Source organism: Sceloporus occidentalis, unplaced genomic scaffold (assembly GCF_023333645.1).
Source record: "Sceloporus occidentalis isolate IW3139 unplaced genomic scaffold, rSceOcc1.0.p SCAF_131, whole genome shotgun sequence".
Lineage (NCBI taxonomy): Eukaryota > Metazoa > Chordata > Lepidosauria > Squamata > Phrynosomatidae > Sceloporus > Sceloporus occidentalis.
This window is the reverse complement of record NW_028317111.1, coordinates 1,977,650-2,049,738: the sequence shown is the minus strand read 5'-3', so window position 1 is coordinate 2,049,738 and position 72,089 is coordinate 1,977,650. Positions and strand designations below refer to the sequence as shown.

At 35.8% G+C, this 72,089-nt stretch overlaps 2 protein-coding genes across 2 annotated transcripts in view; both read left to right on the top strand.

Annotated features, from left to right (window-relative positions):
* The first annotated feature begins 28,691 nt into the window (after positions 1–28,691).
* Positions 28,692–48,881, top strand: LOC149281503 (transcription factor AP-2-delta-like). Its single transcript, XM_089499254.1, has 8 exons — positions 28,692–28,730; positions 29,325–29,822; positions 32,033–32,093; positions 43,521–43,686; positions 43,970–44,088; positions 45,144–45,285; positions 45,452–45,565; positions 48,668–48,881. Exons 1-8 carry the CDS (start codon positions 28,692–28,694, stop codon positions 48,879–48,881), a joined length of 1,353 nt encoding a protein of 450 aa, XP_089355380.1.
* A 12,975-nt stretch (positions 48,882–61,856) lies between these two features.
* Positions 61,857–72,089, top strand: part of TFAP2B (transcription factor AP-2 beta) — a 20,441-nt gene continuing 10,208 nt past the window's right edge. The window contains 7 exon segments of the mRNA XM_089499189.1: positions 61,857–61,904; positions 64,811–64,837; positions 65,664–65,774; positions 65,776–65,889; positions 65,891–66,007; positions 66,010–66,123; positions 68,849–68,906. Of these exon segments, the coding sequence (XP_089355315.1) occupies positions 61,857–61,904; positions 64,811–64,837; positions 65,664–65,774; positions 65,776–65,889; positions 65,891–66,007; positions 66,010–66,123; positions 68,849–68,906 (589 nt within the window).

Sequence of the window (72,089 nt, the reverse complement as noted above, 5' to 3'; positions counted from 1 at the left end):
ATTTTCCACATCCATGGCTTGACACAGACCCAAATACCAGAATATGGTTGGCTGCTATAAACACTTTGGTATTTCTTTGATTGCTTTACAATTTAGTCTGTAGACTTCATTCCATTAACTCTTTCAATTGACAACAGCAGAGCCTTAGAACGGAACAGCGGAAAAGTTTCAGAGAATGTTTGTATTTTTTTTTTCAAATAGGTTTTGAGAAGATATGAAATTCTGATTTTTCTAGAAATAAAAAAACGTAGTATTTCATTTAAAAGGGACCCCCCACCAACCTGAATTTTTTTTTTTAAACAAAGCATTTAGTATGTAAGTAATAAATACATAATGTTTTATTCTAAATCCCTTAAAATCTTTTATTTCACATCTGCACGCTGTAGAGATTTTTTCTCGCTACATTCCTTTACTACTTATAGTGTCCTTCTGTGTCTTAGGAAAAAAGACTCCTCTGTCTATCAGATAAAACCAGCAGAATAATTCAAATTATTATCCTTTGTAATATAAAGGTTTGCACTTGAAGTTTTCTCTCTTCTCCTCGCCCATAGTTGCAAAACCTTGCAATCACCAACAATCAGCAACATATCTATAGGGGAAAGCAATAGCTTGATGTGGAAGAAATAACCATGCAGATCCTGAGAAGAGGATGTTAAGATGACTGCTCCCATGGTATACACATAATGTGGGTCTTCTCTTGTTTGCAATTGTGGGGTTTATTCACAATACAGCGTTTCATCTCTAAACGCCTTTGCTGTTGCGTATTTGTATATCAGTACACCAAATAAGGTTGTTATAGACAGTAAAGTCTTACAGCCTCTATAGAGACCCTGAGACCGCGCTTGGGTACACCCCCGGGACAGTTTGGTCAACCACTTTCCGTGTCCACTTTCCTTCCTACTTCACACCCACTGCACATCTATCGCCACCTCTATGCACAGTTAGCCTCGCTCTCCCAGAAGAGGGAGAGGTAGCCTCCAAGTAGCCTACCATGGGAAGTCCAAAACTTCTGGAGCTACCACAGTTCACTTGGATGTATACCCAACCCTTATCATGAACATCCACACATTGCTTTTAAGCTTGGACATTGGTGCCGGGGTCGAACTCGTACTTCTTTAACATGGGGAACTGGTAAAAAAGGGCACGTTGAAGGATTAAGATGATTAAGATGACCGTAAAGGGAGGTCCTGGATTTAGGTGGTCCTGGATTTAGGAAACATGACAGATCTTTTTTAAGGTCCAACGGGGAAGCTCAGAGAAATTGCCCAGCATTAATACATATTTGGCAAATTACATGCTTGGGGTGCTTTCACAAACATAGATTTCCCAAAAACAACTTGCCTTTAATAGGTGACCTATTATAAGCGTGCTTAGGTGCGGAATACACATAATATCCTTCATTGACTTGAATTCCCCCATGACTTCAATGGGGCCCATTCAGGTCAATAGAGGATGCAACACAGCTTCTAAACACTAGGGGCCGCTGGTGCACAGGATGATATATAGATGTTTTGCAATTTGCTTCCATTGGATGAAGATAGATTACTGCGCCGAGATCTTTGGTCTGTAGGATAGTGTCCAATTTCCACTCCTCCCCTATTTAAACATTTGAAACTTTACAAAATCTATTTGTGTTAATGTTTTTTTAAAGGAGCTGCTGTTATAAATGTTGCTGTGGGGATCCCTTAAAAGAAATAAAGGATTTGACAACAGATATATCAACCTTTAATTCAAATTAGTGTCTCTGTAACATAGTGTCCCTACTTGTGAAAATAATGCATGTCTCAATGGAGAAGTAAATTCTATATTCCATGTAAAGGATTTCCCTGATAACAAACGCGCCGTTTGTTGTTTATACTGTTTGGCCACATTTGTACTGGGGTTTTTTAAGCCAAGAAAGTGCCATATTTTTGGAGCCAAGAAAGTGCCATTCTCTTTCTAACTTTCTCCGCTTTGCCTGATCTTTAAGTAGAGGAGGGGACCTTTTTTCCCGTTTGCATAGTTGTCACATCCGATATCCAGTTCCTTGTGGCAGTGAAAGTGTATCTAGGAGGGTCAAAGGATCAGCCTATGCCTCGGGGCTCCTTGCCTGAAGTACAAAAGACTCATCTCAATTCACGTTAGTCGTGTAGGTGGCCTATTGGTGATGACGGACCGCCAGCTCAGTCTGTGAGCTAGCCAAGATAACTGCCTTGAAATGTTAAGTGCTTAATTAAAGACCTTTCATATCAGTTATTGAGGGTTCTATCCTTTCTAGCCCAAGGCACTGTACTTTACAGAGATCTCCCTGGAGCCACAACCAACGTTATTACAGTGACATGCGGAAAAAAATATATATAAATATAAATAATAATATGAAAAAGCAAGAGGAAACGTGTTTTTTTGTAATTTTTATTTTTTTTTTGCTTCTTAATTACTGTGGGAAAAACACAGTTTTTTTATAGAAACAGATTGAAGATAATAATTTTGCACCCAAAAAATGCACAAAAAAATTCACTAAAAAGAAAATTTTACTTTTTTGACTCTTTATTATATAGTTTAATGTCTATTTATTAATTTTACCCTCTCTGGGTCAGGGGGCAAGGTAACTTTTTTTTTTCTTCATTATAAATAAGTGTGGTTTTATTTTAACCCTTTTCTTGCCAGAGTATTCTGCTGCATTTTAAAAAATATTTTTTCTCATATCTTAAAATAAAATAGCAAATAAAAATAATGTTTTTGTATATAGTGCGAACATTAACGCCTGGGGGTTTCACCTGTTGGTCCAGCTCATTGTAACATGGGAGCAATGTACTTAAAGTAAGTAGAAGTAGTAAAATTTAATTATTTTGAGGTACCCACTAACATGTTTCCCAGTTCGCAACCTCTGATATCGTAAACATTTATTGAATTTTCCAAAACTTGCAAATCAATGTTCTGTGCTGACTCTGATAATTACAATGGTCTTTATAGAGTTAATTAAATTATACGCTAGACAAATACCTCTTGGTTGTACATATTAAACCTTCCAGTAATGGAAGGATTCTACCATTACTCATTTAAACCACATATCCCGTTGGATTATTTAGTCTTTGAATGTCCCATATCATTGTAGGGTTTCTGTAGGCACCTGTAGAATCCCAGCAACAATTTCTGTAAACTTGTCTGCGAAGAAGAAGAGACTTTAGGCCACATTCCCAACAGAGCCACTCCACTTAGTGTTCATATGGGTCAAGGATTGGGTTTGTGAATTACTTAGGGTTGGAAGTAAGGCGCAGTTTTAAACCGTATGGGCCCATGACAACTCACAAGGTCTTCTGAAGTCTAAGGTGTACGGTCTCAATTCAGTGACCCATCCCATCCATAGGACTGGTGGCGGTGGTGGCGGTGTGACTTGTCCAAAATTAATGATGCAACATTTTTTGCAACTGATTAGCTGCTTGAAAATGTCAATCAGAGGCAGGAAAGTACTGATATTGAAATCAATGGAAACACTTTCTTGCCACGATTGACAGCTTAAGCAACCAATCAGGGGCAAGAAAGTAATCTAATTGAAATTAATGTCAAGACTTCACAAACTAGGGCCACCAGAAACAGTGCTGGAGCTGACTGGTGAGTGTATCACGGGCAGGGCATTTAGCTGGGGGGTGGGAAAAGGGGCAAATTCATTGGAGCGATTCTGCAGAATTCCCCATACATTTGCAAAACCTACCGTATGGGACTTTAATTTTACCACGCGCCTATCATATGCATTAAGATGCCAATGATGGCTGGAGTGTCCATTTAAGCAGTTTAGTGGGGTCAATAGAAATAGTGGGGGTCCAATGGGGTCGATAGCAATGCATTTACAAATGTAGCTTTGCTCTAGAGAGAGAATAAAAAAGTCTACAGCTACTCTGTGGGACCAATTGCCTATTAAAGCTCCAGAGCTCAGGGCCCCTGGCATGTGCCTGGTGTACCTAATGTTTAATCACGGACAAATGGTAACTAGACAAAGTAGGTGCCACACTGGGGCCAGCAGTGTGGTGAATATTTAAGAACTAATAAGAGAACAACATTTAAAAACTGTAAAATGTTAAAGCAGAATAATGTAGTTTTTGATTCATTTCCTTAAAATATGACATTTTCAAAATTATCCTTTTTTCATCCTTAAAATGTTAAAATGAAGGGTTGGTAGGTTTATATAATGCAGTGTTGCAGATTCCTTTTTTCTAAAGGCAGTACAAAAAGTAAAAATGTAAAGTAAACCTAATGTGATAAGCCCCTGGGGTGAAATGAAACAATATAGTGTTTACTTGTGATTTTATATGCAATGAGAACATTATGTGATGTATTAAACGAAGTCAAAGAAGGTAACTGGTGGAAACAGCAGACTAACAAAAAAGGGGATACAGGAAAGATTTTAAATCATTAGATACCCGTTTCACAAAAATAATTAATACAAGTGAGTAGAAACATAATTCCATGGGCATGGAGGGGATTGATTTCTACAAATGTTGGCAAGAAAGTTTTGTAGCATGTCATTTCTATAAAAAATAGGGTAGTATATAAAGGGTTAACTGATGCGTTTCAGAATGATTTTCACAACTATTAGTGGTTTTACCCGTAGACTGGCAGCTGCTTAGGAGATAAAAAGTGTACTCAGAGGGCCAGCTACCTATTGCCTATGTAGCAGCACAGTAAGCTTGATCTTTAGCAATCAAAGTAAGTGATATCTAAAATAATTTTATGTAGTGTAGTGGGGCTGTTTTCCATTTCCTCACCTAGTGGAAATCGTACCTGTTTGAGAGTTTAAGAGTGTTTAAAAGTTTCTGATCAGCCTGTTCTCTAAGAATAAATAAAAGTGAAAAAGAAAATCTGATCCCTGTGTTTAGGCAGGGATTGGGTCCATGGAACAGGCAACCAAAATGGTTGCTTGCTTCCCTGGTAATCCACAACGCTTAGCAAAATTTAAAAGGGACAGCATGTTGCCAATCGATCTATTATGAGATCAGTTGGTTGGCATGCTGGAAAAAAACCCAGATCCCTATTACCACGCCTGAGCCTCTAGCGCTAGAAATTATTGTCATGACCATCCGACCATGGGGCAGCAATCTTAAGAAAAGCAGGATGATGTAACAATAAAAATGTGTAAGGATTAGGATTTAGAATAGTTGGTAATGTGGGCTTTCCCCATTCAATTTTTTTTTTAATGATTAATTTAATTATAAATTTGATTATTTTATATATATATATATATTTGTATATATATATATATATATATATATATATATTCTGCATCTTAAATCCCAAAATATTATAATATTACTAATAGCTGGACTTCATTTTATAAAAAAGTACAAGGCAGAGAGGGGGTCAATTGATTTGAGTAGATTTAAAAACTATTAAGGCTATATCTTGATATTTTGTTCGTGGGTTTTTCCAAATTCTAAGCAGATTTCATTTACTTGGCATAGAGTAACGGATATTTGAATTCCAAGGTGTCACAATTAAATTTTAATGATCCGATATTTTAATTGCAAAACGAGTCGAGTTACTAAATGAATTTTAATTGAAGTAGAATAATAGTTATTTTATTTCTTTGCGCGTGTGATAATGGGCAGACAATTAGCAGGAAATCTGAAAATTAAATATATTCCCATGAGCGTCTATGATAAGATTTTGAGCCGTATAATGTTTTCCAGTATTTGAGGTTTCTTAAAGTGGACATACCCCGCCTCCACTGAATGTATATAAATCTTTAATGATCTATTGACCATTTCAGTGCCAACGTACTGGTATCATCATTAATGTTGGGAAGTTAGGATTCATGCAGACTCACTCTTATGTCAAAAATGTAATGTAAAATAATTTATGATAAATTAGTATATTTATAATTTGTATTTAATCTATTTTAAAACCTAAAATAAAAAATAGAATTTAACTATTGGAATGATTTAATTATTATTAAGTATGTCTAACTGCATTATGTATCACTCGTCGTGATAGAAACAAAAAAAATAAAAATAATAATAATATTACTGATGTATTTCACATCCCTTTGGCACTAAATGGTTAAAAACAAAAAAAATGGTTACAACAAGAGTTAAACTCTGTATTTGGAGGGCAGGCGGCTACTTTCTTCTCCCTCTAAGATCTTTGCTTCCATTCTATAATTAAAATGTCAGCGCGAATATATTCTTATATAAATATATTCTAATACAAAAAAAAATAAAAAGCCGTATAATGTTTTTGAATTTCGCAGCTTCGGAAGAGCATAGGAAACAACGGTTTTTTATTTTTTTAAAGGCAGCAAATTTCCCCCCTTCTATAGATTTATTCTGACAGGCAGTAAAACTCTTATCCATAAAAATTAAGAATTGCTTCCGCTGCGCGTGGAACAGACGGCTTTTATTGAATTTAATATAATATTGTCAGAGTCCGAGAGTTTGGGCTATTAAACAGCACGTCTCCGACGTTGTTGTAGAAGTAAACGAATAAATAATCCGTAATTACAGAGATACATGCTTGCACAGTATTCCGCTGGAATGTATTTTAATGCGCCAACCTCCACCTGATGACAGCTACAATCAACAGTGGCTGGAGGCAGCTGCTTTGCTCCAGGCCATAATCCATTATGTCGCACTGCATTAGTCCCTGGTGAAGCTGTCACCTTCCTCCCTGTGAAATGATAGCAGGAAGAGCTTCCTAAAGTGTCTGCGCTTACAGTTAAGGGACCAGGGGGGGGGGGGGGAGAAAGTGGAAAAAAAAATACCATTACTACTATTACCAATATTCATTTTACTTAAAAAAAAAAAAAAAAAAAAATCGAAAAAAAAAATTTACAAATTCTGTAAATTAACAGTATTTCTTCAGGGCAAAGCCCGATCATGAAGGAACAATTTGCGAAAAGGTCAATTATTTGAATATTCATATCTTATAAATAATGCAGAGTAAAACAATTATGTAGAACTTTCCTATGTATTTAGACTTTTTCCTAGTTGATGGTATAGTTTTTTATAGTGTTTATGCAGCAATAAGTTTGTATGCATATGTTGTCATACTCAGTGAAGGAATATGTCAGATTTAATTAGGTTTTGGAGCATTTTGTCTGATAGGAGTTTACTTGGAGTATTTGGGTTTTGTTTTTAGATGACAATGGAGGACAATGCCAAGTCAACACAGCCTCTATAGCACTATGAAGTCATCCATCCTTTAGAGGTAGGTTCCTGGTATATGATGTCATTCCATCTAAGGCTCTGACCCTCTAGTTTTACATTATGGCCTCTTGTTCTAACATTTCTCCTCCTTTGAAATAAACGTCCCTCCTGTACTTTATTAAATGCCTTCATAGGATTGGTTTTTATGGCAAAGATATAATTGCTGCTGATCTTTCTTGTGTTTCTTAGATAATTTCGCACAAACTTGGACTTGTTAACTTGCCAAATGGAACATTCCGCTCCTACTTCCAGTCTAAAAAAGGACTTAGCATTATGTATAGCTTGGAGGAAAGAAGAGAGAGGGAAGATGTGATAGAAACATTTAAATACATAAAGGCATTTAATAAAGTACAGGAGGGACGTTTAATTTGGAGAAGGAGAAACGAGGAGACCAGGTGCCACAATGTAAAACAGGAGGGTCAGAGGTTTAGATGTAATGTAAAGAAGTTTGATACAAGTGGTAGATAAGTGGAACAGTCTCCCAACAGAAGTGGTAGAGTTTAATACAGTAAAAATGATTTATTTATATTTAAACACGCATGGGACAGGCATACGGCTCCTGAATCTAAGACGAGACCAACGACTGATTAAGGTTTCGGTCTTTACAGCAGGAAAAAAAGGGGAGACTAGATGGGCTGGATGGGGCTGATCTTCAGGAAAATTCTGCCTTTTCTACAAGGTTGTGCGCAATAACAAAAGGCTTTATCAAAAGTCTTGCTAAAGCCATGTCCCCGGACCACGCATCCAACTAGACCCCCTAAATAAAACATGTCTCTCGTTTGACCACTTTATTATGAATGCCTGCGCAGATTGAAGTGTGGCTTGTCTATGTTTAATTAGTAGATAATGTACTCTAGAAGACTGTTATATGATAAATATAACGACTGTCTTTATTTTTATAAGGTCAGTTTCAAGATACTCTACATGGATAAATTTGAATTTGTAGTATTTGCCTTTACATGGAACCCAACATTACATTAACAAAAAAAAAAAAGCTCAAACTTGCGTATTGTTTTACAGTTGCTCCCCCTTGTGGTAACTATTAAAATTACAGCAATTGATTTATTTACCTCTAAGGTTTTTTTATGATTATTTATTTCTTTTACTGACGGTAAACATGGTGTTTCTGTGAAACAGTTGGTGAAAACATTCATAAACTAAAAATTACATCTATTTCTGCTTAAACGCCACTTCTTGGCCATGACTTGCCAATAAAAAGTTGCTTGGACAAAATATATTATAATAAATAATATAACGATGAAAAAACCGAGAAAACTAGAATAACATAGATAGATAAGGAATTTCATTTAGGCTTTTAAGGGAATTTAATGCATGGGATAGACATACGGCTCCTGAATCTAAGACGAGACCAACGACTGATTAAGGTTTGAGTCTTTACAGCAGGAAAAACGGGCAACTAGACGGGGGCCGAATGGGGCCGACCTGCCGGCAAATACAATTTTTTCAATTAAAAAAAAACTTTCTTGCTACTTATTTTGTTGTCATATTTCTTTTTTGTCGTTGATACCTGTTCTCCTTCCTTCTCCGCCTGTTCTATAAAGGGCTTAGCCTTATCCTGCTTGCCTATGTTTTCTTTTTTCCGAGTAAACAGGCCAGAAATGACCGTTGTGAATGCTGACATGCAGGAGAATTTTTAAAGATGGTACAGGCTGCTTGTTCTACAGGGATCTCTGTCAACTTCTCTTTTTATGCATTAAATGTTCCTCCCCGGTGATAGCCTCCGGGTGCTTTCACTAAACAATTAATGGAAACCATCTCTTGGGATACTAATGGGTATTTAGCAATAAGTTCACTTCCACCGAGTTGTATAATGTGATATTTTGACAATTCTATATTTTGATGAGGGTTTTGAAAGGTGAAATGTTCTCTAAAGATGTGATAAAACTTCTCTCTAAATTGTTTATGTGTTATTTATTGCGTTTGTCTCCAATTTAGCATCTCAAACATTCATCTTTTTTGATAAAACAAAAACACACAAACATTTTTTATAAATACTTCAAATGTTATTGTAATTTAGTAATTGTATATTTGGTTTTCTATTTTATTTCATCTTTTATCTTTTTTATTACTATTTTTCTCCTGTAGGTATATTCTTCCTGATGCAAAACTTTAAGCATTATTTCGATTATTTTATAATTTTTATTATAATTTCATATTTAACAGTCTTGTACCTGTCGTCTATATTTTGTTTTAATGGTATGACGTTAGCCAAGTAATAAAAAGAGGAGTCTATTGTTTCGTAAATAGGCCTCAGTCCATAATTTTCAACTTTCCCTTTATGTTTACATCTTTATGCATGTATTTTTTTTATTTGTTGATGTCACACTATTCTTAAAGTTTTGAATCAAAAGTCTCTGATTCAGGAGATTTATTAATTTTTTTAATATATTTTAATAATAGAAATAAATGCTCTTTTAATTTCCATACATTTTATAAATATTCAAATAGGACCCTTTTTCTTGCTGTCGGTAAAATACATCTGGCTTAATATATTGGAACTCAGAAAAGTTACCATTTAATGTCTAATCACTAGAAATATATATATATATAAATATATATATATATATATTTATTTTTTATTTATTTATTTATATACGGGTATATAGATATGTATACTGGTATATATATATATATATATATATATATATATATATACATACACATATACTCTCTCTTTCTCTCTCGCTCTCTTTCTACATATATACTCTGCATATATTATAATATAAGAATTAAGATTATTAAGATTATTATTGTCTCTTTTCTGTACCAATTAACTCATTTTCTGTTATTTTGTAAAAAATAAAAACTTTCAGATTCAACAACCACTGTCAATGATTGTTAAATGATCCACTTCTTAAAAATGTATAATACATCACCATTCAAGGCAATGAGCTGAGAAACTAACATGTTGTGAATATTGAAATAAAGAATAACAAATAAATAAAATGTAAAAAAATATAATTTCTCCTGGTCATAGAAGATTAAATGTGTCAATAAGTAGCCCAAATCCAACAGAAGTAAATACAAATGTATTAGAAGCAAACTAACAGGCTAGTTAAACTAGTTAAAATAACATATTATTTTGGTGCTATTAACCGTTTGGAAGCTAGCAGAAACAGAAACTCTTTGCAAATCACCAACTGGACAGAAAGGGTTAAGCAAATGTTAGCTAGAACTTATTCCCAATTCCACCAAAATGGGCAGTATAAAGATTAATGGATTGTGATAAGGAAGTAATTTTTTTCTCTGTTATTGTAATATATTGTCTCTCGTAAAAGAGAGATAAATGGATTGATCCAGAAGCATCCGACACTTGGAAGAATAAAACGGGTAATGATGCTTCTATAGGTTAGATTTATTCATTTGAATCCGATACGACACATACAGCATTTCAGGTTTTATTGCTAATTGAGTTTTCTTCTGAGGTCTTCATATTGGACAGAGTTTTCCGTGATTTAAAAGGCTGCAATATTTTACATTTTAAACTGTAACCCTTTCAGCTCCTGAACATTCCAAACAGAAAATTCCATCTAGACCCAGTTGCTTGATATATTTCTTTTCTTCTTTTGCCCTAAACGTAAAGGAATTCAATTACATCACGCTATTAATAAATGGTTTTTTTACTTAAATTACAGACCAAAGACACGTTGGTTCTGAAATGTATAGACAATATATTTTAGGCTGTTGTGATATACTGTGTGGGCTATAGAAGACAAACATTATGTGAAAAATTTATTATAAAACAGCGCTTTGATCACTAATAAGAACCGAACAAATTAAGAAGATGTATTTTTTTAATTTTGGAGGTTTTGGTAAGAATATTACCCTCAGAGACAATACTGCCCTCACTCACTGAGTGTATTACCCTCATACGCTCACTTGGAGCTAGAAACACAGAAGAGGCAGCCCAAATTCATACATCCTATCACAGGAAACACTCTCTGCTCACACAGGAAGTGCACATGGAACAAACCATTTGAGGTGCGGGCAGGGGTGGAACCCATTCTCAGGGTCACGTGACTCTCCCTGTAGTTTTTCTGCCTCTAATCGCACCCTAACACACAGGGGTCAGCCAAGGTACTGAAGTGCAATAAGCGGGGACAAGGGGCAGATATGAATGGGACCCTGAAGTTGAGCTATTCATTGAAACCTAGTCTGAGGCCCATCACATGATATAATAGGAAAAATAAACCCTACAACTGCCAAAAATTAGTTTTCCATCCATTATTTTCCATGTAGGCTAAACGGGAAAAAAATAACAAAACTTAACAATTTCCTTAAACACCCCTACCCTCTTAGTAAATGTATTGAATAAATGTAGCTATAGGTCAGGGGTGTCCAACCTGCAGCCCTCCTGCAGGACTACATCTCCCATACTCCTCTGCTAGGTCCTTAGCTGAAAGAGCATTATGGGAGATGTAGTCCTGCAGCAGCTGGAGGGCCGCAGGTAGGACACCCCTGCTATAGGTGATAATATACAAAATATCACAAGGTAGACAAAGGTAGAAAATACGCTTGTTCACACTGGGGTCCAGTATGAAGAAGGCTATACAATAGTAGGCATCCAGTTTAATGGTATAGTTGCAGAGGCACATCCAGCTGGCATCTGGGAGGCATGGACCTCCAAACAAAATCAAGACAAGTTTGCTGGGCTTGACTCTTCAAAATTCACAAACCTGCTGAGTTAAAATTATAAAATATATTTTAGGTGGAAAGAAACAATCTAAATAATTCAATGGTTAATAACTTACACTTGGAATTTTAACCAATGATATAACAAAATAAAACTACAATATTTATGATCTTAATGTTGAAAAATACACCACCGATAATAAAAATACTGTGAGCCACTTCAACTTTTTAGATGATGTCCTTCCAGAAAATTTGAAATCAATAAAGCTGCATTTATTCATAAAACGTGTTCTGTCGCAACACAATTACCTCGGCAACAATGAAAAAAATATCAATGGGAGGCCATGGATTGTCGGGTTACAATGACCGTGTACACAACGGGCTATAAATATATTCCGCAACAAGTGAATTATGAGTCTGTCTATAGTTTTGGCAGCCAGCAGCCACTGAAATTTGAATTTCATAATTCGGAAATATCGGATATGAGTTTTAATTTTTTTTTTTTTTTTTAATCTTAAAATATTGCTGTGTTTTTTTAAAAAAAAAAACTTATTTAAAATGAGTTGCTTACTATGAAATGCACTTATTGTTAAGACTTTAAAAGGATTGCAGCTGTCTTAATAATGTGTTTATTTATTCTAGATAATAATTTTAAGAAGTTCCAGTACCTAAGACCCCGTATCTCTCAATATCTCTCAATAATTAGATTATATTATGGAATGTTATCAGATCTTATTTTGCAATGAGATAGACAACGTTTTGTCCACATCTTCTTCTAACCTTGGGTTTTTCATTAAGATGCTGGCATCCACAATCGTCGTCTTGCAGGACCTAGGAGAGAGAGGGGATATCATAAGAGACATTCAATTATTTTCAATTATAATTTAGTTCAAAGGGGGAGAAATGTCGGAACTAGAGGTCATAATCTAAGACTAGATGATAAGAGATTTAGACGTAACATAAGGAAGCTTTATTGAGATTGTGGTAGAGCACCCAAGCAAAAGTGATTGATTCTAATACGATGAAGGAATTTAAACATGGTTGGGATAGGCAAAATGCTTGTTGATCTAATACGAGACCGACGACTGATTAAGGTGTGAGTTTTTAAATCAGTTAATTAACTTGGCCCTGCTTGGGATACAGCATATGGACCCAAAAGCTTAAGACCATACTGTGTGGAGGTCCAGCATTCTGGGCTACACACAAAGTTCGGCCATGAAATATTAATGAAAATGCGGTGCTTCAAAAAGAAGTACAAGTGATATTAAATTAAAAAGTATAAAATGTGCGTGTCCAGTACTATGTTTTCCAGAAGACTTACAGTAAGATTAACAGTAAATACATTGGAATCTCAGCTGCAAAGCAAAAAACAAGATAAGAGCACTGAGATAATCCTCGAGAAGTAGAAGAGTGTTGAAGAGTCAAAATTATACAAAGCAAACCGTGAACGACATACAAATTAAATGAAGACAGCAAGATGACTGTTGAGCGGAGATCTGTCCAATTCAGAGCCTTACCATGCCTTTGTCAAGACCATAGCTTATGAGGAGCTATGTATAGAAATGCAATTATGATTCAAATTGCTAAAAGTGGTGACTATAGAGGCTAATATAGTAGAAAGAGCCGATGATGCCTTGAGACCCATGCATGGATTGGCCCGGGTTATCAAGACTGAAGAAATGAATGCATGAACCAATCCAGGACAGACTCCTCCATCCATTTAATGGTTTTCCTAATATTTCCTACAGTGGCAGGCAAGTGAAGTGATCAATATGTGCAACTCAACCATGTCTGTCTTCTCCAGTGATGAGGCCATCTTGTTTTATGATAATAACAAATAACCAAAGTTAGACTTTTTTTTTTTAATCTACTCTACGTAACGGTGTATTTTGGATAATTTCCCCAAAACTGTTCCTTAGCTAGAAGTCCCTCGATTGGTATACCCTGTTTGTTGTCCTGGCTTGGTTTCTTGAGATCTCCCTGAATGTGTGTATTTTGTCACCTGTTTTTTTTAGTTTACATGAACCTTTTGCTTCCTATTAAACCCTAATATCACCTGAACCCATCTGTCCAACACAGTATCTATCTACCATAACCAGCAGTTCCCCATTATATCTCCTTGTGTGTGTCAAAAGTAATAGCAGGGCCGGCCCTAGGGTTTCTAATGCCCTTGCTTGTTAACATATGAAAGCTTCATGCCAGCCCTGTGCCAAAGGCAGCTGCATAACTTACCTATTTAGTAAGGCTTCTCCCTAGTTATAAGAGAGAGTGAGAGTAAGTCTTCGGACGTCTTGAGGAGCTTGGTCACAGCTATCCAGACAGCTATCATAGAAGAAAGAAGTCTGGTGCATCGAAGACCGATACCTTCCTGTTCTGTCCTGCTGGCTCTCTATGAGAGGTAGGGCACAAGAGGCATGGCATGTGGATTCTGGTTGTACTCTATTACAATCCCTGGTAGACCAGAAGCATCCCTGGTGGACCAGCTCTACCAGATGGATGGAAGTTGGAGCACCTGCAGAGCCAAACTGGCGATGACAGGGTGACCCTGGCACTTTAAGGCCAGCAGACGCCTGACGACCTAAGTGTGGCCAATATTCGATATTGGATCTGCGCTACTTTTTTTTTTACTCACGTAGCATGCAGAGTCTTAAATAAAACTAAACCTAATTTTCCTACAAAGATAAAGAAAATTTCCTGTAGAGCTAAGAAAAAATTAAAAAAAATAAAATACAGTAACCTCAGCATGTGTCTTGTGAGATACGAGAGGGATTTTGCCATGACTACTGCCGAGAAATATTCATAGACTGTCACTATAAAGGTAAAAAGCTATATCCCTCTGAGGACCAATTAATGAAATGTAAGAATATCTTGCTAGATTGGCTGCCAATAGGGAGGAATGAATAGACGGCTGATGGAAATTAATAGATGTTTGGAATTTGTTTATCATTCCGCAACCTTTGTCAAGTTAATTAATTTTAGAAACATTGTAAATACCAGCTTAATTATTTAAACATATGAGTTCCTAAATCATTATTTTATGAAATGATCTGGCATTTTGCCCAAAAACAATTTTTTTTCCTAGGTATAGAAGTCTACATATTTTTTTAAAATATTTTAAATATTTTCATTGTCAGTAACACAAGTTGGCAGGCTTAAACCTGACAATTACTCCATATAGACCATTGAAAAATTGTGTGACAATTGAAGTCCTCAAAAAAAAAAAACATTTTGGGAAATATTTGCCAATAGATATCTTGGGTACCAATATTCTTTAATTTAGAATTATTTCTGCTATTGACATAATTATCATTTTTTTATTTATTCAGTGTATATTTACTCTATATTTGAGAGAAAGTTATGTATTTTAATTTGAGATCAAAATGATGTGGCCACCTGACCATCACACCATCAAACCATGGCATTAATATGGAGCCATCAAACCATGTCTTTATGGACCTTGGTTTGTGCACAGGGACACAGTCATGATGGAACAGGAAAGGTACTTCCCCAAATTGGGACCAAAAAGTTGGAAGCATACAATTACTAACATTACCCTTCACTAGAACTAAGGGGACCAAACACTGAAAAACAGCCCCAGACCACCATCCCTCCTCCACCAAACTTCACAGCCGGGACTGTGTGTTCAAGGAAGTCACGTTCTCCTGGCATCCTCCAAACCCAGATTCATCCATCAGACTTCCAAAGAACACATTTCCACTGCTCAGGAGTCCAGTGGTGGTGGCTTTACATCACTCCATCTACGCTTGGCATTGCGCATAGTGATCTTTGGCTTGTGTGCAGCTGCTCAGCCATGAAAACCCATTTCATGAAGCTACCGACACAATAGTTTGGATCTCTGTAGTGAGTAATGATACAAAGGAGAGTTTTATGTGCTAAACACTTCAGCACTCAGCGGCCTCACTTAGTAAATGAGCATGATCAAAGCTGTTTGTCCTAGACTCCTCCACTCCACAACAATAGTACTAACAAAGCACCGGAGGAGATCTAGCAGAGAATATATTTCATGAACTGACTTGTGGCAAAGGTGACATCTTATGACAGCGCCACATTTAAAGTCACTGAGCTCCTCAATACAACCCATTCTACCGCCAGTGTTTGTCTATGGAGATGGCTGCCTATGAGCTGGATTTTATACACTTGTTCACGATGAGTATTTTGTCATAAAATGTAATTTAAACATTGCATTGACATGATAATAATCTTACCCACAGGTCCGTCCCAACATATTGTGCTGCCTCCACTAATATCACGTCCACCAAAACTACACCCATTCTGTTCTATCATAATTAATAAAGTCTCATGCTCTCTCATGCGACTCACACTCTCATTCACGCTCTCTCACACTCTCTCTCGATGTCTTCCTACCTTTTCCGCCAACGGCTTCCGTGTCTCTGTCTTCTTTCCAGCAGCTTCCCTTAATCCCTTGCCTCTTGTTCGCATGCCTTCTTTCTTCTGTCTTTTTTTCTTCATCCGCTTCTCCTCATGTCTCCTTTCTTCTTTTTTCATCTGCTTCTCCCTGTGTCTTCTTTCTTTATCCGCAGACAAAAAGGGTGGAGCCTTTTTGTTGAAGTGCACCGAGAGGCCAGAATGATGCAGATAGATTAGTGGAGAAAGAACATGCCCTGTCATTGTAAGGGCCGACTCTGCTTACCCAGTAAGCTGATGTATAAGTTCTATAATATGGACTGAAAAAAGAAAAGAATAACTGCTCAAAAAAAACCCAGTGAACAATGTAGTTATGCCAATGCTGACTCTAGCAGTCCCTGGTAAGTGAAGAAAATGATTCCTCCACCACCAGCCATAGCCCAGGGCGATTTAAATGAGAATGGGAATATAGTAACAGTTAAGGTTCTAGAACACTATGATACATTCATGCTCAGTATGAGCTCTCAAGGGAGGAAAGAGGAACACGGCTTCGGCTCCTAATGGGCTACTGGCTCTCCTTAATACAAACACTTGGGACGTATGACTGGTGGTAGCTGATTTCAGCGGTGGGGTTTAGTATTCCGGTCAGATCCTCTATATAGAAACACTATACATGGAACATTTAGGGGACATCACATAAATTATTGAGAAATAACAAATGACGGGTTCTTTACAAATTTATTAACAATTTTATGTTTTATAATTTTTAATCCATATCTGAGATTATATCTGATTCTCATTGTTTTTTTGTTTTTTATAACACATATTGTTATTTCACAAATGCTGTGATATGGTTAAATTTAGGAACCCACCAAGCACAAAGCACCTTGAACAGAAGTAGGACAGGAGAACATGTAAATTAGACATCTTTTATTTTGGGACTTACTGAAAATGTATGGGTTTCATTTACCATTCTCTGTATTATAAAACCATGCAAGTTAATATTAACTCAATTAATAGACAAGGCCACATTACCATACAGTAATGTCTCAGTTTGCGAGGAGAGTCCTAGAAGAGTCCTAGAGTCTCATATTAGAGACAATGAAGAACCATAGCTAGCCTCTTCTCTATGGTTGCCGTATTGGCACTTTTATAGGCGGCATCTAATTTTTACATATTGCTGACCACCACCTATATAGTGCTTACCCCCATTGTAGGGGACATATAAACCTGATTAAGTAACTAATTTAACATCCCATATACCGCGCTATAGGTGTTGGTCAGCAAAATAAGACCATGATAAATTGTCTGTATGATATATCAGAGAGGGTGTTCATCACAACAGGGTTGGCTATCCACAGTTCTCCTTCTTCTTGGGGAAAGACATGAGGTTTTGGGACCATATGGTGGAGAACCTTATAAAATCCAGTATGCCGTAATTTTTGTGCTTTTTACCGTGCATTGAAATGGGAGAATTTTTCCACTCCCACTCGCTAATTGTAAGTTTGTTTAATTATAACGTATTCATACATATCAAAATGCTAGCCTTATTTTACTATCATTTTGACATATATCAATTACGTATTGTATCAATATTGTTAACATAATATTATAAAAGTAAAAACACCCATTTGTTGCAAGGTTAGGTGCCAATGCTTAAAATATATATTCAGCAATATCATAGAGTACAATAATAGCCCACATTGTATTGCACTTTATAAATAATAATAATAATAATAACAACAAATATATGTTATGTTTTTTTGGGAGAAAAACTATTTGCTTACATATTACACTGTTTGTATTTCTAGCGGTAGGAGTAGGCCACCTTTTTAAAAACTTTTTTTGCTTTTTTTTTTACTTTTGAGAACCCTTTAAGATCTTTATGGATCTTAGGGATCTATCTTGGTGCCAGACATCATGGTAGTATCATTAGCGATTTTTGTCATTATTTTTTTATTTCATTGTAATAATTTTAGTTTTTGTACGATTTACTATTCTTTAAATTCTATTTCTAATTTTATTTCTTTTTGTGTCTCTGCTTAAAATACTGGAGTGGTTGACCTATAATAGTTGTACTCTAGTCAGCGGTAGGGGCTAACTAAACCTAGGGTGGTTGATCCAGGGGGGCAGCAGCCCCTCCGACGCATAAGGGCATGCCTGATTGGACGATCACTAACCCTTGGGCTGCTTGGGAGGATCAGAAATCCCCCTTGTAAACACATAGTTAAATCAAGGAGATGCTTGGAAAGTTGGTCCTTCTTAATAAAATCCCACTCCTCTAATCCCCTCCTTGACCCTCTACAGTCTGGTTTCAAACCCCTTCACTCTACTGAAACAGCTCTAACAAAAGTCTCCAATGACTTGCTCTCTGCCAAAGCAAAAGGTCACTTCTCTATTCTAATTCTACTGGATCTCTCTGCTGCTTTCGATACTGTTGATCACCACCTTCTTCTACACTCACTTGCTTCTATAGGCATTCGAGATACAGCTCTCTCCTGGATCTCCTCATATCTGTCTAACCGTTCCTTCTCTGTCAACTTCTCTGGCAAGACATCATCACCCCTTCCACTTTCGGTTGGTGTCCCCCAAGGTTCAGTCCTTGGCCCTCTGCTGTTCTCTCTTTATACTTCCTCTCTTGGCACACTAATAAACTCATTTGGCCTCCAGTATCACCTATATGCAGATGATACCCAAATCTACCTGTCTTCTCCTGATCTCTCTCCATCTCTCCTGTCCCGTATTACCAATTGCTTGTCTGCTATTTCTTCATGGATGTCACAACACTACCTGAAACTTAATCTTTCTAAAACTGAACTCATTATCTTCCCTCCCTCCATCTCCACTCCACTACCTGAATTCTCTATCACCATTAACAACACGACTATCTCTCCTACTAACCAGGCCCAATGCCTTGGGGTCATCCTTGACTCAAACCTCTCCTTCATCCCTCACATTCAGTCCCTCGCCAAATCCTGCCGCTTGCACCTAAAAAACATCTCTCGTATCCGCCCGTTCCTCACCCAAGAATCCACAAAAACACTCGTTCATTCCCTTATCATTTCCCGTCTTGACTACTGCAACACTCTTCTGGTTGGCACTCCACTGTCTCGACTCTCTCCTTTACAGTCTATCCTAAATGCCGCTGCTAGGCTCATCTTCCTTGCACGTCGCTCCTCTTCTGCTTCCCCCCTCTGTGAAACCCTCCACTGGCTCCCAATTACCTTTAGAATTAAATTTAAGATCCTGGTACTGACATATAAGGCCATCCATAATACTGCTCCTCCGTACATTTCTGACCTCATTAGCAAATACTCTCCTACTCGATCCCTACGTTCCTCCCATGGACTAAGGCTCTCCTCCTCACTCATCACCTCTTCCTTTTCCCGTCTACAAGATTTCACTCGAGCTGCCCCATATCTCTGGAATCTACTCCCAAGGAACCTTCAGCATTCTCCTTCCCTCCCAACTTTCAAGAAACATCTAAAAACCCACTTCTTCAGAGAAGCCGCACCATCTTAGCTGCTAGAACTTCCTTGTCATCGATACAACCCCCACAATACCTCTCACCCTTTCTCTATGCCTTATGTTTGTCACCCCATTTCCCTCTAGATTGTAAGCTTGCGAGCAGGGCTCTCTCCACCAAATGTATCGGTTTGTCTTAGTCTGTCAATTCTTGTCTTGTCATATCCCTTTAATTTATGTATTGTATTAAGCGCTGCGTAAACTGTTGGCGCTATATAAATAAAGGATAATAATAATAATAATAATAAACCCTGGGTTTCAGTAAAATAACCCAAAATGATTCAATGACTCTACCAAATGGTTTATATATATATATATATATATATATATCCAGCGTGTACAACTTTACAAAGCAGGTTTGTATTTCATAATTAAATAAATATTTTTTTTCTTGGAAATAAATTTTATAGGTCCTGCATATTTCATAGCCCCGCGGTCTAAAATAATCCCATAAGGCTCACAGTAGCAAATTCTCAGTACAAGACAAAACAAATACTTTCGGTGGAAACTTCTCAGTTATTTTCTTTTTTTTTTTTTTTTGCTGATAATAAGCATTTTTTTTATATTTTATTTTATTTTTTATTTTATTTTTTGCGGGAGAGATGCAAATGTATAAGAATGTGAGTCTCTATAGCAATAAGATTGAAAAAAAGATGAACTGATTTGCTGACCCAGTAACGATGTTCCATATAGGCTTGTGGGAGATCGGAGTCTCAATCAGAGCATAGACTTTCTTTGCCCCAGGCTAAAGAAGGTTTGGAGGTGATGCCGGTAGCCCGGAGAGACTGGTATAAGGCAGGTGCTCGGGGAAAATGCTGTTGGTTGGTTTCGGAGCAGGTGATAATGTGTTTCATCAGTCAGGAGTCAAATCCTTAGGGATTTTCTTGGGAACATTAAGCTAAAAGATGAAGGAATAATCTTAAAACATGAGATTCCCAAACGCGCAGGTCACGCCGTGACATTTCGAGGCAAGAAGCACAGCTGAAAATCAACAACATCTGGAAAACATTGGATCATTGCGCGTCTAAACAAAATTATAGAAATGTCTTAGCAAGGCGTCCTTTAAAGGTCTGTCCGGTAATAAAAAAAATGTCATTTCATGGAGATTAGATTAAAAAAATATATATTTATTTATATATTTGATATCGAGGCAAGATACTTTTATGGATTGGGGGAAAATATTTAATTATTGAGAATAGGAATGATATATTTTTTAAAAAGTTACTATTTCTCGCTTGATGACTATATAAAAAAATATATAAAGGCAAAGTATTGTTGTATTATGGATTATGCGATAAATGCTATGGATATTAAAAATACGTATGAAATAAAGGTTAATGATATAATTGTAATATTGTGCTTTATGGTAAAACTATAGAAAATCAGTTTTATAATAAAAAAATATAAAGCGTATAAATCATGCGCATGAAAATATTATTCTTAGTTGTTTCCAGATCTAATGTTTAGAAATATGACCCTATGTAGGTCAAATAATAATAATAATAATAATAATAATAATAATAATATTTAAATAATCTACCCAGGCGGTAGTGGAACAGTCCGGGCCTGCCCAGAACCTACAACCTGTATTCTGAAAAACACTACCTACCCCCCCATTCGGGGTCTTCATGCCACTTACTTCTCAACATGACTCTAGTTACAATGAAATTATCCATGCCCAAGTAGCCTCTCAACTTCTTTCTCATTCCCCCTGCATCTTTTAATGGATTGTAAGCAAGCAAGAGGGGGACCCTCTACTTGTTCTTTGTTGGTATGTCTTAATGCAACAATAAATGTTAGTTTTCACATAGAGAATGATTAAGCAAACATTACTTATATGAAAAAGTGGGGTTTGCCCACTTATTATCTTAACCATTTACGTGAAAACCTTTTAACTTTGTGCCGTCAGTGTCTACCATGCTCTGTTGGGTCCTCGCTTCCAGCAGTGAGGTTCCAAAAAACACTTTATGGAATCTGCTGTCATTCCGTAAATCGAATGTAATATGTGTGAAATATTCCCAAGATGCCGACCGAGTCCAGAGTTTATCCAGCTAATGATAACTCTACCTGTTTTCCACAAAACAATAAAACGTCAGCAGTGACAAAGTTGGGTCTGGAGGATAAAGCTAGTGGATACTTAGGCTGGTCAGCCTGGGCCTGCCAAGTGTAGGCCATAGAGGCCTCCTGTTAGAAGTTAGGCTTTTATCTGCTATTTTGTTTTTGGGGTATATGTTTTGTTCACGATTTGTCAGAGATATTGCCGTTCCTGAGCCTTATTGCCCTAGAGGGCCATGCTTTAACACCCAAGAAAAGTGACTCATTGGCCCTCCGCTAAAAGGAGTTTTGTCTCGGTGGAAAAGACTGGTAACAGAGTTGTGGAACGACACAAACCCTAAAATTTGAGGGCATGGTCCATGACCTGTGGATACCCTGAGCTGAAAAATTAGTGAAGCTGTGATGGCGAGCAGCAAACGTACCGGAGGACGTCGTAGTTTTCACAAAGAGGGCTGAGTCAATGCTGTATGATTTGTGTCTACCATCTTTTGCTGGATGGACAATATGTGTTTCAAAACTCATCTTGATGAACTGTGAACAAAGCTTCTGTTTGCTGGATATCAAATGGCCACAGACTCAGGGATCTTCGATCGGATTCCTTCCTTACCCTGGGAGCACCATTGGGACCTCTTTGCCCCTCAGCAGTCTCCTGCTCTCTGAGGATTGAAGGAATTTAAACGTCCATCTTCTGCACCATCGACCGGACCTTCAAAATTCGGCACGGACTTCCACCCATTACATCCCAAAGACCCATATACATGACCTGTACAGAAAACATCTTTCTGTGTCACAATAGAGAAATACATTCTAGGGAAAACATTAATGATATTTTTTTTATTTATATGGCGCCATCATATTCTGTAGCGCTGCACAATGGTTAAACAGGAAATCACATCATATAAAACTGGACCTTAAGAAACAAAAGATTAGGAGTGCCCTGATTTAATGAACCAACAATCAAAATAATTAATCCGTAGCTATATAATGGAATGTTATGCTTCAAAAATTAACCCTTTATGTTCCAATTGTTTGAAAGCAACAGCTTGCTAATGCACCCAGCACTCGAAAAGTAAAATCGATTTGAACGCAAGCAGCGCGATTGAAACGGACTCATTAAAATGATTTTATTTGGTTTAATTACCTTCTTCTTCTTCATTGTGGTAAGAATGACAAAAAAACACAGTTAAACCATAAAATAATTAAACTACTTCTGAAAACTCAACCTTTGTGACATAGAGTTTAGACTGAATTAACGGGAATGTACAAGTATTTAGTGGCTAATCCTTGTAAGTATTTAATGCCTAATAAGGATGCATTGAGGAGAGAGAAAGGCATATGCTGTTTCCGTTAGAGCTTTGCCTTCAGGCTGGGATCTAGCAGATTGGACGATATTAATTAATATTTTAGTCTTTGTATTTGGCGCGCTGGTTACATGCGTCGGTAGCTGGTGCTGAAAGGACAGCTCCTTCCAGCAGCGACGCTCATATCACACTGACCATACCAGTATTAACACTATGTTAGGCTTAACACTTAAAGGGGAGCGGCACAGCCCTTACAATAACTTAATATATTCATTAAAACGACCTAAAATTTGTTTTTCTTTTGGTTTTGTTTGTTGGGTTATTTTATGTAAGGGAAGCTGAGATATGAGGCCAAACTAGCATTATCCACTCTCGAAGTTCTCTCTCTTCTCCTTACACCACCCTGATAAAGCAGATGAACAACAGGGGTAAGATAACATACTGGGGAGGAATAATCATACAGATCCTGAGAAAAAGAAACTGAGACGGCTTAACCCACGGTATACACTTACAGTGGGTTTCTAATACCCAGGCTGGCAACATTCATGCCAGGTGGCAAGTAAGCCATTGAAGTGTCCTATTAATGCAGTGGGTCAATACGGATTTGGTAGACTACATGCTCAAGGCACACAATCCACCACTGCCCACAACAAAAAGAAAATGAATAGAAACCCCTCTTTAGCGAAACATACGGGCTCGTAAGGACAGGTCCCCTTCCCCCTTCTGTACCAGTGTGCTTAAATATGTGTTAATGTTTTTCTCATTTTAAATTATCTTTTTTAAATATTTTCACTGTCCCCTGTTGTAAGAGCTCTATGGAATCTGCTGGCGCCATATACATAAGTGTAATGTAGATGGTGTTAATGTTGCCTAACGTCATTGTTATTATAGACACCCAGTGGCCAGATGTGGAACTGCAGGTGACTTACAGAAAACAATGCTTCTGGTAGTGGCTCAAAATCTCCAAATCAGGGTTAATGCAAAGTGCAACGTCTGATACATTCATGGGTTTTACATCTTAATTTTATGATCTTTTTGCATAATAAACCCCTATCTTCCTGTATATTTTTTATTTTAGCAAAATTACATACTGTAATTTAATGTATAGAGTAAAATGTAGGAATTTGAAAGTGTGACATACCTGCTTTGGCCCTTTGGCCCTGCATCTTCCTTCCGCAAATAAACCTTAGCAGATCTGTCATTTTATTCTTGCCTCTGAGGTTTAACCACCTAGAAACACTAAAACTTTTAAAAATCTATTTGATTATCTTTGTCAACAGCCTATCAGTGCCTGCATTTCTATCACATGGCAATTAGGCATTCCCTTAAAGAAATATATATATATATATATATATATATATATATATTTCTAGGAAGGGTTTGGACATTCTAGATGTCTAAAAGTATTAAAGTCTTTGTAACACATACTTATTTACTCCATATTGTGGTTACTCTTAGTGGTTTTGAAGACACATAGGCATGGCCACATCAACCATATGGTTTTGTCAATGCATGTGCCATAGGCTGTGGGAAAATATATCTATGCAAGGGCAGCTATCCAGGACAGATGCAGAGGGAGGTAAAAGGAGAGGTGGCATTATGGACTACCTAGACTTGTTGGATATACAGATAGGAACTGTCTTTGATTGCAGTAAAAAAAAGTACAGAGAATGTGCTGTAGCAAATGAATACATACACTAATATGAAGAAACTGTAACTGAATTATTGATGGCGTTCCATTTAATTATTAATTATGAATCAGTACTGGTTTTTTTTTTACTTCTGCAATCTTTAGACACAGCAGTGTATACAAAATGTAGACATAAACTCTACCTGATTTTGGCTTCTAAAACCCATTGATTGGCACACGACATGTATTTTCAAGCCATCTTCCTCTTTTGCATTAAAATATATAATAATATGATGATTCTAGATATGTGTGTGAATGGGAGGATGGGTGGAGGTGCGTGTAACATATATATGTATATATATATATATGTATATATATCGCCTTTGTATTCCGCTGATGACGCTGTAATAGAGTATATATATATATATATATATATATACCGTATATATATATATAGATAGATATTGCACCCTATCAAGTAACCTTTAAGAAGCGTGGTGTATTTTCCTTATTTATTAATTCACTCATTTAAAGCATATTTTACATTATATTCATAACCTTATGGGGGTTTTCTATGCAAGTTTTACTGCAATAAAGAACTTATTTTTGAAACAATAAATAGTTAAAAACTGAGTTAATTATATTTAAGAATAAATGATTTATTTAAACTTGTCATATGAGCTTGTATCAATTAGAAGACAGAAGTGGCCATGTGAAATAGGTAAGCACAAGGATCTTGTTTCACCTTGGAGATAACCCTGGGGTAATATTGGGTGTGTTGGTTTTATTAGGGGGCAACTAAAAATAAAACAATAGGCAATTAGAAATTGAGGCTTGGTGATAAATTATAGTTTGGACCTTTGCAAAACACCCCTCTGGATAAGAAAATGGTTAAATGATTACAGATAATGGGGTGACTAAGTGACATAGGGTTCAAAACCCTCCATAGAAAGAAATGCATTAAACTTCAGTTTTCTTGTTATCTGAACTAAATCCAATGATTTAGAAATATCTGGAAATATAGAAACTCCTTCTCTATAAAATGTCCTAATTCAGGAGTCAAAGATCCTGATCTGGGTTCCTGAAGAGCCCCATACTGATAAATGACAATACATGTGTGATGAATGGGTTAAATTGTGTTCTGTGTACATAAATAAGACATACATTGACAGAAGCTTATCTTAAAGTGTAATACAAACAAAAAAACATAAAATGTATTCACCAGTGCTTACAAGGTGTAAATGATTTGGAGATTGAATTTGGGTTTAATTGGAATGATTTTGACTTTAAAAGTCCATAGTGGAAAAAAACACCATTGTAATTATTGGATGTGTGATGGGTGTGTAGGGTTTGAGAGATATTGTGGTTTATTCAGAGGAGTTGTGTTTGACCTCCTTGATTGACTTCACTATACATGATGAAGAGCCAACTACAGTGAGCTTCTGCATGGGATGAGCTTGGCTGGCCCTGTATAATGTATAGCTAAACCAGTAGTTTGAGTTCTTCAACTTTTCCTTACACATTAGATTATGCATTATACAGGGCCACCACAGCACTTCTTGCAACAGAGTGTTGGTCCTTCATAATGAATAGTGAAGTGAGGAACATGAATCCACAACCCTCCTGCCAACTCTCCCCTTAGTGAATAGATCCCAGAGTGTGTGTCCACTGCAGACTTAATATATACTCAAATACTCAATTAACCAGATGCTAGAGGAGACTTCAAGCTGTACAATAGGCATTTCTTATCACTGTAGATGCGTCCTTGCTGAAGCTTTCCTTATAGAGAACACACCTGTTACTTTGTTACAATTAACTCTGGGCTTGTATATAATATTTTGTGTAAGCACCTTCCCGAAGAAGAAGACACAGCTGGTGGGATTCCTGTAAACAACACAAATATGGATATTTCATCCAACACGTATATTAGGTATTAGTAATAAAAAACACATATGCAAATTGTTTTATATATATATATATATATATATATATATATATATATATATATATATATATACATACATATATACACAGTGCACTTTACATGTACATGACACCAACATGTATATATGTGTATATATATATGTATGTTTATATATATATATATATATATATATATATAGTATATATAGTACATATAGAAGATATATATATACATATATATACACACACACACACACACACACACATATATATATATATATATATATATGTATCATTCTATTGGCTTGGATAAAATATAAGTATATAACATGAATATTAAAAATGATCACCCCTTTATACATAGATATAAACAGCCTGTGTGAATAGCCTGAAACTGTATGTGTTGTCCTGTTTGCAGAAGAAGAAGAATTCCGGGGTGTTTCCCCCACCAGCCTTTATTAAGCCCACAGACATTTCTGCATTCCCATTCTTGACCTGATCTCATTTTCTGCCTTCCAATAAATGCATCTTCCTCCTGCAACTTTAGTCACCCGGTACTTCGTCCCACCAGGTGTGACGTCATACCTTAAACCATTCCCCACCTCTAGTGCTTTTTGATTTGATTAGGTAAAGTGCTCCACATCAGCTTGATGAGTGTGTTAATAGGATGTTCACAGGGCTGGCTGTTGACCCCCTTATGCATTTCTCCATTTCAGAGCTGCATTTCTCCATTTCAGAAAGTGCTTCACATCCAGGCGTGTGACTTTGTCCATTAGCTTCCAAAGCAAGGACTTGAATGACAGCTTTTTAAACAGAGCATAACAAACCCTCCCAAATCCTAACCTTTTTTTTCCTGAATAGAAAGAGACTCTTGTCTTTGTTTGCCTCCGGCTGGTTATTAAGACACCTTCCTCCACTTGAAAGCAATGCCATATTAAAACCCAATTAAATACAACTCCACCTCTTTAGTATTACTACCGAAAATGTATCCACTAATATGCAATTCACCCCACCCATTTTTTTTATTTAAACAAATTTTTTGAATTTTCATTTATTTTTTTTTTATTTTTTTTTACATTTTTCTTACCTTTTTTGTAATCACACTTCATACGGATTATCACCTCTCCCTTCACAAACACTTCGTCCTTCTCCCTTCCTAGGCGTGTTTTCACGTTCTTTCACCTATTTCCCAGTGATTTTAAACACGCGTGACACTTGTAATACTTTTGTATCCTTAAACCGCGACGTAAGCAAATTTGCGGACAATAAAGCGGTCTTATCATTTTTTAAAATATTTTTTTTTTCTACTAAAATGCTTAAGAGATGGCATATTTTTTACTGCTTAAAAATAGATTTTTTCAAATTTCTATTTATAGAAAAAATACATATAACAGCAGAAAAAGATATATTTAGTAAGTAAGGAATATTACAAATATTTAAATAAATATATTTTATATAAATAAATAGTTATATACTATTTGTTTAGTACTAATTTTTAATTATATATATGTGTGTATATATAGGGATCTGTCTGTCTAGAAGTGAAGGTTTATTTTTAATAGAATGTTAAATCCATGAATTTTATTGTGTGAATTGGCAGCAGAATAGAGGATTCTCAAGTAAAGACAAGTAATAGGAGATTAAAAAAAATGGATAAAAATGTGCAAAGATTCCACAGTTCCTTATTAGGGGAAGATACAATATTTATTCCTTGTCTCCTGGGATGATTCTCTTCCATCTATTGTCCTCCCATTCTTCTGTGCTGATGCTTAATTTTCAAAACTTCAATATTACCAAGGGACCTACGACATCAGCTAAAGAATTACCCAGCAAGTACAAAATCCGATCCAGGGAGCTGGTTTTAAGCAGAGGGGAAACATTTTTCCTACAGGTTTTTAAGGAGAGGTTTATCTGTGCAAGACCCATACAAGCATTACTTTTTGGGGGGAGGAAATTCGAGAAATTCGTTATCTACAGGCTATCATCTCATTGATACAGAGAAGAAGCCGGTTTATTTTTGCTTAAAAAAATAAAGCAAAAATGTCAACTTCGTTCCCAGGACTGGTCCACGATTCAGAGGTAATTTTTTATTTATTTTTTAAATTATGTAGATAATTATACATTTTTTTTTAAAAAATGTATAGATATATTTTGTTTAATTCCCGCGACCGTTACAGTGACTTCATATCTGCTTCCCGAAACTTACAGAAGAGAAAGAAGGGATATTCGTTATGACATCTGTCGCCTGGATTGATACTCATAACAGTTGTTATAACGAAAAAAAGGGGGCAAAACAATAATCCCTCTATAAAGCGATTTAATTCTGTATTCAGCTCATCATTAAAGAGAATGGATGGGTGTGTGTTTTGGGGAATGTTATAGGATTTTGTGCTGGGGTTTAATAGCAGTAAAAATTGGTGATTTTTAATACATTGATATGTAGATTATCTCTTTATGAGCTGTATTTCAACATCAATATTTTGATTCTAGATTTTGGTGGATGGGTAAGTAACTAAAGATGCTGAAATCCTTTCCAAGCTTTGGGTTTTTCTACTTTTCTATATGAAGCTTGGCATCTTAAGGGACCCTAATACAATGTCTTGGTGTCCTTATATGCTATTTTCAATGACAAAACTGTTTTTTTCTCCTTTTTTCTCCCTTCCTTCCTTCCAGATACGTCATGATGGATCAAACAGTTATCGTTTGATGCAACTTGGGTGTCTAGAATCTGTGGCTAACTCAACTGTCGCCTACTCCTCCACATCTCCTCTGGCTTATTCAACTACTGGTACTGAATTTGCTTCTCCTTATTTTAGTGCAAATCACCAGTACACCCCATTACACCACCAGTCTTTCCACTATGAGTTTCAGCACAGTCACCCAGCTGTGAATCCAGATGCCTACTCCCTGAACTCACTCCATCATTCCCAACAATATTATCAACAGATCCATCATGGAGAACCAACAGATTTTATTAACCTGCACAATGCCAGGGCACTCAAATCTTCATGTCTGGATGACCAGAGGAGGGAATTCGGATGTCTAGATGCCTATAGGCGCCATGACTTATCCCTTATGAGCCATGGATCACAATATGGCATGCACCCAGATCAAAGACTCCTACCTGGATCAAGCTTAGGTCTAGCAGCCTCTGGAGGTGATGAATTTCAGGTAAATTCCTGTTTATTTGCTAATATTCATCTAGAGGATGAATTTAAAAATATAGAGAAAAGATCTTCCTCTCCCTTGTACAATCAATCTAGAACCCTTCAGACTCCTGGGTGTGGCAGGATCCAGAATATAGCATCCTTGTAACAATGTTTCGTTAAATACTAGCTTTGTTTGATGTGCTGTAAAAAAACCATCCCTGAAAATTTTAAACAAGCTATCAAAATAATCCAATTTGAAACTTTGTAACATTAAATGTATCTTGCGAACCTTTTAAACTCACGAAAAAAATGTATGGAAATATATAAACGATCGAAAAATATATATTATGAATTATTCCAACATAAAGATGTAGCAAATAATAATAATAATAATAATAATAATAATAGTAGCAATAATCATATATATATTTATTATTTTACCTGTAATTCGTTAAACACATCGCCAACGTAAAATAAAAATTATAGATATACATATATCTATCTATACTATATATATTTATATTATTTTTCGTATTTGTACATTGAATATAGTTAGATTTTGGATTACTACTTTTGGATTAGTTGATTAGTGAAAAATAAGTTTTAGATTGATGTTCATCTGTTAGTAAAATATGTTTTTATTAAAATAACGTTAGTAGTAGTAGTAGTAATAATAATAATAATAGCAATAATAATAGTAATAACAATAATAGCATACTATTATAATGTTATGCGTCATTATTTCAAAATAATTTTTTTATTTGAATAAAATACCAAACTATATTATATTGTAATTTTATTAGAAAATAATGTTTTTATTTAAATAAAATATAAAAATATATGAACTCCTTAAGCCCTGTGTTAATGTAGGGTAATCAAACGTGACTTTCCCATTTTAAAGGAGTAAATCACTTTACTCGGTTAGTGTCTATCAGGAATAGTTCTTAGTCACAGTGTTTAAACGAAATAATAATATGTCAAAATGGTCCTTTTTAACCCCCCTTCCTCTTCTTACCCCCTTTTCTCTAACCACGTCTGCCACTGATTTTTTCCCTATATCTGTACAAATTTTGCTGCTATTGCCTGGTACTGAGCTTGGCATCTTTTAAAAGAAGGGATTAGGGCATTTGCAAGAGGTAGACAAAGGCTAATTCCCAGGCAAAAGGGCACCGTAGTTTATCCAATTTTCTACTTAAAGTCATTCAACCAGCCCCTTATGCATTGTCATCTGACTAAACAGCGTGTTCCACTTCATAAAAATAGCTTGTAAAAAATACTAACTAATCCATGCATTGAAAACTACCAGCTGTTACAGACAGCACAATATTCAAGAAAAAAAAATTATTGCCGGCTTTAGAATTTTTCACTCTCTGAAGCCCAAATATTTTATAATATTTTTGTTTAACCTTTTTTTATTTTTATATATATATTTTCATAATATTGTAATTTTGGGGGATTTTTTTGAAATTTAATATTTGTAAAAATATATTTCAGGGTTTTTTTTTAGCCTCTACATTGTAAATGCTACAAATTAAAATGTGCATAGAATTTTAAGTGATCTCCCCAATAGTTTACTGGGTACTTAAGTCAGTTGAACAGATGCAAACAGTCTAGAGGCTCCAAGATGCATCTTTGAGTCCCCTAAAAAGATTTGTCATGCATAACAATGAAACCTGTCACACCTTTTCCAATCACCGGTTTAATTTATACAGTCCTTCAAGGAGTTTTTTATATCGATTTCATAATCACTTTAAAGCAGAACACCAAAGTATGTTTTCTGAGGAGAGCTTACAATTCAGAAAAAAATCAATTCAATTAAAAAAAAAAAATGTTAACTGTAAAAGCTTTGCTGGAATAAAAAGTAAGGGGACAGGACCTGACTTCTATTATAGGACCATTTGCTCAGCTGCTGTTCTTTTAAAGTTCTTTAAATCCTGTTAAAGATGAGAGATTCTGGACTGTAGACATCAAGTGGATCTAATGTATATTTCACTTTTTTCCTTGGCATTATTTTGTGTTTAAATTAAAATATTTTATTTTTATTTTATATTAAATATTTTCTTTCATATTTTATAAAACTTTAAAAAAATCTTAAATCTTAAAATTAAAGTATGGTTATTTGTGTCCCCATTTTTGCAGTGCGCAGAGTTTTTAAATTTGTTTTAAATGGGCATTTCATAAAAGGTACATAAAAATATATTTATATTCATTTTTGGCATTTTATTTTAAAAGGGATCAGTGGAGGCCCAGTGTGGATTAGTACTGAACAGTCAAGGTGGTGTTATAAGAAGAGGTAGGACTATTTTTTATATATATTGTTCTTTTTTTAAGAGAAAAATATTGCTTTTCTGAAGGTGATGCTTCTCCCCGTGTTAATCATCGCAGAGTTTGGTATAAATAAAAAGGCCTCGGTGAAAATCATTGAATTTTTAGCTACATGATTATTGAAAAAATATTTCTAGGATTTTAAAAAAATTTTTTATTTAAAATGACCCGTATTTTTTATATATATTATATTTGTTGTACTTTTCTTTACCTGAGAATCCTCCATTCTGCTGCTACTTAACACAATACAATTCATGCAATTAACATTTTGTTAATAATGAACCTGAATATCTAGACAGATAGATCTATATATATAAGGTGTATATGTATATATGTTTAAATAGGTCTAGCTAAAAATGCTAAGCATCTCACCTGCCCTGTCAGGTGCCCCTCTCCCTTTCCCAGCCTATTTCTTTATAAATGCCCAAATACACATTTTATTCAATATTACGGATGGTCTTTAGGTAAAACTGTAAAAAAAATCATGAATCACAGATTTTCATTTGCTGTATAGACCTTTATATTTTGATACATAAAGTGACAACCATATATTGTTACAATGTTACAAATCCATTCGGATTTCAATAGGGCAATCCTGTGAGTGCCATTATATATATATATATATATATATATATATATATATATATATTAGTATCAAGTAATCTGAACGTCCATCTATACATTGGACAATACTATCGATTACTAGCAAGACATTAACGCTGTATACCGCAAATACCATGAGGGACACACACCGACTGCTATATGTATGTGTATATATATATAGATATATCTATATATATATATATATCTATATATATATATAGATATATCTATATATATATCTATATATATATATAGATATATATAGATATATCTATATATATATCTATATAGAGATCTCTCTCTCTCTCTCTCTCTCTCTCTCTCTCTCTCTCTCTCTCTCTCTCTCTCTCTCTCTCTCTATATATATATGTGTGTGTATATATATATATATATATATATATATATATGTGTATATATATATATATATATATATATATATCATACAAATAGTTATATAGGCACAGCCGTCTAAGATAATCGCGTGCTAGTGAAATGCTTTCTACAATGTATAGGCAGCTGGTACTAGGAAGGGGTGGCTGCTGGTGCTGAATGGACAGCTCCCAACACTCCCAGCTTCTAACGGAGATCCGGCCTATGTGCATGCAGCCATGTTAATGTGTATTATTTATCGGTTTCCATAGCGCCGACATATTCCGCGGCGCTGTACAAAGGGGTTAAGAGGACATAGCAAGCGCTTCGTCACATAACACTTTAGAATTAAAGAAACAAAAGGCCCTGCTCAAAGCTACATGTGATTAACACAGCAGGTAACATGGATGGAAAGAGTTAATGGTTGCTGATACATTATTTGTATGGTTTTGCTCTGGTGAGTAAATAATTAGTCGGCGACAGATTCTGTGGGTTCTGGTAGCGCCGATACGATGTATCCGCTCAGCACAGCGCAGGCTAATACCGGCTCGGGCAGCTTGGAGGTTCTCGCTTCTATCTCCTGTCTCATTACAGTTCGTTTTTCCTTTTTCTCATCTTTTATTGTCTTTGTGTTATTTTCACTGAATCTTAGAAGCCTGTTTAACCCCAATAGCCCCAATAGGATGCAGTTTCATGATTTATTTCAGGAAATTAATTTATTATATTAATATTTTTATAGATATATGCATGGATAATGAATTAACAGTCAAAAACCCCAAAACATTACTGAATCATCCAAAAAATTATAGTAAAATTATGATTTTTTATGCGGTATCTATCTATATCTATCTATCTATCTATCTATCTATCTATCTATCTATCTATACATGTTTATATATGTTATAAACATGTTTAAATATTTATATGTATATATATATATACATACAGAGTGTGCAAGACACTATTTTTCATACCATAAAGCATATTATATTAGATTATCATTTAAAAAAAATATATAAATCCAATCCAAGTAGAAAAATCATATTTAACCCTTTTGAATCCAAAGCTGAAACCACTGCTATATATATTCTATTAATCAGACTATTCCTGATCAATAAATCGCCTATCTGTATCACAATAATAGATGGGATCCTCCTCAGAATTTCTTTGCTAGACATGGGCTAATAATAAGAGGCCCCTGAGCAGAAGGCCTTCTAATCAGTTTTGATATATTATTATTATGTATTTATTTGATATTTTTCATTATTTTCTATGAAACTATATCTTTATTCTCTATATCTTTATTCTCTCAGTCCTAGTAAAGATTTATTCAAGATTTCTTCCCCTGCAGCTCCACCTCTCCAGCAATCACCAGCAATAATCTTTATTTTACCTAGTCTTGAGTATCGATAGCTCTTCCAGCCTGGGGCTAGCACTTTGATATGATAATATTTCAGAATACCAAAACTCTGCAGAGATCGAATTAAGGCTGTTCATACGGAGTCTTCGCCTTTAGTTGAATATTCAGATATCCAATTTCAAAAGAAATTACAGAAGAAACGAATCTGGTATTTACAGGAGCCGGTGCTTTTTAATCATAAAAAAAAAAAAAATCCCCCCAAAAAATTTAATGCTAAAAAAGATCAGTTTAAAAAAAAAAAAAGAATTGTTACATTCTCTATAATTGTATCGTAAAGTCGTATAATATATTATAACATGGACTTGGTTGATCTTGCTCAATCTTCTAAATATTTGGGTTAAAAGACAACAAGGTGGCACCTGACCTGTGTCATTTTATGAACATTCTAGATAGGAAACTCTAGAAAAGCTAATGTTCTTCTTTATGATCATCTATCCGGAAGGCCTCAGGCAAATTTTCTTTTTATTTTTTTTTTAAAGCTTAAATAGTGTTATAGCCTCTAGGCCATGAGCAGAGTACTGGTAGATAGGCAAGCTTTTTCCGATTGCCCTTGGCAACATAAGATACAAATTACTTTGAATCAAAAACATTTTTGGGGAATTAATATGATCTGAACTCTTTTTCCTTTTAAGAGATCTTGAGATTGTCAAATTGCTTAGAGGTGACTGACATCCGAATAGAGAGGCATTTAATGCTACCTACCAACATTGTCAGATCTGATTACAGATCTCTGGTCAGACCTCATCTAGAGTATTGTGTACAGTTCTGGAGACCCCCATCTTGCAGGTTAAAAATGATCGGGAAAGACTAAGGGATCGCAGTCTTTGGAGGAGAGAAGAGAGAAGGGATGGGATACAAACATTTAAATATTTAAAGGGATTTAACAAAGTACAGAAGGGAAGTTTATTTCAAAGGAGGAGAAATGTTAGAAAAAGAGGCCAGAATCTAAAACTAGACGATCAGAGGCAGAGATGTCATTTAAGGACTTTATTAAGAAGGTGGTAGACAAAATGGAGCAGCTTTCCAGCAGAAGTGGTAGAGGTTAATACAGTGAAAGAAGTTAAACAGGCATGGGATAGGCATATGGCTTAAGAATCCAGATGAGACTAACCACTGATTAAGGTTTGAGTCTTCACATCAGAAAAAACAGTCAGAATAGTCGAGGGGCCGAATGGGTGAATTCTATGTTTCTATGACTTCATTAAACCTTCTTTCTTAAAGATTCGTGCCACTAGACAAAGCTGTGCCAGTGACCATTCACCACTCCTTAACTCTCAGGCGCCGGGCAAATCGATCATTTCTTTACCCAGAAACCAAAGCATTGTTGGATCCAACCTTTTATACCTTAAATTCATAGATGTGGTAGTGCATAGCCTTGCACTACATATATCTCTGGCAATCAAGTGGTTAACTATGCCAGAGCTATCCAGACAAACCCCTGAAGAAATCCCTCGTTTCCTCAATGCTTCTGCTTTGTATTCTGACAGCCTCTCCATTCGTTGTAATGGCCTCCTTCTCATACACCACTCCCTGCCATTACGGATCTAGCGGAATAGAACATCTGTCTTATGTCTTTACATGATTGTGATCATAGGATGTGAGCCTCTATCGGACATTTAGCATACTGTTTGCAGGGTCTGTTTTTGGGGGGCTGTCATTGAAATAAATGGAGGACTGGACTAAAGGGAGGTGGTCCGAGAGCTGGTAACTGCATAGCTGGGGGCAATGGTGCCACCTGTTCTTGGTCCGTATGGTGATTTTGGGGAAAGAAGGTTTTTGCATTGGTTTGGGGGTCTGGGGCTCAGCGCTAGGAAAGAATAGGCTATACAAGAGCATTGGCTTGTGTCTTGGGGACTAAATAAGCTGATGGCAATTATTCCAAAATATCTTATCAGGTTTATCACATTCCATACACATTATTATTATTCTATTATACTATATATGGTTTCCATCTGATGGTGGATTGTGCTATTGTGATGTAGCATTGTGAGTTCTTCTGTGTTAAATCTATTACTAGCAACAATTCTATAAAATACACATTATAATAGATCCGAGAAAGCTCAGAATATGTTAATCTTTGGAACAATATACCTTGTTAATCGTTTTTAACGTTTTCCATTTAAAATGTGGCTGCGACTTATAATTTGGGGGTCAACGTTCTAAAAAAAAGGCCAATGCTCACACCAGTAATGCTGGTTATGTATTTTAATTATTGATGTATATAGCGTCATCATATTCCGCAGGGTTGTACAATGGGTAAACAAAACAGAATAGGTAGTGCATCATGCAACAATCTGTATTAGCAGAAAAAAAGAAAAGGAGGGCCCTGCTCAAAGGAGCTTACAATCTAGAAGGAGTTGGGGGTATATTACACAAGAAGGACAAGACACACAACTGCATATACGGTATATATATAAACATAAATAAAGATTGTAAACATGGATATTTGAAGAATACATCTATACATGTAGTTCTTGGATAACTGAAAATGTAATTATTTAATAGCTGAGAAGGTAGTAGATAAGTGAACCAGCCTCCCAGCAGTCGTGGTACAGGTTAATACAATAAGGGGATTTAAACATGCATCGCATAGGCATATGGCTATCCTGAATCCATACAAAATGAAAGCAATTCATTTATTTTAGTGGGACATATTTGTGATCTCTAGGCCTAGATTTATTACTTGAGATGCTATTTAGTAATAGATTTTTTTTTTTGTTATTAGTTTGTAAGTTTTTCTAATAGACTTTTGCAAATGGACCAAAATTGATTCGGATGTATTTTTCGTTTCATGTTTGGTCCATTTGTTTTTGGACAATGAATTTCCTTTCCTGCCCTTAAAAAAATTGGAGAGCATTTTGCATTCCAAAACAAAGTTAATTGTCACTCACCCTCATTCATGCTCTTTCACACGCTCATATTCACATTCTATTACACTCTCATTCACACTCTCTCACTCTCTCTCTGAATGTCTCCCTAGTTTTTCCATCAACCGCACAACTTGCCGCACAGTTCTGCTTCTTCTCTTGCATGAGAGAGTGAATGAAAGTACATGAATGAGAGTATGGGGAGAGGCTGAATAAGAGTGTGAGAGAGAAAGAACCAACAAAATTAAAATAAAAAATTGGAGCTTTTTGCTTCATTTTCATTTGTTCTGTTGGCTGTCCCTCCTCATTTTTGGAGATTTCTACAAATTACTGAAATTAGCAAAATTCATTAAAATTGAAATCTGTACGAATCCAAATATACAAGTCTAATATCTAATACCCCATACCCAGTCATTAATGTTTCTTTTCATTCAGAGTTTTTTTACACTATTATAGAAGGTTGTAATTTATTATATATATTCAGAGGAAGGACTTATTATCTTAGGGTTCAGTATTGGGACTTTAATATTTTTATATTTCAGAAGGTCTTAATGGTGAGGTATGTCTTTTTGCAGATGATACAATGGAATAAGTAAAATGGGTAGTGATTTGATAAAATAAGAAGAATGGTCATGAGTGTGGCAGCTGCAGTTTAATGTTAATAAATGTAAAGTAACGCATTTGAGACTTAAAATCCCAAGGCAGAATATAGCATTGGGGGTGCTGTTCTGTCAGTGACCGTGGAAGAGAGGGACTTAAGAGTAATTATTTCTGATGACTTACAGGTAAGCAGAAAATGCAATAAAGTTTTGGAAAAAACGTCACGGGGTGCTGGGTTGTATGGTCAGCAGTGTTCCCTCTAAGCTGTGCGCTTGTGCGCGCGCACATAACTTTTCGAGGGAGCGCACACGCTCTAACATTGTGCTCACAGTACCTAACGGGGAGCTGGGGGGGGGGGCGGGCAGTCCGTCCAGGGTGAAGCTGGCACTCCTCCAGATACGGACATTAATGTCCGCCGCTGGACGAGCAAGCTCGGTTGGGGAGATCAAAAATCTCACCCCAACCGGCTTAAAATCAATCAAGGGAGCGGGAGGTCTGTTAATACAGACCTCCGATCCTGCTCCCTTGCTATGCGCGCGGCAACTGATGCTGTGCGTCGGGATTTGATGTCAGATCCCAGCACACAGCACTGAAGCCACGCCCACCTTCTTTACTGCACCGGAAGGACGGGACACAGAAGAAGAAAAGTCAAGAGGAAGAACGAAGAGCAGGATGAAAAGTAACTAACAGAGGAAAGGTAGGAAAACATTGAGTGAGAGCGGATTAGTAAGTGTGTGAGAGTGATGGGTGTTATGCTGTAGTTTATGCTGAATGTTTGTGAATGAGTGTGTGTGTGTGATAGCATGGATGTGTAAGGGGGGGGGGATAGCATGGCATAGGGATGCTGTAATCACATTAATATGATGCCCAGGTTCCAGCATGTACTGGCTGCCTGGGCATGATAGGAGTGTGATTGCTGTTAGCAATTATATATATATATATGTGTATATATATATATATATTTATATGTGTATATATATATATGTGTATATATATGTGGTAAAGTGTATGGGAGAGTGGTTGATGGGATATATATCTCACCTGGTTTCCTCAGCCAGGCACGGTAGCAAACCCAGGAGTCCTCAGGTGAGGCTTCCTAAGCTCATTACTGGGGAGGAAGCCTTAAAAGAGAGGGCTGTTAGGTTTGAAGGGGAGAGGAGAAACTGAGTGAAGGAGCAGCTACAGCCAGCGCTGCAGCCCACCAGGTATGAAGCTTTACCTATGGAAAACCTTTGCTTTGTGCCAGACCTTAGGCTTGTAGAGAGGTATCCGGAAGTTTAGTTAGAGCCGGACAGGCTTAGAGTTTGTTTTGTTTACAAGGTGCTCTGTGCCTACAGCATCCAAATAAACACGCTTTACGTTTGAAACCTGTGTGAATACTGTCATTGCCGCCCTATGCGCGAGCTGTTCCCTACAATATATGTATATATATGTGTGTATATATATGTGTATATAATATTGTTGTTGGGGGTTTTTGTCCAATTTTGGTGTGTTATTTTTAATAAAGTGATTGCTGAATTTTCGGTCCAGAATTTTCATTTCGGTGCATCCCTATATACTAAGCCAGACACTGAAGCAGTAGGCCTACACCACATCAATGTTTGGCTTAGTATATAGTGTTAGGGGTTATGTTACATTATTGGCAATGTCTGGCTCAATGTATAGTGATAGGTGTTGTGCTGTGCCTCAGTATATAGTGATAGGTGTTATGCTGTACCACCGTCAATGTCTGCCTCAGTATATAGTGATAGGTGTTATGCTGTACCCCAGTCAATGTGTGCCTCAGTATATAGTAATATGCTGTACCCCATTCAATGGTATGCAGTTTTTCCCAATAAAAAAAATAAATAATATAGATATATTGATCCTTTATGCAGCCCGGAGCCCCCGCTCATGATTCACTCATAATTAATTTTTGCGGTGAGAATTTCACCTTTAGAATAGACCATGGAGTCAAAAGGGTTGGAAATATATAGCTCCACCCCCTTGCAATGTGATTTTTTTTTTTTTTTTCAGCTCCACCAACTTTATATGGACTGTAGAAGCATATTGTGCGCACAAAATGTTGGCTCTGGGAAAAATTTTGCACAACAGAAATTTTCTGCGCACACCACCCAAGAAAAATTAGAGGGAACATTGATGGTCAGTGGCATTAATAGCAGGAAGAGGGAGTTCTGATACTTTACAGATCTCTGGTCAGACCTCTGTATTGGGTACAGTTCTAGAGACCCCATCTCCAGAAGGATATTGACACGTTGGAAAGAGTTCAGAGGAGGGCGACTAAAACGGTGAAAGGTTTGCAGGATAAAAGATATCAGGAAGGACTAAAGGATTATATGTACGTCTTGGAGGAAAGAAGAGATAGAGGAGATGTAATATCTAAAGGGATCTAACAAAGTAAAGGAGGGAAGTTCATTTGTAAGGAGGGTCAATCTTGGCACAAGAGGTCATGGAGGGTCAGAGGCTTTGATGTAATGCAAGAAAGTTCTATTTTACTGGAAGAGTGGTAGATAAATGGAACGGCCTCCCAGCAGAAGTGGTGGATTTTAATATAGTGAAGGAATTTAGGCAGGCATAGGATAGACAGAAAGCTTTCCTTATTATGGGAACATATTAAGGACTGATAGGGGTTTGAGTCCCTACATCAGGAAAAAACTATAGATTGCTATAAATTGAACTAAATCATTCTTATTTAACTTCATTTTAAAAAAAAAATGTATTTCTTTACAGATGTATTATTAACAAAAAGCGTTGATTTTCTTTAGCGGGTAATTGATATATGTCCAAGTCTTCAATAATCTTAGTGGTGTTGGCCTACCGCTTATTGGCAAGCAATATAATCGTCAGGGCCCTTAAGGCCTTAATTTTTTCCTATAACAAGAAAAATTTCCGTATTACAAAACATTAATGATACTGCTCTTCAGTGCAAGGAATTGCTCCTGGGTTCCTGCATCCCAACAATGCGGTATGCATTCAATGTGCCAACCCTAGAATGATAACCTGGGTGTTTTACTTTTCTGAGAGGGTGGCGGATAAGTGGAACAGCCTCCCAACAGAAGTGGTAGGGTTTAATACAGTAAGGGAATTTAACGCATGGCATAGGCATATGGCTCCTGAATCTAAGTTGAGACCAACGACCGATAAAGGTCTGAGTCGTTACAGCAGGAGGAACGGGCGACTAGACGGGGGCCGGATGGGGCTGGCTTTACCGTCACAGTAAAACAAATAGCTTGCTCTTTAACACTGTGCCATGATTCTCCGAAGCCTCTTCTTCTTGCGGTGACACAGGCATATATATATATATATATTTTTATTTTTAATTTTTTTTTTAGATGTAATAAATTAATTATTTTCCCACGAATACAGAAAGCATCGGCTGCAGCAAAGACTTTGCCTTCAGCGATGTGATTCTTGTTGCCAGCGTGATGCTTTTGTGTGCTTGTTCATGATTTATTTCACAGAGCAATTGTCATTCATGTACATTAAAAATACATTGTATACAGTCAACCTCAAAGCAGGAAAAAGAATGAAAAAGAAATAATAGCGCTCACTATTTTAATTTTAATATATTATCAAGACGTTCTATTATCTTAATGCAGCACACATAGGTGGATATATGTGCATGCGCATGAATAATATACTGCATATACACATTCATTCATGTTACTTTCTTTCTTACACAATTTAATTTCTTAACATATTTATAACTGTTTTTTTATACACATTATCGGGGCTTTTAGGGCTGTAGAACTCTGTGATACCCTCATACCCAGCAAACATTCTGAGCTCCTAGAAAAGAGGGGCATCAGGGGAGGAAAGAGGGGGGATTTGGCTCTCAAAAATACAATGTCCCTATCTAAGAGGAACGCTTGTAAGGCAGGGGTTATGTAGGCCTATTGCAAGGTGGGGAGAGTACAACATTAAGAATAACATGAATGATTATAATAATAATAATGATAATAATAATATGAGTAATAATATGAATAGTAATAATGATCACATGAAGAATAATAAAGCATACGGGTTCCGAGGGTGAAGATGGCCCTGGTATTGTGAGTTTGCAATCTATTAGAAAGTCATCTCCCAGAATAAACCAGCCATCATGGGAGACCATAAGGAAACAAGCGTTATGGACAGGGGGATAACATAGGACACAGCAGGTCTAGAAAGGGCCTCAAAATATTAGAGGGCCCAGAAAACCTCCTGGTGCACAAAAAGGTCCAATAAAGGGTCCAGGTATTGGCAAAGTACTTGTTATCGAATGAGTCTGACCTGAAATCAAATTCTGTGTTCCTATACTGCTATAGCTTCGGCTTAGAGATGTCCTTCTGTCCAATGGCCGTAACCAGAGTTTCGGGGACCTTTCTGACACTCTCCTCTGATCTTTCTCATTAACAATGGTGTTTTCGGCCACAAAACTTTTACTCGTTAGATGTCTTCTGCCTGTCACGTCATTCTGTGTGAACTCTTTAGTGCTTGAAAAGCTCAGGAGATCAGCTGTTGATCTGCGGAGGGTTCTGTAGCCACCACATCTGTCTCCAACAATGATACCACAGCCAACACTTAGACTTTCCAATATCTGATACGTAATCCTCTTGACCGTGTCTGCATGCTTTATGAGTTACAGCCACCCAACATTTGGGTATAATTTTTCTATTTACACCGTTTTAGCTACAGTAGGGACACAATATGTATATAGGTTGAACTTGATGGACTTTGGTCTTTTTTCAACCTTATGAACTATGTTACTATGTTACAGATATTAAGCTGGACTCAATCCTGGAGATACATTTTTAATATTTTTTCTCATTTGACATGCTTGAACCAAATTTTTTAATATTTTTTTTCCATTACATGCTATTCAATAAATTGTGATAAATCTCCAGGATTTGAACTCCGCTATTGTGTCTGGGATTATTTTGTATGGGCTTTTATTAAATTATGCTGCTCTTCATAGGAAAGAGAAGCAAATCATTTTCGAAGATGTAAGGATATTGTGAGCAGGGGGCATATATATATATATATATATATATGTAAAGGGTTACTAAAGGGGAAATCCAATGGAAAGTAAATATTTTTCTTTGAACAATAAATCCAGCATTGTATGTTGGTTGGCGTTGACAAAAAACTGGTTTTATCTCATTTTTTTCCAATAAATCTGCAGATCTGGAGGCGGCCATTGCTGTCAATCGTGTGATATTTTGGGTGACTTTTAATCCCAAACACCACACTGAGCTGATGCTTTATGGCAATGTTTTTCAAATCAAGTCCTTTCTTCCCTTATATACAATGTATTTCATGGACGATAATATGATTTATAACACAATGTATGTTACAATAAGGAAGTGGTGGCACCTGTTCCCCCCGTACTGGCGGATAATATCTACCACCACCTCTGAAAGCGTCCTTAAAGTCTGTTGATTGTAGAAAGTCACCATTCATAATGGATATATTGATTGTATTTTCTTATTCTTTCAGGGGGGGAATATGTTCAGGGGTTTGTGGTTCTACCGTAAAATGTATGGTTGTTTTGTAGGTGGCACATGCGTGGTGAATCCCACCGACCTGTTCTGCTCTGTTCCTGGTCGTCTGTCTCTCCTAAGCTCCACTTCCAAATACAAGGTGACCATAGCAGAAGTCAAAAGACGTCTCTCTCCTCCTGAATGCCTGAACGCCTCGCTGCTGGGAGGGATATTGAGGAGGTAAAAAAGTTATAAGAAATCTAGAAATCCTTCTTCTTACCATCGTCATTTTCTTCTTATTATTATTACTCTAAACACTGGTAAATAAATTATAATATATATCAGGTCTCAACACATTGTGCTTTAGGTTAAAATACTAATAAAGTATTTGATTGGCCTTTTTATGTTATATGATGTTACTGATGTCATTAAAGAGCATCTAAAAACCAGTTCCCCCCCTATGATAATCAATAACTCTTCATCTTACATTGAGGTGGGCTCTTCTTCTTTCTTTTGTCCTCAGGGCAAAATCCAAAAATGGGGGCCGCTGTTTGCGAGAGAAGCTGGACAGGCTTGGTTTAAATTTACCTGCCGGGAGGAGAAAAGCTGCCAACGTTACACTTTTGACATCTTTGGTAGAAGGTGGGTTTCCCAACGTTCTCGGACTCGCGATGACACTAACCACAACGTTCTTCAACTCTATCGCGAGTCATTGAAGATGTTCAGAACTTTCAGATCACAAGAATCTATCCCAGCTCTCTTTGATCATCTTGTAAAAAAAAAAAAAGAAGTCACTGAGTATGTGTGAGAAACGCAGTACCTGTGCAGGAGTACTTCTTTAGCCTGGATGAAAGTAAAGCTTCACATACATGGGCATCTTCTCTCTTCCTTTAAATGTTTTGAGGCACTGATCACTTTGAGTGTGATCCTTCTTCTAAAGATCTCCCGAGGCCCTACAAGGATTTTTATTTTAATTCTTTCAGTGAATTTGCTTTAGTTCCTTCAAGCTTCACAAACAACCCAAATTCTTCCAGGCCAAAAAACATGAATACTTTAATTTTTTTTATTTTTTTTTAAATAAATTTTTGCATTGGTTCTTTGCCTAAGACTGTTCACAATTTGAATTCAATTTCTCATATCTACTGCTGTCAAAGCACCTAAAGTAATTTTAGGTTTGCGGAACAATCATGTAGCTTTGGAATGAATCAATTTTATTTTGAACATGTAGTATAATTATTGTTCCCAGATTCTGGTGACGCTTAAGAATATTTAAAAAATATTAAAAAAATGTGCCTTTTGTAGAAAATATATGGAAAAGAAAACACATAGTCAAGACTACATTTCTTATAAGTTTATATTTAATAATTTATATTTCATATTTATTGGTTAGTCGGCGACCATCATATCAGTATATGCTACTGCTCCCTAGCCATCTCCAATCGCAAATGTCCGATCCTGCCGTCCTTATTGGTATTTCAAATAGATGTAGCCTCTAACCCAATCAGTGACTTCAGTGACTGCCATGTCACTTTGGTAAACCCAGACTCCAGCAGCTGCAAAGCCATGGTTTACGTAGCCCTCAATATAAGTCGATTCACAAGTCTAGCTAAGTGATTTCCTTAAAAGCCTTGTGTCTACACATATATAAAAATGCCTGGTGGACCTGACTTATGACCAAGATACTTCGTTGTCCATAGGAGAAGCATTGCATTTGGCAAGAGATTTTGGCTACACCTGCGAAACAGAATTTCCCGCAAAGGCAGTGGGAGAGCACTTAGCCAGACATCACATGGAACAAAAAGAACAGACAGCAAGGAAAAAGATGATACTTGCAACTAAGTAAGTAGAAAATAAAAGCTAAGCACCACTCCTTAGGTTCTAAGTGGTCATTAGTAGTGATAGGCAACATTATCAAATAGTTGAGTAAAAATGTTTATTCCGCTTTAAAAAAAAAAAAATGTTGTCCTATAAAATATTGTATTTACTGTATTTTCTTCTTATGCAGGCAAATTTGTAAAGAATTCCAGGACCTGCTTAGCCAAGATCGGTCGCCTTTGGGATCCTCTAGACCCACTCCAATTTTAGACCTCGACATTCAGAGACATTTAACACATTTTAGGTATGTTGATAAAAAACTACGGATTGGTTAACGAGCAAAAACAAATAATCAATTATGAACACGTCTGCTGATGAAATAAAGGAATGTAAGAAATGATTATTTTGTAAATTCACTGCTAGGAATCACTAATAAAAGCCAACAAAGTTCTGTTGACCTCAGCGGAGACTACTAATGTCATCTGCCATATGGTATTAAATTAGGATTTACATTCTAAAAGCCCTAACTACTAAGAATATTCATCCGAACGTAAAAATACCGTAAAAAGCATAAAAGGTGTAAATTGGCATTGCCGTCTATAATAATAATGGGCCTGGGCAAACCTCTCCCAGCAGGCCCCAACCAGTGCTCCCAACCAGGCTTCCGGTGCCTCCTTGCCCTGTCGTACCTGCTCCAGAGCCTCCTTCCCTTGTGATAAAAGTTTGTGCAGCCACTGGCACTGGTCGACTACATTATCAACTCTACTTAACGGACTCTACGCTGTTTGATACAGGGCTCTGTGATATGAAGCCATATTCTGGCTCACTGCAGTGCGTAGACCACAAAGGAGAAATAATTAGAAATCATTAATGGGGAAGTCTGTGCCACCAGCTGCACAGACCTCTACCTCCATCAAACCATGAATTCCTCTAAGATAAGCCAGAGCCCAAGGCAGCAGCCACTCTTGCCATGTATTAAAAGTAGCCCAGTTGAGGGCAGGGGAGGGCTGCACCTTCTGGCAAACTTCCACTAATTATAACACATACACACTCATGCTTACACACACTACCTCTCATATACACTCACATATTCATCCTCTCACACACACACGTACAAATGAACATCCAAGTTCACACACACTTACACATACACATCCATACCCATACATAAAGACATACTATACACTCACTCTAACATACACACAGCTATTCACACACACACACACACATATACTCCCTCCCATAGCCTCTCATTCACTTACTCTCTTCCACCCTCACCTCTCCCACCACGCGCAGCTGCAGCTTTCTCTCTGGCTGCTTGCACAATGTGCAGCCTTGCTTTTACCGCAAGGACGTGTAGGAGCGCATTAGGCGACTGTGCTGCATTCCTGCTTCCCAGGTAGGTCCAAAATTGTTCAACTATTCGGCCAGTGGATTTGATATTTGAATCTGTTTAAAAAGATTAATAAGACACTCTGTTACCTATTTCAATATATTAAGTGAGATAACTAAAATATAACATAGATACATAGAAATAAACAGCAGATAAGAACCCACCTAGCCTGCTCGTTTTTCCTGATGTAGACAAATTAATGAATCCTTGGTTTTGTTTTAGATTTAGGCGCCATATGCCTATCCTATGAATCTTTAACTTCCCTCACTGTATTGACCTCTACCACTTTTGTTGGGAGGCTGTTCCACTTATCTACCACCCTCTTAGTAAAGTAAAACTTCCTTAACTACCATCTAAAACACTGACCCTCTCATTTAAGATTATGGCTTCTAACATTTCTCCTTCTTTGAAAAAAAAGGGGGGGGGGGCTGATTATAGCTCTTTCAGTTTGGTTTCCATGTTGAAATTTTAATTAGGATATTTTGAATTATTCGTTTTTGAAGACTATTACTGTAAAAACACCATACATAAGGTGAATAGAAAGTAATAATAATCTCTTGCTGTGGGGACCATGTATTAACATATGTTTTTATAAAAAAAAATCACCAACCCCAAGACACTTTCCAAGCAGTAATCTTGGCTATTGATTGCTTTAAAAAAGATCATTAAGTGTAACTGAGAAATGTATTCGGCGCTCTCTCCCACGATATATAGGGTGTATGAACCGGATTATTTAAATTTGTGTCAAAAATATTCATTTATAGTGTAACGAACCTTCCATTTTGGTAAATCATCTAATGATTACTCAATACTCTAATCATTTCGTGATTATTCAATTTCTACTTTCTAAATAAGATAATTAAATATCATTCCTAGACATTAAACATATTGGTTACAATATATATATATATATATATATATATATATATATATATATATATATATATATATATTGATCTATATAGCTCCATCATATTACGCAGTGCTGTACAATGGGTAGAGAGGATATAACAAGTAGAGCAGCACCAAATACATTTTTTATCTAGAAGGATAATCTAGAAGAAGAGATATATTACACAAGAGCAGTAATGACAACTGTTTCCGCTCAAATAATTTAACCCCCTAAGGACCTGGCTGTTTTTTTTTTAATCTTTTGTACCCTTTGTGACCAAGGCTGTTATAACACTTTTGCGGTGCTCGTGTTGAGCTATAATTTTCTTCGCTGATCGCCTCCTGAGCTCTTTTAAGTCAGGCATCCGTCACCATCCAGTGTATGGTGGACGTTGAGACCTGGGGAGGTGCTACACGGGGCCTCTGATGCAGATCTCGGTGTTGCTGAATGCCTTGACATCGAGGCATTACAGCAACACTGTTATTTAATGCCATGACGTGCCAGGGACGTCATTGGTTGTTAACTGACTGTTTTTGTGCGAGGTGTCTGGTTGTTGAGGGGATAAATGAACATTAGGACCTCAGAACCACTTCTCTGGGTCACAGGAGCGGCATTGAGGCATGCTTCACTCCTAACCCACAATCCTTCCTACCACTTACTACGCAATGTCAGCTGACACACCCTGACATCAGTGGACCGTCCACTGACATCTGCGGTACTGCTCACTGACGTCTACGGACTGTCCAGCAACATCAATTGACCGCCTGTCAATGTCAGTGGGACCGTCCACTAGTAGACCTAGGCCAGAATAAACTTTTGGTTCTGCCGCAACGTAAACTGCCATTTCAGTAGACATTTTTGATTGAAATCAGTTCTGTGGTTACAAATCCAGCCCAAATAATAGTCTTGCATCAAAAAATAATTTGCGAATAAATTCCATGAAGGCTACATCAAGCAGACCTTATATGGCTCATGTTAACATATATAATTCGAAAAATATTAATTATTTAAAAACTTTATTTATATTATATATCGGATATTTAATGTTCCACTTTCTTTAATTTTCAGAATGAAGAAACTAATTGTTTTTTTTTTTGTTTTTTTTCTCTTTTCTATTCTAGTTTGATCACCCATGGCTTTGGAACTCCAGCAATATGCGCGGCTTTGAGTACTTTCCAAACGGTTCTCAGTGAGATGCTGAACTATTTGGAAAAACACACCGCTAATAAATCCGGGGGAGGATCAGAAGGCAACCAGGGAAATTCAGAAAAGGGTCCCCTTCGGAAAACATCAGATGTTGTCGTGAAAGATGCCAAAACAGAAAAGACAGACTAACTCCTTCATGCTTACCAGAGATATTTGCTGCCGATATATTTTTTTTTTTATAGATCATTAAGTTCTTTTTTACAAAGGACCAAATCTTACACCTTTGTACAACAATGGAAATTATGTGAAGATATTTTTCACGTTTTTTCCCCCCAAAATAACTGAATATTGGTTATTAATTGTAATGCACAACGGATTGTACTTTTTTTTTTTAATTATATATATATAAATATATATACAACTTTAAAAACCTCTTACTGAGAAAATAATTACATTTTAAACGGAATAAAATCACTAAGTGGACATTTTCTTTTTTTAATATTTTTTTTTGTACTGGAAAATGTATAAAATGTTATTAAAAAAACACCATATTGAAAATAAAATTTTATGATTGATTTATGTTGTATTAGGAAAATAAATACTTGGTTTCCTTGTAATCAGGTATTCGCATGTAAAATACCACTGCTGCATCGTACAAAATGTATTTTTTGTTTGTAAGATTGTGCTTTGTTTGGTATGCTTTTATTTATTTTTTTTATTACTTGGTGAAATATGATTGACACGGGAAATCAGGTTAATTTTGTCCATATAAATAACTCACTTTTTGTACAATTTTTTGCAGCAGCGAGATTTTTAATAAATAGGCCTGGTGAAAAAATGACTAATAGTATTTTCTTAAAAACGAAAAAAAAAAATATATATATAAAAAAAGGGTTTTAAATTAATAGTTTACATTAAATAGTTTATTTTTCTATTTAACAGTTAAAAAAAAGATTTGGCTCTCAGTGTTAGGGTGCATAGGTGAATGAGTTCTGTTTTGCCATGAATTTCCTAGTAATAAAAAATACATGGTAAAATATTATATACCCACAAAACATAGAAAATTAAAGATATTTTTTATGAAGGTTCGTTAATGTTGCTCTTCACACAATAATCCTATGTATGACTGGGTTGGACCAGCCATTTATCATGGACTCCAATGCATTTCCTGCATGCAAATTGGTGAATGGGTTCTTTACTTAAGAAAAGGAGACTTCTGTCTTACTAAACCCTCTACCCGCGCTGTCTATACACCGACCAGGAAGTGTAAGCAGGTATCACACTTCCTGAGTATGCTCAGTAGTGAAGCCGCATCCAAACGCATGTCTGCATGTAAAATATTAGTTTGAAGATGGCACCCATGTGATTGGATGCTGCTACTCCCATTGAGTACAATGTGCCAGATATGTCTATGCATATGCCGGCCCAGACTTCTGCACCGGCCTTTCCTCCTTCGTGGTCTATGTGCCATTTGATGTCAGACTCCGGGGTATGATGTCATATCCTGGAGCTCTGCAGTATCTGGTGGTGCACAGAACCTGAAGAAGTAATCTATAATGGAGAGGTCTGCGCCAGTGGCTACACAGACCTCTTCCTCCAAATACCGAGATAGGGCCTGCTGCCCCTTTTGCCCCATGCTAATGACATCACTGTTATGAGACAAGAGTAAATAAATAAATAAATAACCTAAATATAGCATCTCTTTTTAGGGAGCTCTATTACACAGCTTCTGTGCTCCATTCATTGATGAGATCCTCTCCTTCAACATTGTGTGTAATGGATTTAATGTGCACAAACGATATACATACCTTCTTAGAACTTCACACTTAATGAATTTATTAAATGCCAAATAATATAAATGTCAACAGACAGAGGAAAGAGGAACAGTAACATATCTCCAAGTGTCCTGATTGAGGCGGAACAGTCTCGATTTTCAGGCACTACCCTGCTGAGACAGAGGATAACGGTCTGTGCTTTTTCAGCTCCATGTGGCCACCTCGCGTTGTTCAATGTATTGAAACAAAGCACCGCTGTATGCCATATTATGGCGTTCCGCTTTACTACTTCCTGAAGTGGCTCAATGGGTAAGTGAATGGTCATGTTCTGGCCCTGGCCAAACCAAAAATTGAGTATTTATCCAGCCTCAAACCTTCAATCACCAATGGGTGGACCATGTTCCCACCTTTCCAGTTCCCACCTACTGGGCTTACGTAACATATATGACCTTGCAGTAGTAGAGCAGCACCTTGCACAAGAACAAAGGGCTGGCCAAGCGCTAAGATGGAGAGATAGAGAGAGCTTTCCTAAAGATGTTAGAGGACAAAGAGAAGGAAAGTCAATGAGTGTGTGTAAGTGTGTATGTACGTGTATGTATAAGTATATGGTGTTAGAAAGTGTGTACTTGTGTAGGTGTATAGTGTTAGCGTTCATGTCAGCATGCTGGTAGCATGTGTGTGTGTGTGTGTGCATGTCACTGTATGGTGTTAGAGTATGTGTGTTAGTGTGTGGTGTTAGTGTGTGTATGTTGGTGTATGGTGTTAGCATGAGTGTGTGTGAGCATCTGGTGTTAGCATATGGGGGTGGGTGTTAATGTATCGAGTAGCTGCGAGTGTGTATCAGCAAGTGGTGTTGATGTCAACACGTATGTATTTTAGTGTGTGATGTTAGCCTTAGTGTGTGCTGGCACACTACTACGTAAAAAAGATGTCCAGAATAGGTTTAGTGAATTGGGATAAGCAAATATACCAATTTATGAACCCTTACTGCCCTTTTAATGTTAATGTAATACAGTGAGGGGATTAAACATGCATGGGATAGACATACGGCTCCTGAATCTAGGACGAGACCAACGACTGATTAAGGTTTGAGTCTTTACAGCAGGAAAAACAGACGGACTAGACAGGGGCCGAGTGAGGACAATCTGCTGGCAAATTATATGTTTCTGTGTTTTTCTGTTTCTTCTGAGTTTATTTAAACTCCTAGAGCCATTTATATCAAGGGTATAGGAGCAATGTTCCCTCTAATTTTTCTTAGGTGGTGTGCGCAGAAAATTTCTCTTGTGCAAAAATTTTCCCAGAGCCAAAACTTTGTGCGCACAATATGCTTCTGCAAACGTTAAATTTAAATTGTTATTCTATATTTTCTAAAAATTGGGAAAAACTGTTGTGCGCAAGGGCGTATCTAGAGTATTTGGCACCTGGGGCGGATCCTGTACGTGGGACCCCCACATACACACTCTTTAAAACTGCATAGCTTCTATCGTTAGGCAAACATTGACAGGGGTACAGCATAACTTATCATTATTTACTAAGGCAGACATTGACGGTGGTACAACATAACACCTATCACTACATACTGAAGCAGACATTGACCGTGTTACAGCATAACTGCTAACATTATATAGTGAGGCAAACATTGACAGTGGTACAGCATAACTGCTATCACTATATACTGAGGCAAACATTGAGGGTGATACAGCATAACTGCTATCATTATATACTGAGGCAAACACTGACAGTGGTACAGCAGAACATCTATCACTATATACTGAGGCACGCACTGACGGTGGTACAGCATAACACCTATCACTATATACAGAGGCACACATTGACCGTGGTACAACACAACACCTATCACTATACATTGAGCCAGACATTGACAATAATGCAGCATAACCCCAATCACTATATACTAAGCCAAACATTGATGTGGTGTAGGCCTACCACTTTAGTGTCTAGCCTAGTATATTATATATATATATATATATATATATATATATATATATGCACTGAAATGAAAATTCTGGACCTGAAAATTTAGCATTCACTTGACTGAAACCGAAAATGACCCCCCCACACACCTTTAAAAACAAAAAAAAACACTTTTATTAAAAGTAACACATCAAAATTAGACAAAAAAATCAATAACAATATATATATATATATATATATATATATATATAATGTCCAAAATTAACAATTGCACACCAATCACCACCTATATATCTATATGATAAACAGCAATCACACTCCTATCATGTCCAGGTTCTAGCTTGTACTGGTTGCTTGGGCATGATAGGAGTGGGATTGCTGTTAGCAATCATATATATATATTAATATTGTTATCAAATTCTTCTGTCCAATTTTGGTGTGTTACTTACTTTTAATAAAGGTGTGGTTAACACACCAAAGTTGAACAAAAAAATATAATTGCTAACAGCAATCTCACTCCTATCATGCTTAGGCAGCCAGTACATGCTGGAACCTGAGCATGATAGGAATATGATTACAGCCTCCCTATGCCATCCTATCCCCCCACACACTTACACATCCATGCTATCACACACACACACTCATTCACAAACATTCAGTTTAAACTACAGCATAACACCCATCACTCTCACACACCTACTAATTCTCTCACAGAATGTTTTCCTACCTGTCACTTTTCCTCCTCTTTGTTCTTCCTCTTCTGTGTCCTCTCCTTCCAGTGCAGTAGAGGCGGTGGGCGTGGCTTCAGTGCTGTGCACCGGGATCTGACATCAAATCCCGACGCACAGCATCAGTTGCCGCGCGCATCGCACGGGAGCAGGATCGGAGGCTTGCATTAACAGACCTCCCGCTCCCTTGATTTTTTTTTTAAGCCTGCACCTCTAGCGGCGGACATTACTGGAGGGGTGCCGTGCACACAACCAGTAGCAATCCACCCCCCCCCCGTTCGGTACGCTACTGGTTGTACAATTTTTGTTCGTGTGCACTCCCTCTTAAAGCACAAGCGCACAGCTTAGAGGGAACACTGTATAGGAGTATTGCAAACCCAATGGGTGCGGGTCACTTACTTACATCATCTTTACCCAAATTTGCTCACAATTATACACCATGGTCCCTGTTTCTTTGTCTCCGTACTCGCTCGCTCGCTCTCAACCACCATATCCTTCCGTGTGTGCGTAGAGGCAAGTGCTAAGTATTTATTCCAAAATATTTTTTTAAAAAACTAGCTGCATTTATTTTAATGGCATTAGAATAGTATCTGTGGTATCTGTACGTTATAATAACAAAAAACCCTTAGTCTGACAATAAGGAAAAAAGAATTTAAATAAAAATGTTAAAATGAAAAATTATACAATTTCCAAAGAAACTAAGATAAGATTTTTGACAGTTAACAGTAATATAAAAATATAGAAATTCCCGCAGACACAATTATTTCTTTAGGATCACCATTAAAATTAACATTACTGAGTATATGTACTTTCTGTTTATAGCTCACACAAATATGTTTTTAACCCCTTAATGACAAAGCCCGTACATGTACGGGCTCAAAATGCATTGTTTTCAATGGGTTTAGGGACCGCCTACTTCTTTATATATAAAACAATAAAAAAGAATGTCCTTTCTATTTTGTTTCAAATATTTGGTCAATGTGGTTTAGTACATTACCAGGATTTGCCAGTAAATAATTGTATTTATTTTGTGGGGGCAGCTGGTGCCCCCAGGTGGAATAACTGGGTAGTGCATAAAGAAATTGTCTAAGGTTAGTACAAAAAAAAAGGTTTGCTATATTTGAATGTTTCCAAAAAGAACTAGCATTAACTATTCGTATAAAGAAATTTTTTAAAAAAAACCTCTTTATAAATGGACTTAATTTATGAGTACTTTAAATATAAATAATCCAAACATAAGTAACATTGGTATTATTATTTATTGTTCTGTACAATAGGTAACCAGAACATGACAAGTAGTACAACACCTAACAATCTGGCATACAGAAACAAATGGTGAGGAGGGCCCTGCTCAAAGGAGCTTACAGTCTAAAAGACTGGTATTTATTGAGATATAAATGAGCAAAGTTGAGCAACGGGAAGCATACATTTATAGTGATCTACTTTATTAGATAGAAAACTAATTACACATCAATGTGTGAACTTTGACTCCCACATTAACTATCGCAGCCTATTGTTTAAGGTGTTACTGTCGCTTTAATAAAAAGATCAATAACTTTAGAATCTTTATCCAAATATTTTTTGTAATGGGTAACACCCGCCAATAACCTACCAGAATACACTAGATTTCTTTTTTAACTTAGTACACACACAAAAAAAAAAGTCGATAAGGTTTTCATGAAAAGCGGCATTATCTCAACTTTGATTGTAAGCTTTCTGGGACAGGGGAACTCTAAGATATAAATACATAATGTCCACCAAATTACCCCTGTCCGCATTACATAGATGCAATCTGGCCCGGACTGGCCATCTGGCACACCGGGCAAACGCTCAAGTGGGCCACTGGTCGTCGGCAATCTATACTGCAGTGTGCAGCCAGACATCATCAGACGGCCGCTGGCCTTAAAGTGCCAGGGCTGCCTTGTTGTCCCCATTCCAGCCCTGGTTACAAGCATGCACACATTTAATATATAATAACTTCTAGATTGTAAGCTCCTTTTAGCAGGGCCCTCCTTACATGTTGTCAAATTGATATGTTATATAAAACTTGTTATGTAGTATCTACCCATCGTACAGCGCTACGGGATATGATGGCGCTATATAAAACAATAGATAATAATAATAGCATATTGGGTTTTTTTAGCGGCAGATAAATATTTTATTTTTAAATATAAATCCTACAAATTGGAAGCTTGTATATTGTTTTTTTTGTACATTTCTTTAAAATATCTCGCTTTTGTGTATTACAACAAATAAATAGCACAAGGTAATAAATCGAGTATTACTGCCCCCTTGTGGTGCGGATGACCCTAATAAATTGGAATTGCCAGGTATTACAATAGAGCAGGTCAAAAGCCAAGGGGTTCTGGGGTACACTGTGCAGCCCCCGTCTAGCTCATGGGGGGGTCGGGATGTCATCCAAACACCATAATCCTGACGGTGTTTGAATACTAGAGCGAAACAAATTAAATAATAATATTTATTTGGACCCCAGAGTTGACATCAAGGGTACCCTCTGATACAAGAGAGAGCAGGGCAAAAATATTGGGGGGGGGATAATAATAGTAGCAATAATAATACTAATAATAATGTAAACACTAAAATCAAAAAATGAAGGAAAAAAATAAAAATAACTCCCCAAAAATACACCGCTCCCAGTAGAGATTATTAAAAATTACTAAAACAGACTAAAGGTTCAGTTGCACAATCCCTCGCTCCATACGTCCGCTGCACTTTGGGGTGAATGTGGTTAAAAACATAGAATCTGCTGGCAGATCAGACCCATTCTGCCCCTGCTGTAAAGACTCAAACCTTAAACAGTCGTTGGTCTCGTCTTAGATTCAGGAGCCGTATGTCTATCCCAGTCATGTTTATATTCTCTCACTGGATTAATGTCTACCACTTCTGCTGGTAAGCTGTTCCACTTATCTACCACCCTCTCAGTTCTGAACATATGTTTTTTTTATTTAGTAAAATTATTATTTTTACAGTAAGTATATAACTTATTACATAACTGAATTTCCTTTATGTGAGTTTAACACAACAGATTTCCCTAACTTGAACGAGATATTGAAATTTAAACAATAAGATTGATTTCTAAAGCTCACCCAGTGCAATGTCCTTGTCCCCCCCCCCCCCCCTTCCGTTTCCAGAAGCAAATGGGAGGTCAATGCATGAAAAAACAAGAGTTTCTGTGAAGTGTTCAGATCTGGGGGTCGAGTAATATTTAGACAGCAAACTAGCTATAAATTAGGCATCTAGATCCAAGCCTTGGCCAGGTTAGGGTTAAAGGGGAACACCCAACAATGTTTTTACTAATATATTCAAACAAATATTGCATAGTTTTCCTTTTTTAAAACAGTTTTAGTTTTTGCCCCATAATTGTAGCTTTTCAGGCAGCTGCATATTAGCCATTTGTATGAGTTATCTGACCCCAATCCAAAATGTGAAAGGGGGACATTTTTTTTATTACTCCCGTGTACAGTGCCCTTACACACACCTGTTCATAAACACACATACACATACACTGTCCTTACACACACATATAAACATATACTGCCCTTACACACTACTGCCTTTACACACACATATACACAGACACTGTCCTTACACACACCTGCTCATAAACACACATACACTGTCCTTACACACACCTGCTCATTAACACACATACACTGTCCTTACACACACCTGCTCATTAACACACATACACTGTCCTTACACACACATATAAACATATACTGCCCTTACACACAACTGCCTTTACACACACATATACACAGCTTACAAATACCTATACTACTCTTACAGGCACCTCTCCATACACACACACAAGCTTACAAACACATACATTCATATACACTGCCATTACACCCCTTCCTCCCCATCTCTTACCTCTTCCACCATCCTTCTTCCTTCATTCTTCATCCTCCATCCTCCATCCTGTGGTGGGAGCGCAAGGTCTGTCACTTCACACGCTTTACTGCTCTCTCATCACTACGTGCCAGCTATTGCTGCAGAGCGCAGGAATGACGTCATATCCCAGCGCTCGGCATTATTTGCCGGCACGTAGTGATCAGGGAAACGCGCTCCCTAATGTTGAGCCGACAAGAGGGAGATTGCGATCTCCCAACAAGTCCTGCAGACTGCAGCTGCTGATCGGGCAGCTGTGCGCCCCCCCTGCAGCTGCACCTGAGGTGAATACGGCTCTCGCCTCACCCTTCCTCTGCCCCTGCAAAGCGAGAGCAAGGGATAGGCGGGACAGAGACCAAAAATCAGGACTGTTCCGCCCAAATCGGGACAGTTGGGGTGCATGCAAGTCTACTAGAAAAACACCCCAACTTCTTATCATACTGCCTGTGGGAAATAGAATGGCTCAGTCTTAATCACCCAGTCAGACTCTCTGATTAATGAAAGTCTATGGAGGAACGAACATCATTAGCATTGCCATGAAAAACTGTTTTTTTTGTCCGTGCCCTCCTATGTTACTGTATACAGTGCTGGATTTTATGCTTTACATGGGACTCCGCTTTAACCGTAATTTTAAACCAAATATCTCCAGATCTACATAGCGACCCTTTAAGAACAACAGACTGCAGATAAGTTGTTTTAATTTTATGTTTTAATATCAGTTTTTGCCTTCTTTAAAGTGCTAATGTATTTTTGGTGATTTTAGCAATCCATCTTTAAAGGAACACTCTAGCCATCATATGCACTTTAACCCCTTAAAACCAGGGCTTTTATTATACTGCAGAACCAGAGCAATTTTCATGTTTTTCTAAGCCTCTGTTCAACCGTTTTTAGTCTCGCTTAATTAGCAAGCCCACACAAATCAAATTTATTTTTTCCAGCGAAAATAAGTCTTTCTTTTAAATCCATCTTGCTCCATTTGGCATGAATAAAATTTTAAAAATGACAAAAAAGGGAAAATAAATCAAATTAAATGTATATCACTTGCACCCAGCTGGAGCCAATCGGGTAAAATCACTTTTTTGCAACTTCATTTTTTTTATTTAGCATGGTGGGACTCTAAGTGCAATAGATCCCGGGGGGGGGGGGGGGGCATGGTTGCTAGGGGCATATTAATCTCTTTCAAAGTTGACAGTAACTTTTTCCAGTTTTCACAATTTTGCAATTTTGCTTTGTATTTCTTGCTTTTAAAATGGGAAACTGCAAAAAAAATATGTTCAGCAATATTCCCTTAAATTAGTTCTGCAAAACAAATGACCTTGGTTTTTTTTCTACAAGAGAAGTTGATCCAGCACATATTTTGTATATAACAGTATTTACTTTATACAGTATTTACTTTTTAAAAAAAAAAGGTTATTGGGGAACATTATAGGTGGTGGGAAAGTGAGTTTTAAAATTTAATAAGGACAAATATGACATGTTTTTTTTTTTACATTTTACATTTTGTTTTACATTTTGTACATTTTTGTACTTTTTTAAGCGCTTTTGTGTTTATTTTCTTTTTTTTTTTTTATAGATCTACTTTTGGAGTCTTCAGCATTGGCAGAAAAGTAGTAAGAGTAGGAGTAGGAACCTGGTACACCCATCTACTTTCCAGAGAAGTCAGGTCAGAAGTGGCCTTCATTGAAGACTTGCGGCCAAAAAGCATGACCTCACAAATGCTCTACTGGATGAACGGGCAAAAATTCCCACAGAAACACTTCAAAACCTTGTGAAAAGCCTTCCCTGAAGGGGGGGGGTACATATTAATACCTATGTATTTAGAATGTGATGTCATAAAAGTCCATGTTGGTGTAATGAACAGGTGTCCCAGTACTTTTGTCCATATAGTTTATATAGAGATATCTACACGGCTATTTTGAGCAGAGCCATCTTTACCCAATGTATTGTTTTTTTGTCATAGTTTTGTCAGACTCTCTGAACGTGCGGTCTGTAAGAAGCGCTTTGGAAAAGCATTATATCAATAAAAGATAATATATATATATGTGTGTGTATATACACACAATAGTCTTTAGTAAATTATCACTAGAGCAATATGCTAATCTGCCAGCAGAGGGCGTTCTGGGATTTCCTAAATTAGAGACCCACACCATTTATAATGTTCCCAGTTCAGAGCAACTATCCCCTGGCTGCAAAACGAGTTTTCAACTAGCAGACCAGTATTTGTTTCCCAGACTGGTATTTATGTATTTATTGTTGTAAATAATTGATTTTGTAATTGTAAATAAATGGTGAATAGAATGGCTAGAACCTTCAGAGTTTTCTGATAACTCAATAAAAAGCAATTCTTGAAAAGAAAACGATTAATAGTTTAATTTTTAGAGTGCATGTCATGTCTTCATTTTTATTTGGTATCTCAGATTTAAACTAGAAAGATACATGTTTTTATCTCCTTTTTCCTGAATTCAAGACCAACTCTGTTTGTGACTCTATCAAGGCAGATTTCCTTATCTCCCTAATTATTTATCATCTTGAAATGATCATTCAAATACCAGTTTAGGAAGTAGATATATTAGAAAACATCAAATGATTTGAAGTGTGTTAAAAAAGCCAGTTATTTTTGAGAGCACTATCTCATACTACCCAATAGGGGGTGCTGTTGGACAAGATACCTCTCATTTGGTAGCAAGCTCACTCAAGCAGTTGAAATGATTGTATACTTTGTAACAATCATCTATTAGCATATATTGATATCATATTGCCATCATCTTCTGCAGCGCTAGATAACAGGTAAACAGGACATAACAAGCAGTGCATCATGTAACATTTTCGACAGAAACTAAAGGAGTGTCCTGTTTTAAAATATAAAAACATGTAATAGAAATTCCAAAAAAATGTTGTAGGTACAGCACATGCTTATTTAAAAATTTCTAGATGGCATTTATTACATATAATGTTTTATATAAGTCTATTCATTACATATAACTTTTATTAATGCACATAGATAGATAGATAGATAGATAGATAGATAGATAGATAGATAGATAGATAGATAGATAGATAGATAGATAGAAAATGATGAATAGAGATAGATAGATAGATAGATAGATAGATAGATAGATAGATAGATAGATAGATAGAAAATGATGAATAGAGATAGATAGATAGATAGATAGATAGATAGATAGATAGATAGATAGATAGATAGATTGGTTATGTAGCTTCTCTTAATTTTATTCTGCAGTTTAGCAACAATTAAATTGTAACAACATTTATTGATTTGCGAATTCTAATAATGACAGGCTGCAATAGTTCCATCTGTATTAATGCGTGTATATGGACTCTTCATGTGCAATTTACATTAATAGATTCACTTAGAGCGTAAGCTCTTTGGGGCAAGGGCCTCCAATTGTACTCAAATTAATATTACAATATATGTCCAAATTCAAATTGCAGCTATTGTAATAAAACCATGAGCCCGAAGCCCACCATGTGTAATAGTAGGAACGGTCCACACCCACTGGTGCGTGGGCACAGACTGTGTTTATATATTGTTCTTGTTTGGTATCAGAGACATTGAAATCTGGGTTCAGTTTTTGAATTCTGTGGCATTGTTTTGTTCTTCCGGAGAAAGGGATTTGGACACCTAATATAATTAAAATATACCCCAAAGCCCACATCCCGATGTGTAATAATCCTGAGTGGGATACCTTCTCACCCTGCTTTGATTCTGCAGCTCTCATTCTGATGTGTTATGGTCCTGAGTGGGGTGCCTTCCCCTGAAGTCAGTCTGCAGTCTCTTAGTCTAATGTGTAATGGTCTTGAGTGGGGTACCTTCCTGCTAGTTGCTGCCTTCCTGCAAATCAGGGAAACCAGTTCTAACCTTCTCCTCCTGTAACCTACCTTCTTCTTTTTACAAATAAAATCATTCTATTATACCATCATATACATTATTTATCTCAAACTCAACTAAAAGCAAAAGCAATCTGCTTTCTAAATAATGCTACATTTATAATAATGTTTTTACACACAAACAGTAGGATTTTACTATTTAATCTCAAAATTAGAAATATTATTTTTTCTTTACAATATTGAATCTATCCTTACATTTTTTTATTATAATACTGTTAAATAAAGAATAACAAGAAGATTTTTTTAAATTATGTATCTATATATCTATGTAGATATATACAAATAGATATAAATATATATATAGACTATTTAACTATATATATATATATATATATATATATATATATATATATATATATATATATATATATATATATATATATATATATATATATATATATATATAGTTAAATAGTCTTTCTGACCCAGAAGGATCGTGGAATAAATTATTCATTCAGTTACTTCTACTAAATATATATCTTAAATGAAATGAAATTCCATTTACTTAAACATATATGTGGATACCTATCAAATTATATCTCGACAGGTAAAATAACAGATTGAATGTCCTATATTTAATATACCCTAATATTATGTATTTACACACATGTATATGTGCACATATGGCTGTACATACATAATACTCATCCATATCCACTCCATTAAATATAATGATAGATTTGCTGCAGGAATTTGTTATGTCCTGAATGTTCATTCTTTTGTTCCCAGCCTCAGACATAACTTGCTCTTGTGGGGATGTTGGATTTGATGCCTTTTCCCCCCTTCTTCTTCGCCTTCTTTTTTTTCCACTTGGAGTGGGATTATTATAGACAGGGACACAGTGGGAACACACACAGCTGCTGTTCATATGTATGTGTCCATCTCACACTGAAGACTCCAACATCATGCTCTGGAAACTAGTGGAAAATGTCAAATATGAAGATATCTATGAGGTAACAGCATTAATTCGCATTTGTGTTTTTTTTAAATATTTCACTAATTTTAGAGTTTATTGAGCAGTTTTTGTGAAATTTGTAAATTTTCTTGTGCACTTGTACTGAAGATCCTTATCAGATATTTTGTTCATATAATCTAGTAAATAGTTTTTGGGTTGAGAAACAAATTTAATCTCATAGTTCCATTAAACAATACATTTTAATTTGATGTGTCAAGCACATTTGGTGCATTGAAAATAACTCAACACTGATTTTATATATAACAATTTAAAGCAAACGAATGTTTACATATAGGATAGTTAATATATTAAATATAAATATAGTTTCTTTGAGATATTTTAATAAATATAAACTATAAATGATGTAAAATGAATATTTCTAGAATGGAATATGTAGTAGTATTCTAATGTATATTTACATACAGGAATTGATCAATTGATTTTTTTTTTAACTATTAGGGTCGATTGTGAATTTTAAACCAGATCCGGAGTATTTTTGTAAAAAATGTAAAAGGATTATATGTGAGGTGTTGATTCTTTATAACAATAAGTGTGCTTGTTTTTGGTCTTGGTGGGGGTGGACATCATACTTGCTGAAGTAAGACCTTTTTATGAGGTTTCTTAAACAGAGGTCATCGCTTCCAACTACACAGCCAGAGAACTTAGTTAATGTTTAAAAAGTACCAAGACTGCTTGACTATTAAGCAGGATTTCAGGAAATATTGTAGGGGTGTGGAGGAGGACTACTACCAGAAGGCTGTTTGATATATATTTCTGTAGAATATATTTATGAAATGGTGTTGGAGGCTCTGTTTTGACAATGATTTTATTTTAATCAGTCATAGTCCATATAAATGAGAAGGTGAATGCAAATTAGAGCATCTGAGACTAAAGGATGGTGTTCCTTTAAATGGGCTTTTGAGGGGTCCTATTGGTCCCATCTCTGTGGGCAGCAAGCTCCCTTATACCAAGAATGTATGGGTTGTGAATAGCTAAAGTCAGGCTTATTATAAACTGAACAATCAGGCATATGCTGAATTAGTTCCATGCTATGCAAAACAGCCTCTATCCCACCCTTATTCTCTGATTCTCTCTCTCTCTTTCTCTCTTATTCTCTTTTTCTTCTATTTGTTTTTCTTCTTTGTGTCTCCATCTCTCTCTGCTAGCATCTCTGGGTTAAAAAGGGTTAACCCATATAATTCTAAAATGTAATCTGCCACTCTTAAATCTTTCTTTAGAGGCTAGTAACATTTTAAAACTAACGTTTGTGTCCGACAACGTTTACCCCAATACTTATTATTTTACAATTGGTTTTAAGTGAGGGTAGTTTTCCACAATTCTTAATGTTTTCAAATCAGCAACTGCATACCCCACTACTTATATATGTTTAATAGAAGTAGTTCTAGATGCCAACCCTTTTCTGGTTGCTGATTTAGAGGTCTTTAGGTGAATCTGGGTTAACTATGCTTCTGTGTGCACTGGGCTTCAAAAGATTTACTAAAACCATTTTCAGGCCTTGGAGGGTTAAAATGCGTTTGGGGAGGGGGGGGGAAGATAATTTTGAGACAAATAAGTAGAAAATACAGCCAGGCTGGTATTCCTCTTTCACAAAAAAAAAAACATCAAAGGGAGTCCAGATTGCCTTTGGCTTTTTGTCAAACTAGAATTCACTTTCCTGAAGAATCCAACAGAATTTAGCCTAAAGAAAAATAAAAGTTTTTTTCAAAAAAAGCTAAAAAAATAAGCTGTTTTTCAAGTTACTCTGCATTTACACAAACAAATTCTTAGCGTCAAAGACGTTACTTACAGCTTCAACACACCAGAATGTACAATTGGATACACTACTATATATATACTTTGTTAACTATTATACATTGCACTGTGATATATATAAAGTATATATATATATATATAATGTATATATATAATGTATAATGTATAATATATACAATGTATCAAATTGTAAATATTGGTGTGTTACTAACATAGCTATAACACCATTTATTTCCATGCATATCTCATAGTGTAATATATATTTAACAATATGTAATATATATATATATATATATATATATATATATAGATCATGTTGTTTGCATTATAAAGAGTATAATGTTATATAGAATATAAAATGATACCATTTAATATGATGTATAATATAATATAATATGAGATATAATATATAATGATATCTTTACTATAATATAATGTGTCCATTGGTAAATATAGGTGTGTGAAAACATTTGTGATTTATTTAAAATGCCAGTATTAATCACTGAAGGCTATTAGCAACGTCTAATTAAGTACAGGATAAGGCTCTTTTTTCCTTTTAGCCTCTAGCTGTAAACTGTAGTGTTTCTTTAATCCCACACACCCCTGTGTGGTGCAGCCTCTCCCCCAACTTAAATGACACAGTGTATATCTCTTTTTTTTTCCTCCCCTAGTAAACTTTTTACCCAAGACTTCCTATCTCCAGCCCCCTTGTCTGATCACATATAGTAATTCTTCACTGGATGAACGTCACTTACAATGGTTTGGGAAGCTCAAAAAGCTGGCTGCACATGCATGCTCCATTTGCTCTCCATTCTCCCTTTAAAGTAGTCCTTGTAATATTAATAGTCATGAATATCAATTATTATGAGGGGGTGTAGAGAGGCAGAAGGGTAGGGGAGAGCAGGCATTCTGAGCTTTGCCTTGGGTGGAAGCAGATCCACAGCTCCAAGACACAGAAAGAGACAAGAGAGAGAGAGAGAGGCTGTGAATACATAGAAATATATTTTCTATTTGAGGACATTTTTTGATGGATAGTTTTGAAAACATCTCAAGAAGTGTTCCAGCTTTTGCTTCATACAAGAAAATATTTTATTTTTTCTAACTGCTTGCAAGACATTACATTTTGGCCAGATGTTAGTCCACACCTATTCAGCTATGGTGAGTTAAACTCATTTTTTAAAAAAAAATCTTTTTTTTCTCCTTTTTTCCCTTTAAATGCCTTTGGCTTTATAATTTAAGGCAATAATTGGAGGTTCCACAGATTCTTAGTGCTGGTGTGAGGTGGGCAGAAGTGTCAGCAGGAGACTGGAAAAAACTTCCCACATTTTGCTCTTGGCAATTTGGAGTACAAAGTTAACTGATTTTTTTCTTTTATTCATATTTTTTTTTTTTGCTTGTTTACCAGTCTTAGCCAGGGAGAATTTCAGGATTTTTTTAACCTCTCTTTGGGGTAAAGCAACTAAATTATTTTAGCCCTTTGTTCACCGATGTTTAATTAATTTGTAGATTTGTATTTTTTTATTACTGTTCAATTTTATTTTTCCCCTCTTATTCCGAAGGTTAAATGGATTTATTTTGTATTGCGATGTATTTCATATAACAAGTAATTTTTCCTTTCTTTCTTTTTTTTTTTTTTTTTTAAAAGCTGTTAGTCTTTCAGTGACACCGGAATAAAGGTGGCATTTTTCTTTCTTTTTTTAATTGTTTTTTAACATTTTACCATTTTCTTTCTGATAATGCGAATATCAATGTAATTTAGCCTAAAAAACACAGAATGTCATAATTTTAAAAACAATACTTTAATTGCATAGACAAAACACATTAACTGAATTTGAAAGTTGCATATTTATAATTATCATGATATTTTTGAGCATTATGCACTTTTGTTATTCAAAATGCTTCACGTGTTATATTGATGATATGTTTGATTGTATTTATGAATGATTGGGGTATTTTTAGTGACCCTCTTGTCTTTTATCTCCAGGACCGCCATGATGGTGTGCCCAGCCATAGCTCTAGACTCTCCCAGTTGGGATCAGTGTCTCAAGGACCCTATTCAAGTGCCCCTCCGCTGTCACACACACCCTCCTCGGACTTTTCAGCCTCCATACTTCCCACCTCCATACCAGCCTCTACCTTATCACCAAAGTCAAGACCCTTACTCCCATGTCAATGATCCTTACTCTCTAAACCCTCTGCAACCAACCCCAGCAGCACCCCTGGGGACAAAGGCAGAGGCAAGACGTCGGTTCGGACACTGGGACCCTCCTTCCTCAGCCTAGAGCTTCATTGCCCCAGCTCTCTGGACTTGACCCCAGGAGGATTACCACTCAGTTAGGCGACCAGATGTTCTTCTCCACTCTGCACATCATGGGCTCGACTCTGGGATGGGTGACAGCCTGTCCCTGCATGGGATCGGACACCCAGGCATGGATGATGTCCAGGTAAGAGGGGGACATAGGTGATCCTTAAGAATACTATTTACTTGTGCACATTTCAGCACAGGATACTTTGGCTGACCATATTTCTAATTAGAAAATTGTAGTAATGTATCATTTAACAGGGGAAGTCATCAGCACACAGAAGGTTATATTTACATAAATGTAAGTTTGTTGTTCTGAGATAATTGTACCCCTAGGGTGCACACAATGGATCCATGTAATTTTCAAAATAATTTAACTGAACACGATACTGGATTGGCAAATATATTTAACACAATCTGCTGATTATTAATAATATTCTATGTAATACTGAATTTATTACATACAATATTATACATATATACAGGAAGAGGATTGATAAATAGAGATGTTTCCAGTACATTATTCGTAATTTAGGTAATGATGCTTTAGTGTAACATTGTGATAAATGAAAGGTTATAATTTCACAGAATCTCATATTAAAATCTGACCAAGGTCAGATACTAAGCTCTATTGTTTAATTTTAAGAATTGTGATCAAAATTATCCGCTACAGTAAAAGAAAACGCTTATTTCGCATATTAAATACCAAAAAGAATATGAGCCCAAATTATATCAGAAAATGTAACATTTCTTGTGAAAATGTGTCTTTGCGTGGGAATTTGTTTGTCAGGATATATCTCCAACTACAAATTCGAGTTCGTATACTTTCATCTAAAATGGCAACTTTTTTTAGTATACTAAATTACCGAAAGTAAGAGATTTTCCTCGCTTTAGGTGGGTTATTTTTGTTATATTTTCGTACATAATATCAAACCGAAATATAAAAATGAAATAATATCCAGGTGTTTAACGAAATCCCCTGAAATAAACTTTTATGCATGGTTAAAACGCCAAACAATTTCTTTAAAAACGAATCCTTTTAAACAATTCTAATGGATGGCAATATTGATGAAATTGGGCATGTAGCAAATTTTTCTTTAACATAATATATAAATTTGTATTGCCCTCCTTCATTTTCTAAATTTTTATTCTCAGCAATAATTAAACATTAGCCAGTGTCACATTTTAAATTAAAGTTTAGATCGGAATTATTTTTTGTAGTATCTTTTTTCGAGACAACACATATTAACCCCTGCGTGATCTTGGCAAGCGAACTGGGTTTTTAGTCTAAGGTGATTAGCATTTTTGTTTTTAAAAAAAACAAATTAAAGACATAAAAAAATCTGATGCATTCAGACCTTCCTGTATCAGTTTAAAGTAAAGAAATGTCGTAATTACAAGTCTCTGTTGTTTGTTCCTTGTTTCTGCAAGCAGTCCTAATTAAATCTTTACGATCCTCTGAGTGACTATTAAGTGCCAACAAGCTGAGTGGGTATCCTGAGCAAAAACTCAGCAGGAGATGGTAATTAGATAGAAAATCAGACAGGAATCTTCTCATTAACTACAACAACTACGCCACATTGCTGATGGAGCGTGGGGAGTGCAATTTACCTGCCAAAACACTCCACGCAGATTATTAGGTGTCATAATAAGCTGGAACATGACACCTCTACTAATTTTCTGGGGTGTTATGTGTGTGTGTTTTTTTTTAAAAAAAGTTCTAGCAGGTCCTAAAATCATATGATATCCTCAAGAATGTGAATTATTTTTAGATTCCCACAAAAAACAGACTTTTAAGGGTTACAATCTGGTAATCCCCCCAACACACACACACACACAAACACTAAGTGTTCCAGTTCTCTTATAGCTTTAATCAGGTCGTTGTGAATTAGATAAGTTTTCTTCTAAAGTGATCAGAGCAGTTAGATGGAGGGTCAGGAAATAAAAGGGTTAAAAAACACATTTAAATCCAGCCTTGTCAGGTACTCACTCAGATGCATTATCATTTTATATGTCTGGAAATTAAAAGGTTAAAAGGAACATTTAAATTCAGTGTTGACATAAAAAATTGCTAATTTTTTTTACTGAAACCGATAAAATATACAAATTGTGATCATATATCTGTATTTATAATCTATCTATCTATCTATCTATCTATCTATCTATTTATCTATCTATCTATCTATCTATCTATCTAAAGGAACACAAACATTAGTAGCATTTATTGTTTAAATGAACTAGTTCACTTTTTTAGTATTATCATTACTACTTGGAGTCTGGGTATTACTTATGGTAATAGAAAATGACATTTTAAAATATTTGTCACACTCCACTAAAATTCTCATCTTATTTCCAATGAGATTTGGGGGAAAAACAATCTTTAGAACTATATTTATTTAGACTGATCCCTGACTTCCAGTAATATAAACTCAGATATATTCATGAACAGAAAATAATAACCTAAACCTGTGAGCCATTAGTGTGCAGGATTCTGTATGTAATTCAATGTTTAACAAGATAAGAATAAGGCTTCCTCAAACACACACTTCCCAGCTCATTTTTATTATCAGCTCAGATCATTTGACTGTATTTCATTTTCACTCTGTGGGCCCTGAATAATAAACTGTGTCCTGGTGGGTTAATATAAATGTTAATCTCTGCACCTCATGATTAATATATGTATGGGTGGATGGATTCTCTATCAATGCATATATATTTCTAACTCTTTATACATATATATATATATATATATATATATATATATATTGTGTGTAAGCATCATCTATGTGCAGAGGTATAATTCTTTGCATTTATGTAAATAATATTTATATATCGTTTAATATAGCTGGGATATTTTATTTCCACAGTCAGTTGAAGATGCCAATAATGCAATGAATCTTTTGGATCAGTCAGTCATCAAGAAAGGTATGTATAATCACTCCATTAAAATCTAATTTCCCATTGATTGTATTCAAAACAATAATATTGTAGCTTACACACACGCAGTAATTAACCAAAACTTGATTTTTTTTTCAATAAAAGCATATTAAAATAAATTTTTTGGTAAATATCTAAAACATATTGATGGATGTTAAAAATTTCATAGAAGAATACATACGCACTATTGTATAAATGCTAGGCATACATACATTTCTTTGTAGTTCAGGGATTTGTATTATTATTATTATTATTATTATTATTATATATACCTAGACATCTCTTATAATAATATATATTATATATCTTATGATAATATATAATAATACTATAATATAAAACATATATAATAATTATATATATATATATATATATATATATATATAGTGGGGCTAAAAAAACATAAACAATATGTACTTTCCATCCCATCCCATCCCATCCCATTTTCTAGATCGTGTGCTATAGAAATGAATGTATGTGCACTTGTAACATGGTTGGTTATAATAAATTCAGTGAACTTGTCATCAAAAAAACACATGCACAGAATCACACCCCAAAATACCCCTCTGCCGCTAAGGGTGTGCACTTAACAAATGTTTGCAGTCTTGTGTACAGCTGTAATCAAAATAATTAAGTAATTCAATGTAATTACAACAACTCATTTTGGGCTTATTTCTGCCTATCCATTTTTATTCTACATTTCACACTGACAATGCATGAAAATACCAATGAGGGGTTCGCTGACATTTTGGTTTGGAGAATTGGAGGATTTTACAAGGGATACTATATTTAAGTAATCTGGGTTTAGATTAATTTACAGTTGTAAAAAGATGCTTATTTAAACATTTTAAAACCAGTGATCTTCCTCTAGAATATTACACATACACACACACACACACATATATATATATTTATACACATATTATCTTTTAATTATTCAGCACCAACAATTACAGTGCTTCTTACAGTTCACAAGCTTACAATCTAGAGGACAGATAGATAGATAGATAGATAGATAGATAGATAGAGAGATAATTAGTTAGATAGATGTATATTAGTTGCCAGATTAATGGTCACCTGTGCCTAGGGCCCATTACCTTAAACCAGGCTAAAAACCAACTGATATTCCCTTTGTTTCATTTTGCTGTTAATTACATCTAAGAAGAATAATTAATGGCTAGAATTAATGTTAAATCTAGGCAATTTATTTAGTTGCATTTGTTTTATAATTATTATATACCAGTATTAGTCTATGCAGTGTCAATAACTTTGCATGTCAAGCACAACTCGACCCTCTGCAGGAAAAAAAGTGAACCCAGGGGGGCATATTGTTTTGGTGGCCTCTTGGACATTTAAAGGGTTAAACTTTCTTTTGGCCTTATTCCCTGTAGCTGACCAGAGAGTTTGAGGTTTACTCTCTGTCTGGTGTAATTGGCCTCCAGATAAATATATTATAATGTATTTAATGCAGGGAAAAGGCATTATCCTTTTATATAATTATATTACAATATGAAAACATACCTCTCTGCAAAATTTGTAGGTTAAGGATTATGATTTTATTCAGGTATCAGTAACTCTTTAGAGGTTGGATCAAGAACAGATTAGAACTGAAATAGAATCTTATATACATATAGGGAAGGTGTAATAATAATAATAATAATAATAATAATTAGAAATAAATGAACCATTTGCAAATACACACTTGTTTAAAATCTCTGTTTAAAAAAAATGATTTTACTATGTAGGTGGGGTGTATTATTATTGCTAAATCTGATAATTTTTCCATGCCATAGTTTAAATAGGAGGCTATAGACAATTATCATGTACTACATCTAAGGCTTGATCTTTATTACCTAGGAAATCACTGATTTTATTTCATTATTCTCTGCTATAGTCTAGGGGGAGCTGGGAGATAAAATTAAGGATAACGTCAACACTTTTAATGGAATTCAACCCCATAGCTAAAAGATTGCCCCATAAAATAACAAACACTGGTGAAGGCCATCCATTGTTAGGATTGGCCAGGTAACTAGAGGAAGAGGATAATAGAATCTGCCAAAGTATCAACATTAATTTAAATTAAAATAACATTTGATACCTTGCAGTTTACAGATTAAAACTGATATATATTTATATATGTGTGTGTGTGAATTAGTCCGCAGTTTAGACCTGTATCACATATATATATATTTATATACATATATATATATATATATACATATATATATGTATATATATATATATATACATATATATATACATATATATATATGTATATATATATATATATATATATATATATATATAGCTGCAGGGACCTAATACCAGCAGGTAAACTGTAATTGTCAGATTGCACAACATGCCTTTACAGTGTTCTTAGTCAACACCCAAAAGCTATTTTTTATATTATTTATAACATTTGAGAAAGATTATATATATATATATATATATATATATATATATATATATATATACACGACATGTTGGAGTTATTGGAACAGGTGCTGGCTAAAAAAGATCTACGAAAGATAACAGAATGATAACAGCTCTGTTATAATAAATAATGTGTTGATTACAGATAAAAATATCAGAAGAATTTTGTACAAATTTTGATTTACTGTAAAGTTATCAGAATGGAGAAAAACAGGATAAAACAAGTTTTTAAAATCTCTGCTAGTTATTTCTGAAACAACCTTTCATGCTTCAAAAATACAGATGATATGATTCAATTTTTAAATAAGAATTTATTAGTGCTTTTCCACTAAATTGATAAAAAAATTCTCTTTAAATTAATGACTCCATTAACCTTGATTTTGTGTTTATTATAATCGTTGGTTTCCCCCCAAATTTAGGTCAGCTAAAAAAAACTATTTAAAAATCCTAGGTTAAATTTACAATAATGTAGATGTATGTCCATGTCATATATGACCGAGAATAACAGGGACAAAGAAATAAACTAAAAAAATAAATTTTTTGTGTTATATGCAGTTGAATCCATGAGTCTGTCAAAATCAGGAAAAGGTGTAACTCAAAAAATACAAAATATAATTTATTTACAAACATAATGAAAAATGAATGGAGAAGGGTATGGTCCTAATTTTTGACCTAACGAAACGTGATTCCTTACTCCTGACTTTTAATAGCGGCAGTTTTCTTCTCCTAGTTAGGCTT

Excerpts from the sequence above, each read along its gene's own strand:
- LOC149281503 (XM_089499254.1), top strand. The coding sequence starts at position 28,692 with ATGTCAACTTCGTTCCCAGGACTGGTCCACGATTCAGAG. Across the intron at positions 28,731-29,324 it reads GACTGGTCCACGATTCAGAG|ATACGTCATGATGGATCAAA; the intron begins GTAATTTTTTAT and ends CCTTCCTTCCAG. Across the intron at positions 45,566-48,667 it reads AGACATTTAACACATTTTAG|TTTGATCACCCATGGCTTTG; the intron begins GTATGTTGATAA and ends TTTCTATTCTAG.